General features: G+C 34.6%; 1 protein-coding gene and 2 long non-coding RNA genes across 3 annotated transcripts; 1 reads left to right on the top strand and 2 right to left on the bottom strand.

The window, feature by feature from the left end:
- Positions 1–11,587: 11,587 nt before the first annotated feature.
- LOC111051179 (inorganic pyrophosphatase) lies at positions 11,588–58,202 on the bottom strand (the record flags this gene model as incomplete). Its single annotated transcript, XM_039420103.1, has 10 exons — positions 11,588–11,826; positions 13,682–13,824; positions 15,783–15,990; positions 16,630–16,692; positions 17,406–17,469; positions 19,128–19,205; positions 40,188–40,307; positions 51,475–51,590; positions 52,508–52,588; positions 58,148–58,202. Coding segments are annotated over 10 exons (960 nt in total), but the record flags the coding sequence as incomplete, so codon positions are not given.
- On the top strand, positions 41,380–44,529 carry LOC120349909. Its single transcript, XR_005570503.1, has 3 exons — positions 41,380–41,529; positions 42,866–42,985; positions 44,211–44,529. It is a non-coding gene; the product is annotated as an uncharacterized LOC120349909 (long non-coding RNA).
- LOC120349910 lies at positions 47,250–50,048 on the bottom strand. The gene is made up of 3 exons (XR_005570504.1): positions 49,919–50,048; positions 48,476–48,594; positions 47,250–47,293 (listed from the first exon to the last, which is right to left on the bottom strand). It is a non-coding gene; the product is annotated as an uncharacterized LOC120349910 (long non-coding RNA).
- Positions 58,203–72,067: the final 13,865 nt, after the last annotated feature.

Raw genomic sequence — 72,067 nt, 5'->3', positions numbered from 1 at the left:
ACTTGGTTTCTATTGCAGATTGCAGTCGGCCTATTCATTAACTTCTCGATGAGTGAGTGTATAGCCTACTGAGCTGACAAGTGTCCGGGCTATTATCATAAACAATTGTCTGTGGTGAATCAGTATTAATATATTTTCAGTATTTATATATCAGTCTTATTATTAGTTATTTCATTTTATTTATCAGTTAGTTGGTTTATATAGTTATTCTTATTATGTCAGATTCACGCACATACCCACGCGAATTCATTGAACTCTAAAAGGCACATCCATGTCTTTGGAAAATGAAATCGAAAGAGTGGTAGTGATGGAGATAAAAAGAGAAACGCGTATGACATACTAGTGAATGAATTCAAGGAGCATAGATTGACCCCACTGCTACTGCTACTAGGCACTGCTAGTAGCAACTAAAATAAACTCTATGTGTATAATCTATCGAAAAGAATTGATGAAAATTGTGAAATATCAACGCAGTAGAGGAGCTGCGGTAAATAGGAAAACGGACGACATAAGACGGATGCGTGTGGACGCAATTATTTTTTTTCTTGAACCAAACGATCCGTCTTCTTCTTGGGCAAAAGACTGATGGTAAACTTGAGCGTCTGGACCCGGCTTTACATGCTGTGCAAACAACATGTGAGTTATAAGTAGCATGACCTTGGCATTTGAATCAATATTAAAAAATATAGCTCTCAAATTTTCGATGTTTTTCCGGGTGAGAGGAGTCGAACGGGGGGGTCAACCCCCCCCCCCCCAGGCCAGAGTCTGATAGTCCTGGATCCGCGCCTGTTTCCTGGACATAGAAGATTGCATTTTACATAACAAAATTCTCCCCATGCAAAACACGGATTACCTGCCAGTATGATTGAAATAGAATAATATATACAGAGTGTTTCAGAAGTAGTGTCGAACAGCATGCATGACCATGAACAAACAAGATAATCTGAAAAACATTGTAAAATCAGCTGGATGGCCATATGGAGCCATACCGAGTTTCAAAGCTTCATCTTAGATACAATTGGAATTAAAAATGTAATATTTATGTTTAAATTTTGAAAAGTGGCATAGCCACTTCTAATACAAGGCCCTAACTTACGATATTATGTAACGTTGCAGTGTAGGCCTAGAATCTAATACATGATTGGTGAAAAAGATTTAAAAAAAATACCAGCTGATCTTTTTTACCAATCATATATTAGATTCTAGGCGACGTTGCAATATCATAGGCCAGGGTCTTTTATTGGAGGTGGCTATGAAAGTGGTCAAGCATGCAAAACGAAAATAATTAATTTCTCTGTTATTCTCCTACCAATCTTAATAAATGAAGTATCCTTGAAATCTTTATAAAATTTACTAACTTTTGTCAGTTAACGGTTTTCGTGAAATTTGCAATCAAAAATTTGAAATGGCCGCTATTTTGAAAATTTACATTGCATTTTTTTTTATTTTATTTTTAAAGTTGAGTCTTTATAGCATGAATATTCATGCCAATTATAGATCAATACATCATTTCGTTCTTGAGATAAAAATTCCTAAGTGGAAAAAACAAAATGGCAGCTATAAGGATAACCGCTGAGTTTTGGACACTTCAAATAGGACATTTGTAGTCTCCTATCATCCAGGAACAATACCCTGAAATGTTCGACACTACTTCTGAAACATTCTGTATAGCCTATATAATAGACCTATTATAGCCTAGTGAAATATAGCTTTATAATTTCACTATTATTCTGACTTTATTGTCAGAAATTATTTCATATTTGTTAATTATCAATTATCAGCCTTGAAGCAATAGTTTCACGTTAAGATGAATTGCAAAGTTTTTTGATACTGCTATTCATTCAATATTAATATCGGGGACCGAGCTTCGCTCTGGAGTACAAATGCATAAAACAATTATTACGAAAGAAGAAATTATTATAACATTCATTCATACAGAAATGTTCTATCTAATCACAGTAAATTGGGATTAATTCCCAGAGGAATGCAAAAATTCCCTTCGCAAAGGCCCAGTTGCAAAAAAGCCGGTTAAATTTCAATCCTGATTAACTTCACGTCAATCAAATCAGAGAAGACCATTTCAAAAAGATGCCGGATCTACTGAAATTAATCAGAATTGAAAATAACGACCCGGCTTTTTTTAACCGGCACCTGTAGTCCAGGCAATGAATGTTCAAAAAAGGGTATAGAGGGAAATGTTTGGAAGACAATTTTTGAACCCGCAGTTCTGTTAAGGGTAGCAGGGGTGCCCAGCCCCCCAAGGGCAATGGCGCATGCCCCCCCAATCCAAGTGTTATGCCCCCCCTAAAGTATCCCAATTCCCAACCCTTCAGTTTTTAACATTAAACAGTGTATGACAATAAAATTCACAACTTACATTCTAATCTTCCAAAGGACATTATTTACTTTTGTTCTTGTGAGGAACTCTTTCTGTTCTCATAATATTGTAAAAATATATACCATCGTTTCTTATCTCTTATAAAATAGAAATAAAGTATCTTTCGATATTATTTTTGAGACTAGCAGTGCACCCGTTCTTGTTCGGGAGGACTAAAAAGTACTAATATTACATCAGGAAAAACCACATGACAAATATTTTAATAGGATATTAAAAGATAAGTAAGGAAGGCTTTGCTTTGTAAAGGTTACTTATAAGAAGTTGAATGATAATATCATTGATATTCTTTTATTGCAAAAGAATATTGCATAGCAATTTTGGTGAACATTCATACAAATTTGGAACGATTTTATTCTAAGTAGGTTTATAATATAAAAATTCGATTGCACTGGTTCTCATCCCTGGGGAAACTTGCTGAAGGACATTGGAAGAATTTATTCATCCTTGGAAAAACAGCTGATAATTTCGTCGTCTGTTGATGATGGAAGTGAGTGAGCGAGTGTATGTGTGTAATCACACATAAATTATGACTCAGCTATTGAACTTTTGTACCTAATTCAATCAGGTACTTGGTGGCAGTTGTACAAAAGCCGGTTAAATTTCAATCCTGATTAATTCCAGTAGTACCAATTAGATAAGCTATCTTTTTGAGATGGTCTTCTGTGATTTGGTTCACGTGAAATTAATCAGGATTAAAATTTAACATGCTTTTGTGAGAGAAATTGTTGCATTCCTCTGCGAATTAATCTCAAACCAGTGTGATTAGATAGAACCTTTCTGTATGAACTATGAATATTTATTATAATTTCTTTTTTCGTAATAATTTTTATAATAATGCTTTTGTAGGTACTCCAGAGAGCGGAGCTCGGTGCTTCGATATTTATCATAAATTGGCACAGGTTGTCACTGATGTTGTGTTGTTGGTAGTATTTACTTTTTAACATTAGGTACAGGAGTAAATAACACAAGTCGAACAAAGTGTATCTTGAAATGGTTTGGTTTTTGGAATAAAGATATCATCTGAACAAGAACATTTTGTAAATTCTATCTATTAATACCAAATATCGGGGCACCGAGCTTTGCTCGTTATTTATTCATTGATAAACAGAACTCAATTCTTTGAAATGATTGGGGAAGGACTAACAGGCACAGCCGAAAACTGTTTCTTCCCCAAATTTTGATTTATAAACTATAAAATTTATAGTTGGAATATTTAATATTCCAAAAAGTAGGTTATGTTTCATACTCTTGAATTCAAGTGAAATTTTCAGTCCAAATATTTGAAAACATAAAAGTTCTAATTTAGACTGTTTACATAGGTACCAAATTGAATAACAAAATAACACTCACTAATCACTTAGAACTGTAAAATAATGATCAACTTTGAATATTATGATATATACCATCTCATGTCAACAAATCAGATTACTGTATTTTGATCGAGTCAATTGAAATTTCTAGATTTCTCGCGAGATACGATAAGCTAATTGATTACACAGCTGATCTCCCACACAGGCACACGCATCTTCTGTTATCAACAGACGACGAAATCATCATCTGTTTTTCTAAGGATGAATTATCCTTTTTATGTCCTTCAGGGAGTTTTCTCAGAGATGAGACATAGTGCAATGTAATTTTGATATCATAAACCTACTATATTCCGAATTTCGTGGAATTCGTTAGAGCCGTTTCCGAGATCTATTGAACATGAATAACCATATAACCAGATAGCCAGATAACCTGATATAAAAATAGAAAAATATAAACAGATATACAGAAATTGCTCGCTTGATATAATGGGATAACAGCTTATAGTCCAGTCAAATGGTGGTTTTTCAGGAAACAGCCCCAAAAAATTTTTTCGATGTTTCTATGTGTATTTTGGGGCACTAAATGATAATCTGAAATTCTAATTGCTGACACACCAGAGGGCGACTTCACCCCCAAAATTTTGGACTTTTTCCAAGTTTTTCATTAAATCTCGAGAACCTTGAATTTATCGAGAAAAAGCATTCTCTATATAATATTGAAGATAATAAAATTTCAAATGAATTGACTGGTCGCGCAGGACTACTTTTTGGATTTTTTATCTGAAGTGTTCCACAAGATACACAACTTTGAATGTGCGAGAAATTTGTGATATTTTCCCCATTTTCACAGTCTCGCATATGCAACGTTGCTTATCTTGTGGAACACTTCAGATAAAAAATCCAAAAAATAGTCGAGGTTGTGATGAATTTTCTCCTTTTTTCACTCCCATGAATTATACTTCTGTTTTCAATACCGTTAAAAAGTAACAGCCAATTGAATGATGATCATCATTTTATGATGATACCACTGTTTATATCGAAAAACTGTCGAGACTGTAAAAATGAGAAAAATTTGAAAATTTCTTGATTTTTTGAATCAAACGTATCTTCACGATTATATTTTTACAAAAATCATTCACCTCACATAAAAGAGGAGATTCTTTTCTTCAAATCAAGACCAAGTATCATTTTGAGTTACCGAGACACACAGTTTTGAATATAGAAATCGGTCATTTTTACTTTCCTTGCCCTATTACCATAGGTAAGGAAAGTATTGCTTTCCGAAAAAAATTAAGGTACCCCAATTTCTAAATTTCTATACGTTTCAAGGTCCCCTGAGTCCAAAAAAGTGGTTTTTGGGTATTGGTCTGTATGTGTGTGTGTGTGTGTGTGTGTGTGTGTGTGTGTGTGTGTGTGTGTGTGTGTGTGTGTGTGTGTGTGTGTGTGTGTATGAGTGTATGTGCGTCTGTGTACACGATATCTCATCTCCCAATCAACGGAATTACTTGAAATTTGGAACGTAAGGTCCTTACAATATAAGGATCCGACACGAACAATTTCGATCAAATGCGATTCAAGATGGCGGCTAAAATGGCGAAAATGTTGTCAAAAACAGGGTTTTTCGCGATTTTCTCGAAAACGGCTCCAACGATTTTGATCAAATTCATACCTTAAAAAGTCATTGATAAGCTCTAACAACTGCAACAAGTCCCATATCTGTAAAAATTTCAGGAGCACTGCCCCATCTATGCAAAGTTTGATTTTAGATTCCTAATTATCAGGCTTCAGATACAATTAAAACGAAAAATTTCAAGTGAAAAAGATTGAGCATAAAAATCTATACAATTGATGTTCAGTAACATTTTCACCTAAAATTGAAAATAAGCTCGAAATTCGAGAAAATGTGATTATTTAATTGCAAACTGTTGGCAACTGTTGATTCTATTAAATCATTCACTATGAACAGATAGCAGACTTCGTCTGTCTGCAGCACTATTGTCCTGTCACCAGCTGGCTCAGATCTTAGAATTAGTAGATTTGAGATGCGCATGTATACTAGCGTCAGGTGATTAATTTTCATAACGGCAAGGAAAGTTGTTTGAGTGTGCCACACCAGATTTTTTTTCCATGCATTGAAATATGGGCTAAAATACACTAAAGGAGGAATTTCCTATTTTTTTAACAAATTTCAGTGAGATGATACATGATTTTCAATCGCCTTGACGAGCTGATATGAACGAGCTGTAGTACGAGGAGATGTGATCATTCAGTAAAAGATATAAGTGTTTAAAGTTTTGATCCTGGACGTATCCTTATGTGTGCCCCCCACTACGAAATACTGAAATCTAACGAGTGATTCTCATAGAACATAACCCTCGTAAGGTGATTTCAGCCGAAATATGTTTATTTTTTGTTAGGAAGGCCATGAAAAGGTATTATAATGAAAATTTGAATTTTGGCTGTAGGACATGATTTTCTATTTTTGGGTGTATTCCCCCTCCCACCACTACTAAATTCAAAAATAGGTACCTAAGGAATTCTGTTCAGAATTAATATTGTTAATTCACGTGATGTGTGGCTTTATATCACCACTGGAAAAAGATCGTAGTTGTATAGGGTAGAAGTGGTAGGTTTGCATAATTTTTAAAACCCCTTAAAAAAATACCATTTTTTTAAACTCTTAGCTCCAGAATCAAAAATCGTAGTCTTGCGCGACCACTCAATTTATTGAAAATTTCATTATCTTTAATATTTTAGAGAATGTTTTTCCTCGAAAAGTTAAAGGTTCTCAAGATTAAATGGAAAACTTGAAAAAAGTCCGAAATTTTGGGGTTTTTGGGAGTTTTGGGGGTGAAGTCGCCCTCTGGCGTGTCAGCAAATTTCAGATTAGATTCAACGCCCCAAAATACATATAGAACCGTCGCGAAAAATTCTTTCGGGCTGTTTCCTGAAAAACGACCATTTGACTGGACTATTATACAAAACAGAAAAAAGTAATGAAGCATTGCAATAATTACTTGATTACTGTGTGGTAAATAGGGTGTAAATTAAAAATTGAAATTGGCTTCATTTGATATTTTTCTCAAATTTTTGACAAGAGAAGTTCTTCCTTCTGTCAAATTCACTAGAGTTTGCGATGTTGTTTATGATTCCATTCCCATTACAGAGACATTAATATCATCATGAAACGCCTTCGAAATTAAAATAATTATTAGATTAAAATGTACATTACAATTTAACTTATCATTGTGCTTTTAAGAAAATTAGGTTGCAACAGCAAGGAAACTCAAACACAGGACCATTAAAAATTAATATTAAGCAAAGGAAATCAGAATAATATAGTGGATGATAAAGTTATAATTTATTTTTGTCAAAGATTTACCTTCAAACTCATAGGCTTGAAATTACTAGAATTAAGTACTGCATACAACATATTATCAATTGTATTTTTTATGCTTTATATTGAGTTACACTTTGCAAAATATAACATTGTAAAGGTGGGAAAAAGTATCAAAATTAACTACCTACATTAGGATATCTCTATTTAATACCTTGATTTTTTAGCCATGATTCAAAATGTTGACATAATATATATAAAATATCATGCCCCCCCCAAAAAATGTTGATGGCGCAAATTGCGTCATGCCCCCCCCTTGTGGGCACCCCTGAAGGGTAGTAAGGAGGTAAACATATCAAAAGTCCCCACCCCTACCCCCTGTGCTAAGGGGGTGGGGGTGGTTTAAAGGTACAATTTCTTGGTTTATCGCATAAAACTCAAAAACTATGTATCCTAAGGACTTTACTGTCATATAAGAAATTGAAGCTTACATAATTTTCTACAATGTTCATTTTATAACTTTTTTCATATCTCCTCTGGTTTTCGAGATATCCGCTCTTGAAGGTGTGACATTTTTAAAAAACACGTTTGCCACCAATTTTTTCTATTTTCTCTCTCATAACATTTCAAAAATAGACGGAAAAATCCATGCTGATTATGAACTTATAGAGCATTGAATTTTCTCCAATTTGGTGTATAATTCCACACATTTACGAATATCAATACACCTTTTGCAGCAGCTTTAGTGTTGAGTGTGAAATCTCCATTTTTACAACAATACACAAAGTGACAAAGGAATTTGGAGAGAATGTTTCAAACAAAATTTTTGTCTTTGCAGCTTTGTTGAGACTAGTGAGAGGAGAACATATCAAAAGTCCCCATTCCTAACTCATGTGCTAAGGGGATGAGGGTGGTTTAAAAATTGCATTTTTCAGCGGTTTGCTTCGACGCTCATATCTTGAGAACAATGCGTTCAACCGACATAGCTAACTAGTCAAAAATGAAGCTTGATAAATTCTCTACACTTTTTACTCAGTAGAATTTTGTGATATTCAACAGTTCCCGAGATATTTGCTCTTGAAGGTGTGTAATAAATAAAATAACAGGTTTTTATCCAATGTTTTGCTCTTTCAGGGCTTATAACTCTCCAACAATGCATTATAAAAACTGATGCTCATCGTAGGTTTGTAGAGCATTTGAAACTATGTATTATTCCACTATACCAAGTTTTCCTCTCATTGTTATAGCAGCTTCAATGTAGGGGGTGAAATTTTCATTGCTGCAACAATTGATCGTTTGACAATGACATTTGAAGGAAGTGTCGTTGACACGATTTTTGACTTTGCAGCTTAATTTGGACTAGTTAGTAGGTGAACATTGCAAAAGTGCGCATCTTTATCCCGTCTGTTGAAGATGTGGAACCGCTGAGTTGACACTTGTTGCAGCAATTAAACTGTTGGGAACTGTTGAGAATATCACAAAATTCTACTGAGTAAAAAGTGTAGAGAATTTATCAAGCTTTATTTTTGAATGGTTATTCATGTCGGTTGAACGCATTGTTCTCAAGATATGATCGTCGAAGCAAACCGCTGAAAAATGAAATTTTTAAACCACCCTCATCCCCTTAGCACATGAGTTAGGAATGTGGACTTTTGATATGTTCTCCTCCTAACTAGTCTCAACAAAGCAGCAAAGACAAAAATTTTGTTTAAAACATTCTCTCCAAATTCCTTTGTCACTTTGTCTATTGTTGCAAAAATGGCTGCTGCAAAAGGTGTAGGGAAATTCGTAAAAGTGTGAAATTATACATTGAAATGAAGAGAATTCAATGCTCTATAAGCTCATAATCAGCATAGATTTTTTCCGTCGATATTTTCAAAGTGTTATAAGAGAAAAAATAGAAAAAAATTGGTGGCAAACGTGTGTTTTACAAAAATGTCACACCTTAAAGAGCGGATATCTCAAAAACTAGAGGCGGAGATATGAAAAAAGTTGTATGATGAATATTGTAGGAAATTATGTAAGCTTTAATTCGTTATAAGACAGTAAAGTCCTTAGGATACATAGTGTTTGAGTTTTATGCGATAAACCAAGATGTGGTACCTTTAAACCACCCTCACCCCCTAAGCACAGGGGGTAAGGGTGGGGACTTTTGATATGTTTACCTCCTTACTACCCTTAACAGAGCTGCGGGGTCAAAAATTTTCTTCCAAACTTTTCCCTCTACAACCTTTCCTTGACTAGACTACTGATTGAATGATTACAAAAGTTCAACAGCTGAGTCATAATTTTGACACAGTCCCACACACATGAACTCGCTCACTCACTTCCATCACCAACAGATGACAAAATAATAAAATTATTATCAGTTGTTTTTCCAAGGGTGAATAATAATTATCCTTTTAATGCCCTTCAGCGAGTTTTCCCAGGGATGAGACCTATTGCAATCGAATCTTTATATTATAAACCTACTATGTTCTGAATTTCGTGGGAATTGTTAGAGCGGTTTTCGAGATCCAGTGAAATACAAACATATAAACATAAGTTGCTAGTATAGGATTTTACGTTTAATATATTTTCTTTAGATACAGTTTCTATAAGATTTTTATTATTATGTTTCGGCCTAATATTCTTGCATTAATAAAGTTGTTGACATCCTGCATTTTTGTAAGTGCTAGTTTTGAATTTACGAGGGTCGTTTTTTTCAACCTCTGAACACATTTTATGTCGAATTATAGACGCCGAAACATGGTCGCCTCAATTGAGCCTCCTGCCAAGTGCTAGTTGGCTTTTTGGCTCATTGACTTTTTGCAAGAAAAAGGCAATAAATAGTTCAGCATAAATCCAACGAAGAATAATTATTAAGTTTATGCACGAAACGTCATGAGTGATGAAATTGTGCGAGAATGGTGTCGAAAGTCATCAGATCAAATGACTTCCGGAATCGTGATCCATGACAACTCGGCCTTACAGTGCTGGTGCAACCAAACAGTTTCTCCAGCAACTCAAATAGGATAATTTCGATCACCCACTATACTGGCATGACCAGTATGCCAATCCTGGCATGACCATTAGTAACTTATAAATTTTTCCTCAAACTCGTCAAGACATGACTTTGAGGGCAGAGCTCCCAATAAACTAACTAGAGGAGCTCCAAAACAACGTCATAACCCATAAACAATTGTTCAAGTCGTAACCCACTTTACCCTTGACAACACAAAAGAAGCAACGTTTAAAAACAACATGGGGTTACGCATAACCCCAACTTGAAAATATCTAGAAATTCCTACTATATCCATTTCTACTACTGTTTTTTTATGATCAAACTTTCAAGTATTTATTTGATATCTCTTATGTGATTTTTCAAATTTCATTAACGGGAATATAAATAATAATATCAGAAAAATCTGATGAGCCACCAAATTTGATACTTTTTGTTGCAGCTCAAAAATAGGCTACTCATCCTTTTCTATTGGGTTGTGATGATTTGTCTCCAATTTGTGGAAAAACATGTTTATAACTTACTAATGAACTATAAATATCAGTTTAGAAAGGTCTCAATTTGAAAAAAGTGAATCAACCAGGATAAATAAAGAAGTGTATAATTTGTATTGATAATTTCTGGAGACATAAAGAAACTAATGTGAAATGAGTGGAAAGATGAAAACTTTTCAAGAATATAACTAGATAATATGAAATGAACAATACCGTAATAATGTAAATGAGGATAATGAGGCAAACACATGTAGGTTCACAATCTGTAGAGCTTAGGCTAATGAAGAATCTAATTGTGAATGTTAGTCAATAATTTGCTTTTTTGATATTATTATGAAACACTCTAATAATGTTATCATCTAATATATAATCATAGTAATAATAATTCTAAGTAGAAATCTTTAATTTGGATCGTCTACATCAATCATATTGGAAAATAAGCAAAATTTTCGAGTAAAGCCCTTATAAATCTAAATACACTAAAGACAAGAGGTGTTACGCGTAACCCCAAGTGATTTTTTCCCTCACTTCTAACCGACTTACAACTCCTAAATCATGTGAGTAGGATGTTGAGTCTAGTTGTTAGAGAATACAAAAACCCCAGATCTTTAAATTTACTGCAGCCAAGGTAACAACAGAAAATATAATGGCCTTGGGTTACGCATAAGCCCTGCTGTCTTTCTAGGGTTAAACTCATCTGGCGCCAGCATTTTGTGAAGTGTGTTTTGGTGGGTTGGTCCACTGTATGACAAATGCCTCAACCTCCACAGCTATTATGTTGAAGAATAATCATAAATAAATATGCATTTGTCTTTTATTTATGGCCGATCGGAGGTTGAAAAAAAGACCTCGTATATTTTATTGTTGCACCAAAATAGACTACAGTATCGTTGCATGATAAAGGATCGGACCTGATAACAAGCTTGCACATTAATTACTCGTATAAAACTTTACAGAAAATAGTAACGGAACTCGCTAATATTTATGAGTTTAGATAGGTATCTAGTTTTAGAAAAGTTTCGAATAATTTGAAATAAATACATATTATTTGTATTAAGAGTTAAAATTTATTGAATACATAAAAATGACATGATTGTATTGATACAAATTATATGAGCTCGATCATAGATTGGATTTCAGCAGAATTAAAATATAAATTTGGTTAAAATTTATGATGTAGCCTATTGACCACTGTATAAATGAACAAAATCTTGACAGCTGCATTTTGTAGTAGGCTACGTAGGTGATTCATCTTCATCTTTCCTTCACGTAGAATAAATCATTAACTGAAAAAATATATAAAAATTTAAAGTTTGAATGTCAATAATGTTATTAATGCTTCAGTCTACATTCATTAAAGAATACTTTTCATGTGTTTCCTTTTACTTATAGTATTTTTATATAAAACATTGAAATACACAAAAATACAGTTGGCGCAATTTATGGTTATCAACTTCTATAAACATCACTATAGTGAGAGTGAAGCAATAAATGTCAAATGACAGACAAGGAAACCAATGTTAATGAAGTGCTGACTTTACAACGTGAAATCTCACCATAGAAACACTGTTGTGTTCAAAAAAGCGAATAAATACTAATTAGCAAACAGGAGATCTTGATTATCCTCTATAATTCGTAATGGAAGCTCGGTTCCTTGAAAAACCTCTAGTGAATAAATTAATTTCGTTCCCCTCGATAATTCTTTTCGTAGTAAAATCACGCGCTGGCTTATCTTCGACCTCGAGGTTTCTGTTTTTCTCATACATCATGAAAAATTACAGTGTACAATGCTAACGCTAACTTATTCTCCAGACCTCAGTCATCAACCGGAAATCATATAGATGCCAGACAAAATCATTATATATTGTCAAAATAGTCCGTCCAGTATTATTAAAAATTATTTTAGAAATAAATGAGAAGCTTAAAAATAATTTGATTGAATGCTGAACATATTTCATTTAAATTATGTAAATATTTTTGAAAATTTTATATTTAAAACTTATCTTGTGTTTAATTTTCATCTATACATCCATCTATTTAGAAATAAATTTTATTTCTAATATATCATCCGTTATTGTACTTTGCTCGGTAAATATTAGCATTACATAGTTCATATGTTTTCTTCTTCAACCACCATGATTAGCCTCCCCTTCCTTCTCCTCTCCCTAACATCCTCTTCCTCCATAACCTCTATAATTCGTACCCTCTTTATAATTTGTGGTAAACGCGTGGTCCCGTCAAATACAAATTATAGAGGTTCTACTGCAATATCATCGTTTGATTTGGCTGTTTGACAAAGTTTACAGGTCGCACCTGATCAATTTTAGGGGCTTAGACATGATCTGGACTGTCTTCAGGAAGCCGGGACTGACAGCTCAACGTATCCATCCGAAACACAGGAGAGCAGGAGAGGTCCGAGAAAAATATATTGCCCGGGCCAGGGTCTCTGCTGAATTATAAAGCCAGGGTCTAATCCACTCGACTAAAAGGCCACTCCACACATTTTCATTCTCTAATGATTTTACTTACCAAGCGGTATTTTGCGCTAGGAGCGCAAAAAAATCAATCTAGGAGCTTGAAAATGTTCAAGATTCATATCTGCAAATAATATGGATGAAATCTGGAAAGCCGATTACTGCTAGAAAATTTATGATAGTGGGACTAAAATGGCATCCTCAATTAATATGTTCACCGTGCAACAGATTATTTAAAAATGAAATGTTTCAACTTAAAAAATTTAACGTTTCTTTTTCATAATAAAAACGTTTTCATTATGACATTCTTCTTTGCCTATCTTAGATAGGTGAATAGAGCAGACTTCATGTTTATTGATTCAACTTATAAGAGCCCTGCTTCCTAATAGATTTCTGCTTTGCTGGGCTGAAAGAGAATAGGCCTACCATTGGTTCTTATGGAAGAGTGTTCACACATTTTCATTGTACCAATAATGTGAGTATTTCTTCCCAGCAGAGCAGACACTCATTGAAAAGTAGGGTTTTAGCTGAATAATATTCTATGGATATGGCACTTTAATGAATAATATTCTATGGATATGGCACTTTAATGAATAATATTGTTCTGGTTGAAAGTGAAATGAAAATAGTGTTTGTTAGGCGGAGTCTTTTCTAACACGTGCCTCACCTTCTGAATGTAGGCCTACTGCTTCGTGGTAACCGGTTCTGAGTAGTGGTGACTGCAACTTCTCATTCATAACGATAGTTCTTGCCTCACTGCTACTCATCAAACACGGATTATAAGTTTCTGGCTTTCTGATAGTGTGAAAACTGAAAAGCGGCAGGAATTAAGATTAAGGCAATATGAAATTATTGTTTCTAACAATAGAATTTTTGCGTAACTACGGTAATGAGATATTAGATCAGAACTATAGATGTATATCGTAGAGGAATGGAGGCATAGCGAGCTGAAATAGTGCTACCTATTCTCGACAAGGAATCAGTAGCTTTTTTTCAACATTATTTTCAAGATACTTTGTTCCTATTGAGCTCTCTATCCTCTCTCTCTTATTATTATTTCCTATATCTTATTTTCACTGAATTCTTCCTCTACTCTTATTTTAATTTTTTTTCAATTCTTTAATACTTTGTATTAATACTTTATTTTTATTTAATACTTTAAATTTTTTCGCACACCAGCTTTTCTAAATTATATTCTAATGATAATATTTTGTGTTAGTTGTATTGTTTATCTTACATTCTTACTGATGTAATTTTATTTATGAGTACATTTGGGCTAGGTATATGCATGTAGCACTCATATACAATCATGTATATGTATGTATCAATAAATAAATGATTGTAAAACCGACCAATCGGAGGACAATTCTGAGTGTCGGTTGACAATCGTTGAGTAAGGAAACGGTAAAACCATGAAGTACTCCAAAACATTTATCATAAGAATTACCCATTATAGGACAAGAAATGAATCAATTGATTGAGGAAATGAATCTACAGCAAGGATAAACAGCATATTTAGTTTGAAAAAAGAAGTATTGAGACTCCTTGATTTGAAGCGTTAAATTTCATCTACAAGCAGGGTCTGATAAATTGATACTTCCCAATACAAAACTTGGAGCGCGAAAACGGGCCTAATTTTAGTGACCCTGAAAAGTTTCATTTGATCAAAATTTTGAAAACAAGTTATAACTATATATATTTTAGTTAATAATGGTTGAAACGTAATGTGATATGTGATATAAAAACCTGATGCTACTCTTTTTGCGGATGCTACGCATAGATGGCTTATTATTGAAAGTTATATTTCTAAAAACAAGCATTGATGACCAAGACTCATATCTACGTATTAGAATATGAACTAAACCTTTCCAGCAGAATTATAATAGATAAGTGTTTTGCTGAGAAGAAACATGATTTCAAGTTTCTAAAGTACATAATCTGTAAAATTTCATTTGCAAGCAGACTGGCCTTTACACATTACGCTTTAAATACGTACCAATTTCTATTGTTGATGTCACCCTTCTTGGAGATTAAGCTTTTCCAATGATTGTGAGCTTCATCAATAACTTTCAAAGTTTCAGTCCGATTAAAAAGTTCATTGCTCAGAAAACGATTGATTTTACCATTGTCAGCATATTTGTAGTATTTGAACCACTCGAAATAAGTTGGTATAACGTTCCCTAATTTGGAGAGATCTGCAACATCTTAATAGAGAAAGAAACATGAGATGTTCAGTTTGTTGAGGAATAAAATAATAATTCTCTACATCTATAAATTATGTGAAAACGTAAATGAAATCATATTCTTATCACAATAGCCTCGATAGATAGTGAAATTACTGTATAACTGTATCATGAGTTTCACATTCGGATAAAGAGTCACTTACTTTATTGTAATATTCCACTCTTGAAAAACAATCTTTCACAAAAATCATTTTACTGATTTTAATATGTACTATATTAACTAAGTTGACTGTTAGTTCTCCAACGCAACAACTATGAAAGAAGTAAACCAAATATAAATGCATAGTTATCAATGTTACAATACATCCAATGTGCAGTTGGATGTGCTATCAGGCATGATAATAACAGCTATAAAGCTGAATTCGCACACAACAGTGACTGACAGTGAACATATAAATCCCATGAGTTCTAATGGATAAGTGTTTTGCTGAGAAGAAACATGATTTCAAGTTTCTAAAGTACATAATCTGTAAAATTTCATTTGCAAGCAGACTGGCCTTTACACATTACGCTTTAAATACGTACCAATTTCTATTGTTGATGTCACCCTTCTTGGAGATTAAGCTTTTCCAATGATTGTGAGCTTCATCAATAACTTTCAAAGTTTCAGTCCGATTAAAAAGTTCATTGCTCAGAAAACGATTGATTTTACCATTGTCAGCATATTTGTAGTATTTGAACCACTCGAAATAAGTTGGTATAACGTTCCCTAATTTGGAGAGATCTGCAACATCTTAATAGAGGAAGAAACATGAGATGTTCAGTTTGTTGAGGAATAAAATAATAATTCTCTACATCTATAAATTATGTGAAAACGTAAATGAAATCATATTCTTATCATAATAGCCTCGATAGATAGTGAAATTACTGTATAACTGTATCATGAATTTCACATTCGGATAAAGAGTCACTTACTTTATTGCAATATTTCACTCTTGAAAAACAATCTTTAACAAAAATCAGTTTACTGATTTTAATATGTACTATATTAACTAAGTTGACTGTTAGTTCTCCAACGCAACAACTATGAAAGAAGCAAACCAAATATAAATGCATAGTTATCAATGTTACAATGCATCCAATGTGCAGTTGGATGTGCTATCAGGCATGATAATAACAGCTATAAAGCTGGATTTGCACACAACAGTGACTGACAGTGAACATATAAATCCCATGAGTTCTAATGGTATTATTCATACTCGTCACTCGGCCGGGCTGAGTAGCAAAGGTCCAATTAGAATTCGTGCTAATTATATTTTTACTTTTCACTGTCACTGTGTGCGAATCCAGCTTTTAGAATGCCTTTCGGTATTCTAAAGTAATTACTTTTGAAATATTGATACTAATAATTATTATGAAACAAAAAGCTCACCTCCAAGTTCATTTGCAAGAGGATCTGTGATGTCGATTGCAATCACTTTCCAATCCATTTCACCTGGAATAGTATTCATGTTTAGAAATTAAATACCGTATTTCTGTGTAGGCCTATAAGTACCGTAGCTCTTCCCATAAAAATTTTCACCAATCCTGTATGCTCAGATGTTTGAAAGTTTATACAGTATAATCTCAAAACTAGACTTGTGCCGAATTAGTTATGATTCATGACAGAATAAAAAAGTTGACAAAATGAGATCAAAATTTAACGAATTTATTTATTTGTAGTTACAATTACAGATTATATGAATATTATTGAGTTTATAATACAGATTAACGATTCTCTATAAGAATATAGTCTTCAAGTAAATCGAAAACGAGAATTGATATTGCACAAAGAAAACTGCTTCCCTAGAGATAATTCGAGCATGGAGAATTGTTGCAATTTGATAAATGCTAAGATGCACCTCCATGGAACGGGTGTACAGGTAGCAGTATTCATGTAGATCTAAAACTTGGAAATTGATGAATTTACAGGCAGTTAAATGCCATCCACAAGGGTTTTTAATCAATTATTGATTGGACCACCAAAAATAAGTTCCAATGGTGAGCTTCCAATTGAAAGTTTCAAAAGTAACATAATTTTTCAATCAAATTAAATAAATATGATTACTACTGATTCAAATATTTTAATATTGTTGAATTGAGAGCGGTTATTCTATAAAGCTATACAACTGAAATTATTCCTAAAAATAAGACTGTTTTGAGCCTCACCTTCATCTACTAGGCCCAGAGCACCCAAAACTTTTACTTGTATGATATCTCCCACTTTATGTTTCTGAAACATCAATAGCCTACTATTATTGGACTTATCGGGTTTGTTGTTTGTTCATTGTTTTAGTTAAGTCGCACAAGTTATCATTTAACATTATAATTTGTAATGTGCAAACATTAGGCAATACTGTCATAACGTAAAGCATTCATATCAACACTTGAAATCTTTGTATTTCCATTAAAATGTAACACATATAAGTTAAATTTTGATTAAGAACTACTTTATATTGTCAAAACAAGTAAATTATCAAAACAATTTGAGATACAAGTTTCGGTTGTTACACCGTACAAAGGTCGGTAGTTTCGGTGTTGACGAAAGGTTGATAATGGTGTGTAACACAAAAAAAAAATGAAACTAGTTTCATAAATTGTTTTCATACTCGTTTTGACAATATCAAGTCATGAAACACCATTTTCAAACTCTATTAAATACCAAAAATACCAAACGGTGTACAGTGTAACTCCTGAATGAAATCTCAAATTGTTTATATAAATTAGTGGTTTTGAAAATATCCAGTCGTTCTCATTCAATACGTATATTATATATTACAACAAAACATAAATGTTTAATATAATACTATTGATATATTCAGTTGCGTCTGAGATACCGAGCCGGAAAGTCGAAAATTTAGTTGCTGTGTTATCGCTGCATATGACAGACGCTGCAAATTACCGCATGAGAATCGGCTATTCCATACTAAAACCTTTTTCAGATTGTAAATTCACTAGTCCCAATATATTCTGTGGACATTTTTCGTCTTAGTTATTAGTGGCGTTGAGTCGAACACGGGGCCAGAAAATGAAATGTTACTTTAAATTACGTGTGGTTGAAAGTACAATGTTCACTCTGTGAAAGTGGATATAGGAGTGATCAGAGATTCAGTGGCCCAAATATCAAACGTCATAATATTTGCGATGCCAAAGAGGAAATTGAAAGGAAGAATATCGTCGTTGATATGATGATAATCGACCGAGCGAAGTGAGGTCTAAGATTCAAGTCGACGGTTTGGCATTTCTCTTAATGTTTAAATGTTTGAATGTTTAAATGTTTCATTGTTTAAATATTTATATGTTTATATGCTGCGCATTTACGGCGAAACGCGGTAATAGATTTTCATGAAATTTGACAGGTATGTTCCTTTTTTAATTGCGCGTCGACGTATATACTAGTTTTTTTTGGAAATTTTGCATTTCAAGGAGAATATAAAAGTAAAAAGGAGCCTCCTTCATACGCCAATATTAGAGTAAAAATCAGACTATAGAATTATTCATCATAAATAAGCTGACAAGTGATTACACAGATGGGTGGAGAAGCCAGTCTATTGCTGTATTTCCATAAGGTCTATAGTTTCAATCAGGTACTTGTGGATGAGAATACTGCGTGAGGTCTACTGTTCACAGAATTACTAGTACTTTCTTGCGCTGTAAGATTTGTCAGTAATCAGTACAGAAATATTTTTTATTATTATGCTATATTATTTTTGCATGCTTGTTGAAATAGTGCAACTCTGGTTGTATAGGGCACGACCTTTATAAAAAATCAAACTTTTTGAATTAGAATTATTGTTATATTATTGAATGGGAAATGGAATATCACATTTAATGAATAATAATTTTTATAAAATCAATAATTGAAAAATAAAATGAGTAAAATTTAGTTACCTTGCGACCTATTTCTATGACATCAATAGGATCATTATCCCCCTTCAATGAATTATCACCTAAAGGATTTTCCCATGTCTGAAAATTGATCAAGAGAAATTGAGTATCTTTCCATAAGTTGAAGTTCAACAATGTATTTATAAACAATGTATAATATAAAAAATTACCAGTAAAAGAGACAAAATACTGTGTTTATTATTTTCCAAAATGATGAAGAGTGTGCTTTTTAGGAGTTTACACCGGAGTTAATAACACAAGTTTTTAACATTTTTGTTATCAACTGATGTTAATTACAAAAGTCAATAACATCATGTTAAGTTGCGTTTACACCGCAGTTGATAACATGAGTTATTAATAAAAAATTGTCAACTTGACTGAATCGACAAAAAATTCTCTTGAAAAAGTTTATAACTCGTGTTTTTAACAGAAAATTCCTTGTTATTAACAAGATTTATATTATCCATCGCGAGTCGGTAAAGGTCAAAGGAAATGTGTTATGTTGATAACAAAAGCCTCTTTTATCGCATTAACTTTTGTTAATAACAGGTTACTCTTCTCTGCAACCCCCTCGCCCAGCATCCCTACCCTACAACTACAGCTGTTCCCTAATAACTATAGCTGCAGACAAAACACGTGACAAAGTTATTAACTTTTGTTGATAACAAAACTAGCAGCCAAAAGAAAATGTTATTAACTTATGTTGAAAACTTTTGTTTTAAACTCTGGTGTAAACGCACTATAATTTATTTACATTAGATCAGATGAAGATCATTATGTTAATGATCACACACATGTTTCAATTCAAAGTATTTTGAAGAATTTTTTTTGCTTTTTATTCCGGCTGGTATATCTTATGAATACCGTACTCTCGTTAAATGAAATGATATGGAAGTCAATTATTGACCGAGCGAAGTGACGAGCTTTAAGATTCAAGTCGATGGTTTGGCATTTCTCTTAATTAACCGAGCGAAGTGAGGTCTAAGATTCAAGTCGACGGTTTGGCATTTCTCTTAATGTTTAAATGTTTGTATGTTTATATGTTGCGCATTCACGGCAAAACGCGGTAATAGATTTTCATGAAATTTGACAGGTATGTTCCTTTTTTAATTGCGCGTCGACGTATATACAAGGTTTTTTGGAAATTTTGCATTTCAAGGATAATATAAAAGGAAAAAGAAGCCTCCTTCATACGCCAATATTAGAGTAAAAATCAGACTATAGAATTATTCATCATAAATCAGCTGACAAGTGATTACACAGATGTGTGGAGAAGCCAGTCTATATGAGAATACTGCGTGAGGTCTAGTATTCACAGAACTACTAGTATTGATAACAAGATTTTGTTAATAACAAGGAATTTTCTGTTAGAAACATGAGTTATTAACTTTTGTCAAGAGAAATTTTTGACGATTTACTCAAGTTAATAACTTTTTGTTAATAACTCGTGTTATCAACTCAGGTGTAAACGCAGTTAAACTGCGTGTTAAACAAACTTTGTTTTTTTCGGTTCCTGTTCAAATGTTTCTCTAATGAGTGATTTTTTCTTGACATATCCCTATTTAAGATGTTTTATGTTATCTTAATTTGGGAGAGAAATACAAGGTATTCTTAGTTTTTCTCACCCGATTTATAGTCCAGTCAAATGGTCATTTTTCAGGAAACAGCCCCGAAAGAATTTTTCTCGGCGGTTCTTTATGTATTTTGAGGCGCTGAATTCGAATCTGAAATTTTCTGACATGCCAAAGGGCGGCTTCACCCCCAAAACCCTCAAAAACCCCTAAAATGTTATACTTTTTTTAATTTTTCCATTTAATCTCGAAACTTCGAGTTTTTGGAGAAAAATATTTTTTTTACAAAATAAAAGGTAATGAAATTTCCAATAAATTGAAAGGTCACGCAGGATTCTACCATTTTCGGTTTCGGAGCTACGAATTTTCAAAAAAGGGGTATTTTTTAAGGGGGTTTCAAAATGATGCAAACCTACCACTCCTACCCTATACAACGGCGATATTTTTCTAGTATAGATAAAAAACCACACATCACGTGAAAGAACAATTATTAATTATTCTGAACAGCATACCTCAGGAATTTTCGAATTTAGTAGTGTGGGGAGGGGGAATACACCCAAAAATAGAAAATCATGTCCTACAGCCAAAATACACATTTTTCATTATAATACGTCATAAGGATATGTCGAGGATCAAAACTTTAAACACTTATAAGTTTTGACAGAATGATCAGATCTTCTCGTACTATATTCATTCTTCTCAGCTCCTCAAGGCGGTTCAAAATCAGCATCATTACTGAAATTTGATGAAAAAATTAAAATTCCTCCTTTAGTGTATTTTAGCCCATATTTAAATACACATAAAAATGACCAATTTCTATATTCAAAACTGTGTATCTTGGTAACCCGAAATGATGAAAAATGGTACTTGGTCTTGATTTGAAGAACAGAATCCCCTCTTTCATGTGAGGTAAATTAATTTTGTAAATTTTGTAAATTAATTTTGTGAAAATATAATTGTGAAGTAAGATACGTTTGTTTCAAAAAAATCAAGAAATTTGCGATTTTTCATAGTCTCGACAGTTTTTCGATAATAAACAATCATGCAAGATGGATTTAAGGCAACGTAGGTTATAGATCATGTCATTCTCTTTCATTTGAGACCAATCGCAAGTTTCTCAAGGTATCGCAAGGTATCTTACTCGTTTAAAAGACTCTTGAATAACAGTAAAATCACAGAAAAAATTAGAAAAAATAATCATTTTTCAATTGGCTGTAACTTTTGAACGGTATTGAAATCAGAAAATCTGGTGTGGCGCACTCACACAACTTTCCTTGCCGTTATGAAAATTGATCACCTGACGCTAGTGTTCCCGCGCATCTCAAGTCTACTATTCAAAGATTTGAGCCAGCTGGTGACAGGGCAAAAACGCTGGAGACACACGAGGTCTGCTATCTCTTCATGATGAATCATTTAATAGAATCAACAGTTGCCAACAGTTTGCAATTGGAAAATTACATTTTCTCGAATTTCGAGCTTATTTTTAATTTCAGGTGAAAATATTACTGAACATTAATTGTATAGATTATCATGCTCGATCTTTTCCACTCGGAATGTTAGGATTAAATTGTATCTGAAGCCTGATAATTGAGAATCTAAAATCAAACGTTTCAGTGATGGGGCGGAGCTCCTGGAATTTTTACAGATATGGGACTCATGGCAGTTGATAGAGCTTATCAATGACTATTTCAGGTAGGCTATAAATTTGATCAAAATCGTTGGAGCCGTTTTCGAGAAAATCGCGAAAAACCCTGTTTTTGATAACATTTTTGCCATTTTAGCCGCCATCTTGAATTGCATTTCATCGAAATTGTTCGTGTCGGATCCTTATAGTGAAAGGACCTTAAGTTCCAAATTTCAAGTCATTCCGTTAATTGGGAGATGGGATATCATGTACACAGTCGCACATACATACATACACATACATACATACACACACATACCACACACACACACACACACACACACACACACACACACTCACACACATACAGACCAATACCCAAAAACCACTTTTTTGGACTCAGGGGACCTTGAAACGTATAGAAATTTAGAAATTGGGGTACCTTAATTTTTTTCGGAAAGCAATACTTTCCTTATCTATGGTAATAGGGCAAGGAAAGTAAAAAAACGATTTATGCGAGCGAAAAGAGGAGAAAATTCTCTACAACCTTGACTACTTTTTGGATTCTTTATCCGAAGTGTTTCACAAGATACGCAACTTTGAATATGCGAGACTGTGAAAATTATTAACATTTCACAAATTTCTCGCATATTCAAAGTTTTGTTTTCAGAAAATGACACTGTATCAATTTAATGATACTGTATCATTCTGATAATACAGAAGAGACCTTGTGCTTCTCCATAGAGAAATTTGAAAATTCTATGTTTGCATAACTAACACTGTATAGTAGCTGGGGGTGCCAAATTTGGCTTTGACATTTCTCAGGTAGAGCTTCCACCTGACAATCCAAGCTTCTGTCATATCATTGAAACTTAGTGGATGCAAAGTGTCGATAGCAGCAATATCAATTTGCCCTCCAAGACATCTTCTAAAACATCAAGACTACATATAATTCTTTGAACATCTTGGTAGGAGGTTTATCATAGGAGGAGACTTCAATGCTAAAAATAATCACTGGGGCTCCTGATCAACCACTACTAAAGGTCGAGAACTGTTTAGTGCAATCAAGAAATTCAAATGTGAAGCAATATCAAGTGGAAAACAACATACTGGCCAACTGACATAGGAAAAATTCCAGATCTGATAGACTTTTTCTTTTTCAAGGTGTTGGATTTTGATGGGTTACTCGATACGGAGGACTGCAATTTACAATATGAGTTCCAGACAATACAAAAAGTTAAGACTGGCAGGCGGCCAATCATCACCTTGCGTTTCAGACGGCGTTGCGACACGTTTCTCATGGAAGTTGTAGGCAGACTGGCTGAGGTGATGACTGCTGACTTGCTAAGGGGGAAGGGTGAGGGGTTGCACTATTTAAATATTATCTGTGTTGAGTCCTTCATCACAGAGTCAGTTCGATTCTCAACAAAGGATTTCTCCACAAACTACATCAAAATTGAGGACAGCTGTGACTTGACATCGGATCACTCACCAATTATACTCACATTAAGCGAGAGGGCAATAGAACGAGAAGCAACTCCATATTTTTGCAATAGATACACAAACTGGAAACAATTCAGACTCTTACTGGAGGAAAGCTCTCAATGTACAACTTGAAAGTAGAGATCAGCTTGAAGCGGAAATTGGAAGATTGGTCACCTCTATTCTGCAAGCAGCCTGGGCATGTACACCTTAAATAAAAAGAAGGATACAAAGAAACAACTATCCTACTGAAATAAAAAATCTTCTATCACAGAAAAGAAAAGCAGGAAGGAAATTGCAAAACACTAGGAATCCAAGAGAGAAGACTGTGCTGAACAACTTATCTCAGCAGCTCAGCAGAGAAATAAAAAATCTAAAAAATGAAACATTCTCCAAGTATCTCACTGAGCTGACTAATGGAAATTGTTCGTGTCGGATCCTTATAGTGAAAGGACCTTAAGTTCCAAATTTCAAGTCATTCCGTTAATTGGGAGATGGATATCATGTACACAGTCGCACATACATACGTACACACACATACACACACACACACACACACACACACACACACACACACACACACACACACTCACACACATACAGACCAATACCCAAAAACCACTTTTTTGGACTCAGGGGACCTTGAAACGTATAGAAATTTAGAAATTGGGGTACCTTAATTTTTTTCGGAAAGCAATACTTTCCTTATCTATGGTAATAGGGCAAGGAAAGTAAAAAAACGATTTATGCGAGCGAAAAGAGGAGAAAATTCTCTACAACCTTGACTACTTTTTGGATTCTTTATCCGAAGTGTTTCACAAGATACGCAACTTTGAATATGCGAGACTGTGAAAATTATTAACATTTCACAAATTTCTCGCATATTCAAAGTTTTGTTTTCAGAAAATGACACTGTATCAATTTAATGATACTGTATCATTCTGATAATACAGAAGAGACCTTGTGCTTCTCCATAGAGAAATTTGAAAATTCTATGTTTGCATAACTAACACTGTATAGTAGCTGGGGGTGCCAAATTTGGCTTTGACATTTCTCAGGTAGAGCTTCCACCTGACAATCCAAGCTTCTGTCATATCATTGAAACTTAGTGGATGCAAAGTGTCGATAGCAGCAATATCAATTTGCCCTCCAAGACATCTTCTAAAACATCAAGACTACATATAATTCTTTGAACATCTTGGTAGGAGGTTTATCATAGGAGGAGACTTCAATGCTAAAAATAATCACTGGGGCTCCTGATCAACCACTACTAAAGGTCGAGAACTGTTTAGTGCAATCAAGAAATTCAAATGTGAAGCAATATCAAGTGGAAAACAACATACTGGCCAACTGACATGGGAAAAATTCCAGATCTGATAGACTTTTTCTTTTTCAAGGTGTTGGATTTTGATGGGTTACTCGATACGGAGGACTGCAATTTACAATATGAGTTCCAGACAATACAAAAAGTTAAGACTGGCAGGCGGCCAATCATCACCTTGCGTTTCAGACGGCGTTGCGACACGTTTCTCATGCAAGTTGTAGGCAGACTGGCTGAGGTGATGACTGCTGACTTGCTAAGGGGGAAGGGTGAGGGGTTGCACTATTTAAATATTATCTGTGTTGAGTCCTTCATCACAGAATCAGTTCGATTCTCAACAAAGGATTTCTCCACAAACTACATCAAAGTTGAGGACAGCTGTGACTTGACATCGGATCACTCACCAATTATACTCACATTAAGCGAGAGGGCAATAGAACGAGAAGCAACTCCATATTTTTGCAATAGATACACAAACTGGAAACAATTCAGACTCTTACTGGAGGAAAGCTCTCAATGTACAACTTGAAAGTAGAGATCAGCTTGAAGCGGAAATTGGAAGATTGGTCACCTCTATTCTGCAAGCAGCCTGGGCATGTACACCTTAAATAAAAAGAAGGATACAAAGAAACAACTATCCTACTGAAATAAAAAATCTTCTATCACAGAAAAGAAAAGCAGGAAGGAAATTGCAAAACACTAGGAATCCAAGAGAGAAGACTGTGCTGAACAACTTATCTCAGCAGCTCAGCAGAGAAATAAAAAATCTAAAAAATGAAACATTCTCCAAGTATCTCACTGAGCTGACTAATGGAAAAAGTACTGACTACTCCCTATGGAAAGCTACCAAGTGCATTGAAAGGACTTCAAGCCAAAATGCTCCCATTAAAAATGTCGATGGTACGTGGGCTAGAGACAGCAAACAAAAATCAGCTAGGTTTGCCAATCATCTTAAGAACATCTTTAAAACTGATGACAGCTATGATGAAGATGAACATCTCCTACATAGGCCTACTATTCAGAAATCAGCAAGAATCACACCAGTTACAGTAGAAAAAGTGGAAAATATAATTAAGAGTCGCATAAAAACCAGGAAGGCACCAGGGTTTGATCTCATAACTTGGGATGTATTGAAACAGCTTCCTAGGAAGGCTCTTTTGGACCTTACATTCCTCATAAATATCCTCATCTTTCAGACTGAGATATATCACAGACTACTGGAAAGTTGCAGAAGTCATAATGGTTTTAAAGCATGAAAAAACATCACAAGTTACATCGTACAGGCCAATCTTTCTCTTACCTGTGAAAGCTGTGATATCAAAACTTTTTGAAAAACTGTTCTTGAAAAGATTAAAGCCAATCACAGAGATGAAGAAGTTGATTCCAAAACATCAATTCGGATTCAGAGAGAAACACAATACCATAGAGCAAGTCCACAGAAACACCAATATAATGAATGGCTCTTGAAGAGAAGAAAATTTGTAGTGCAGTATTCCTGGATGTTGCCCAATATTTGATAAGGTGGGACATAGAGGTCTATTAGCAAAATTGAGAACTATGCTCCCAATTGAAAATTAAACGGAGTATGCTGTTTTCTTCTCTTCCTTTAAATATACTATTGACGAATTTCTTTCAACGACAATAACTTCAGTCAGTCTTTTAAAATCTCATTATTTTCAGAACCGTGCTAATGCAATTGATTTTCTAAATTCGGCTGATAAATTCGCACCAATAATTCGGGATAAATTTTCTTCAATTTCTATGCAATTTTGTCATTGATAACAAAATTTTAAATTTCCTAATTTTAAATGGGATAATATATCAATCAGAAATAGCTCTACAGCTGTGATATGATTGAACTTCTATGTTATTCACCCCTTCTCGCCTCTTACCTCCTTATTGGTGGCACGTGACACCTCTCTGGTGTCCCATCCTCCGGATAGGCAGCGACCCTTTATAGACGCGCTCGGCCTCCTGGTGTCCATCCGCTCGAATTCCGTCCACCTTTTCCGCAACTTCTTCATCTCTATCTTCGGGCAGGTGTGGCTGGAGCTTGATGCCTTTCTCGTGCACAGTAAACCTCTTACCGGCACTCAACATTTCCTCGACCTCAATGGGCCAGAAAATTCCGGCGCTAACTTCGCGGCAAGCTGATTAGCACCCGAGAACAGGTGACACTCCTTCCTGTAGACTAGCTGTCTAGAGTTTATTTTCATCGTCCTCTTTTTCCAATTATAATACCGGTTGTAATTATGATTCTCGTTTGCAATATCTTAAACGAATTTCTGTGTGGTTTCCAGCACCTGCAGTCTTCTGGACTGCACTGCTCGACGATTATCTCCAGCTCCTTGCTGTAAATTATCCTCCTTCTTCTGCCTCCGGTACAGCTTTTCCGGAGAGTTGAACCTCCAGTGCCCAGGCAGTTTACAGTGCCAGCAAATGAATTTTCCACGGGCTAGAGAAATTTTCTGAGAGATGAATTCCTCTTTTCCAGTTTTCCACACACCTCCTAGGTGTTTCTGGACTTGAAATAATTTCTTCTCCTTCTTCTTCCCAGGAATAATTTCAGGTGGCTCCCTCGACCTCCACATGTCAGGCTGGGTTTTAACAGTAGCCAGCTTCGGGTTGACGGCTCCCTTCCCCACTTTTGGAGTAGAAATATCGTCTCCAATGTGCTCTTTGACGAGATGAGGATCCCATTCCACTGACCGGGAATAGGGGTCTATTTTCACCCGGTGCTCACGAAGAAACTCCATACCAAGCAGAATATCTGGAGAAAGCCCTTCCATTATTGTGAGTGTTGTTGATAGGGATATTCTGCCGATTTTCAGGTGTGTTATAACACCACCTCGTAGACGCGCAGCCACTCCGTTAGCCATAGCAGCGCCGTGCTGCAGAGGCTCTCGTTTCACTGCTTCCAAACTATTAAAAGCTTTAGAGCTAATATAGTTGGATTCTGATCCGGTGTCGAGAAGAGCATGATACTGTCTGTCCCCTATTTCCACTGTAGTGAAGAGACGGTTGTCATCCTGGATCTCCGGCTCCAGCTGGATATGTAGCCTCGTTTTAACTACTGCTGTTTTATCAGAAGTCTTTTTCTGTTCTCTCTCACAAGAACAATTTGGTCGTGGCTTCCCGCACTTTGGGCAGCGTGAAACCTCCGGACACTCTGATCTCCAGTGTCCCACCTTCTTGCACTGCCAACACAAGGGGCCTTCCATAGGTTGTTCACTCCGGCGCTGTGTAGTAGTTGTCTCCTGTCGATGCTTGGTCTGCTTCCTCACCTCCTCCTGTTTCACAGCTCGTTGTCTCTGTTGAGCACTCTTCTCCTCGAACTTAATTCGTTCATATTACCTCGATAAGAGTAGCAAGTCGTCGATGGTGTACACTTCAGCCTCCCTGATGTAGAGCTTGTAGCGTGGTAAAAGATTATACAATCTCTGTACCTGGCTCCTATCGGAAAAGCCACCTCTTCTTCTCATCAACGTTAGCAGCTCCTCGTCATAGTCGTCTATCAGCTCGCCTTCTCTCTGCCGCCTGTCGAGAATTTCATTCTCAAGATCCTCCTCATAAGTAGGTGGATAGTAACGAGACCGAAAGTCTCTCAGGAAGTCGTCCCAGTGTCCCCATTGTTCTCTCCTATTCCTGATCCATAAGGAACATTTCCCCGCTAATATTTCGAGTAACGCTGGAAATAACTGTCTGCCAGACAAACCATATGCTTCTTTCAGCTCCTTGAAAATTGGAGCATCTCCACTCCCATCATAAGATAGCCGCCACCCTCGAACCTTGTCACACACGGCACCCGGGTCCATACAAGATGCAGCAGGCACCGCTGGTCTGGTCTGGTAGGTGACTTCAATACATGCCTGGGCATGTTATTATGCCTTTCCTGCATCTCCGCCTCACCAGCACAGGCTCCGAGTGGTATAGCGTCTCCGCAGTTGCCTCCTTCCTAACTGGTGCTGGCCTCCACGCTCCTCGACTTAGCACCTCCCCCCCCCCTATTATCCAAAACGGGGAGCATCGCAACAATCCGCTGTTGTTGCTCCAGCAGAGCCCTCCTCAGGCTCGTACTTGCACCGTCTGTCAGCACTGAGTCGAGAAGTAGATTCAAGCCCTGATCGTGCACTCTGTACACCCAGGAGTTGCTGGAGTCGCCATCAAACTCTGGAGACGTCTCCTAGGGTATTTCTTCCAGTCTGGATGATGCAGTGGCCTCCACGACAGGTGGCCACAATGTTGCAGCTCCTTGCTCTTCCTGACCTGTGCCAGCTCCACCACCGATCCTGTTTAGACCGGCGGCCTCCACCATTGTCCTCAGGTGGTTTTCGATCAGAGCTCTCCTGAACTCTGACATGGTTCCAGTTGTCGGTAGCCCAGCCGCGGCCGAGAATCTCACTGCTTCATCTCTGTGAAGCCTGTAGATCCAGGCCACTCTTGGATCAGTGCTGTCATCTCATGTATCCTCCTTGACACCTTCCTCACCTTTGCAATAATTATTCTCCTCTTCAGCACTCATTACTGTTCTTCGCCTCCTACTTTTAGCCCCACGTTCGTGTGCCAATCTTCTGAGTAGATTTTTGCCCACACCTTCTTCTACCAGAATTCCCAGTGTCGATCTTGGTCGGCTAGACTCAGTCGGCGTCTGGGGTGGGCCGCAGCAGGGGACGGGACGCTTGGTGTGGTGTCCGTCAACCACCCTCGTTCGAGTCGGGGGTTGGAACAGGGCCTTGAGTGCCTTATTGAAATGATTCTCTTTTTTAGGAAAGAGGGGCTGTGCTTTCGCACTGCCTAATAGGGTTGGGCGTGGAAAGACGGGAGTAGGAACAGTCTGGTATTCTTGGAGAATACAGTCTCTGGGACAGGAAAAATGTTCCCTATCTTTGCTGTAGGTCCTCTTGATATTCTGCCTGGGGCCAGCAGGCTGGAGGGGCCCTAGAACCGGGCATCACTGGAAGTCACCGAGTCCAACACCTCGGTCACCGGCTGTCTCCAGCTGTCAGGTTCGAGATCTCTGGGTCGGGAAAGGCGTTTCCAAGCCTTGCTCGAGGTCCTCTTGCTGTTCCACTTGGAATCAGCAAGATAGAAGAGCCCTGGAACCGGGCGTTGCTGGCCGTCACCGAGTCCAACACCTCGGTCACCGGCTGTTTCCAGCAGTCAGGATCGAGATCTCCGGGTCGGAAAGGCGTTCCCAATCCTTACTCGAGGTCCTCTTGCGATTCTGATCCTCTTCGGAATCCTCCTGGGTCCTCCTCGACAGGTCGAAACAGGCTGTCTGACTGCCACGAGCCGCGGAAGTCGTCGTACGGAAGTCGCCTTCTCGCCAGTGCCGTATCTCGATGCCTCACATGTCTTCCTTTAACTCCAGTTGAGGGAAGGCGCAACTTCTTCGAAGTTGTTGAAGAAATGTAGAGAATGATCGTGTCACGAGTTGCACCCGCTCTGGCCGCATCTTGCTCCCTTCAACAGCTCTAGACCAACTGACCAAAATGGCTCTCTCTTCTGCTCGGCGAGCCTCCCTTGGCAGCCGAGTCAGATAAGATAGAAGGATGCGCGGCGTAGCTGAGCAGTAGCCCAGTGCCTGAGCCGCTTGTTGTACAACGAGATCTTATAAAAAGATTACCGAGTGTCGACAAAACTAACTCTGAAATCAATTTCCCTCATTAGTCACGAAATACATCGTGGCACTATCAATGGGAGACTTGTACCAGTTGCTAACGAGGTCAAATATATAGGCATGACTCTGGATGCAAGGCTGTGTTGGAAAGCACACGTTAAGAAAAAGAGAGAAGAACTAGAAATAAGGTATAAAAAATCGACTGGTAAATAAACCGAAATTCTGTTTTTTAAACCTACAACAAGATCCTCATCTACAAGCAAATCCCATATGGATGTATGGAATCCAAGTCTGGAGCTGTGCCAGCAATAGCAATGTTGATTTAATCCAACGATTTCAGAAAAAAGTTTTGAGGAACATCGTCGGTGCACCATGATTCAGCCGGAATGCCGACATCTACAGAGATCTGCAGGTGGAGTTTGTTGGGCGCTTCGCACGCAAGCATGCAGACAGGATCCAACTGCATGAAAATGAAGAAGTTATTCAGCTTCAGCTACATGACAACTCACATTATGCTGCGCAGATTGAAGCGGACCAAACCCTTCGAATTGTGTAATGTTGTGGAGTGAAAGTATCAAAAGCAGAGCAGTGTTAATAGTGTGAATGTGTATCCGAAATACATGTTATTTTTTTATTTATAGATTATATTTTAATATTTGTTGTTAATTTCATGTTAGTTGCTAGGAGTAGTCCTTGTGAGATTAACTTATCTTAATAATTTAACCCGTTATTATTTATCAGGAAAAAATTGCTCATTAGAACTTTTAGACTAGATTGCAATGTAATTTAAACAAATATACAAATATATGATTCTTAATTATGGTAAAATAATTTGATACGTGATAGTAGAGGAAAAATAAGAATAAAAGTTCTTATAAACATATATCCATAAACGCTTCATTAGCGAGCTATACAGAGTGAAAGATTTCGCCCGGAATTCAGTTCCTCTGGTGAAATACACCGATGCTGAATTGTTTGGGGACTAGTTTTTGAGAAACTTATGCTGGATTCATATGAAAGAATATATGAAAAATTGAATAAAACTAGTCTGGAAGCTGTGGTGTGAGTAGTTTTTGAGAAAAAAGTTGAAATATGCAAAAAATTTAAGTAGAAAAACACAGACTTCTACGTTTGATGCCCAATAACTTTCTTTAATGGCCAGTAAAAAAATAATTTTTCGCAATAAAAATTGTAGAGAATTTAATTCTGAAAAGAATTATGTGAGCTGTGTAAACTAAATTTAAATAAAAGTTGAATAAAATGTATTCTTATGTAGTACATTACACCGCAAAAATTTGCTGTTTTATGAGGAGATAACTCATAGGTTGCAGCTGATTGCAAATAAAACATGAATTTAAATAGCAGCTGTTCTAAAACAGCTGATTTTTTTGTTTTAAATAAGAAAATATTTGAAAGTAATTATCAGCTGAAAATTATTTTCAGGAATATTCTAGCTCATTGTTGAACAAAACAACAAACTGTGAGTCAGGCCTACTGTAACCGCGCTGTGTTTTTTTGTTTAATCTATTAACCAGTTATTTTTAACCATTTCACTTTGCTTTTGTGTTAAGTGTTAACTTTTTAAAAAAATGGCAGGTAAATTTTAGACATTATTCATACTCCGAATTAGCTGACATGCATTTAATGTATGGGATGGGACACTGTAATAGTACTGAAGCATGAAGTTTGTATCAAGATAACTTTCCTAACCGAGTATGTCCAAGTTCAAGGCTTTTTGCGACTATTCACCAACGTCTGTCTGAAACAGGTTCTTTGATATCCAAAGAGCATATTTATGCAGGCAGACCCCGATCTACTATGACTGTTGAGTTAGAAGAACAAGTTCTTAATGAAATTTATGAACATCCAGAGAAGAGCACGAGAGAATTGTCAGTGCAGTTTAATGTCAATCAGTCTATTATCTTCTTCTTCTTCTTCTTTCAAGGATTAGGCGTACACACCTGTTCCGGTTTCAAAGGATATAACTATTTACTCTACCATCTTTTCAGAGGTCTGCCAATATCCCTTCTACCGTAGGGTCTATATTTCGTGACAGCCTTTGGTATCCTAGTATCTGGCATTCGTTCCACATGGTTTTTCCAGTTCAATCTGTTTATTTCAAGTTGTGCAGCTAATGATGATATTCCTAACTCATTTCTAATGTCATCATTGCGGAATCTGTCTAACTTTGTACAACCTTTCACACTTCGAAGAAAACGCATCTCTGCAGCTTGAACTCTCCTTAATGTTTTCTTCTTGTTAACCCAAGTTTCTGCTCCATACAATAATGTTGGTACCGCCATCACTTTATAAAATTTTAAATTTTTATCAGTCTATTATTTGGAGGATAATAAAAGAGCAACAATTACATCCACTCCACCTCCAGAAAGTTCATACTCTATTGCCACGAGACTGTATTCCCCGTGCTGATATTTGCCGATGGTTTTTAGAAAAACTTGTTAATCCAAACTTTTATCAACCGTTTTATTTACCGACGAGGCACACTTTACAAGAACAGCAATCGTTAACGTCCACAACCAACATATTTGGGCAGATGAGAATCCTCATGCCATCAATCCTAATCATTCAAAACATCAGTTTTCAGTAAACATTTGGGCAGGAATCATAGGAGATCATCTACTTCTGTTCGAGCTTCCTCCCAAGTTTAATGGCATAATCTACTTAAACTTTTTGAGAGAGGAGCTATTTATCTTACTTGAAGATGTACCTGTTCAGTAGCGCCAAAACATTTGGTTCATGCATGATGGAGCTCCAGCACACTTCAGTGTTGCTGTTCGTGAACACCTGAATCACAGCTTTCCAAATCAATGGAAAGGCCGAGGTGGGCCAATAGCATGGCCAGCTAGGTCACCAGACTTAAAACCTTTGGATTTTTATATTAGGGGACACTTGAAAACCTTAGTATACAATACTCCGATTGATACCATTGAAGAACTCCGATTAAGGATTTTGAACGGAATAGAAATGATAAAGCAGACTCCTGGAATATTTGAACGGGTTCAACAATCGATGAGAAGACGTCTGAACATATGCATTCAGAACAACGGAGGGCACTTTGAACATCATCTTTAGTCTTTTGGTATGAGTTTAATGTCATTTAGATATGTTACTTCCATGTAAAAAACCGAATATTTTATTTGCAATCAGCTACAACCTATGAGTTATTAGTTCTCTCCTCATAAAACAGCAAATTTTTGTGATGTAATTTACTAAATAAGAATACATTTTATTCAACTTTTATTTAAATTTAGTTTACACAGCTTACATAATTCTTCTCAGAATTGAATTCTCTACAATTTATATTGCGAAAAATTATTTGTTTACTGGTCATTAAAGAAAGTTATTGGGCATCAAACGTAGAAGTCTGTGTTTTTCTACTTAGATTTTTTTGCATATTTCAACTTTTTTCTCAAAAACTACTCACACTACAGCCTCCAGACTAGTTTTATTCAATTTTTCAGATATTTTTCCATATAAATCCAGTATGCCAAGGCATTCGATGCTGTGTACCGACCAAAACTATTGCAGAAATTGGAATGCTGTGGGATCAGAGGTGTGACACTGCAATGGTTTCAAAGCTATCTACATGAACGGAAACAGACCACCTGTATTAAAAATATTTCCAGTGATATGTATAATGTAGATTACGGTGTGATTCAGGGAAGCACACTGGGCCCTTTGCTTTTTCTGGTCTACATCAATAACCTCAGTAAAGTTCTTCTAGATAGCAAGATATTTCTCTTTGCAGACGACACTGCAGTTGTATCATATTTGGGACTACCTGGGAGGATGCTTTCAGTAAGGCTACCAAGGATCTCTTTGGTGTCAGGAAGTGGCTCGATCAGAACAAACTTACTCTGAATGTTGATAAAACTAAGTATTTGCCTATTTATTTCAAATCAAACAGTAGCCCAGTTCAGGAGATCCTCAGGCTCCACTCATGTAATGACTATCAGTCCACTACGTGTGACTGTGGGGTATTGCAGCGAGTGGAGCAGTACAGGTACCTTGGCATTCTGATTGACCACAAATTAAGCTGGGCTCCACAAGCTATTTCACTGAAGCAGCGAGTGCGCAAAATGATATATGCCTTCAGACAGCTAAGAGAGGTCCTCCCTTTACATCAACTGCGGGTGGCATACTACGCATATATCCAGTCAGTTCTTATGTATGGTGTCATAGCTTGGGGTGGAGCCTCCTCGTTTGCCTTGGAGCCGGTGGCACAGCGAGCAGTCATCAAGACATGTCTCAGGCGAGACAATCGCTACCCATCTTATCTTGTTTACCAAGAGTTTCAAGTTTTTAATATTAGACAGCTTTACATACGTGTTTTAATGAATTACATATACTACAACAAACACTTCATTTTCAATAATTTAGCTCATACTCATAATACAAGAAATCTAATTAACTTTGGTATTGCTCATCCCCGACTCCTACATAACTGCTTTAAAAATAATAGTAAATACATATGTCATATATTATATAGAAACGTTCCCAATCATTTAAAACAGTCTGAAAATTACAGTATTAACACCTACAAGCAACATTTGAGTAGATGGTTATTAGAAATTGGCAGGGATGCTGCAGAGCAACTGATTCAATCCGCCTTCTTATTCAGAACTTAGTGAATTTGCCATTTATATAAGTATAGCCTTTAAGCTACTATTTATATATTTGTCTATATATACTTATTACCAGTATGGAATTTCATTGTGTGCAATTCATATTCTCGATTTGCTGATGAATGTTAGTTGATTCAATTGAAATAGTTTTAATTATAATTATGTACAAAACATGAGAACATATTGTCAATCAACTTGAAAGAACTCACTCTCCACTCACAGACTCAAGTCTTTGTGGAGAGTATTCACTGTTAAATGTGTTAATGAATTTCATGAATTTGTATTATGTTTTGTGAATAAAAAGTTATTTGATTTGATTTCGTACAATGATATGAGTTTATTAAATGAACTTAGTTCACTATGACAATCACCCGTTAGATACACTCAATTTAGTAGAGATGCGAGCATAAGGATACCTCAAGGATCAAAATTTCAAACACTCATAACTTTTGATACAATCATCGGATATCAACTTACTACAGCTCATTCTCCTCGGCTCGTTTTAAGGTGGTTCAAAATCATGTATAATAATCCTTAAGGTGTCCTTATGCGGGCCTCTCCACTAACTTTACTTTACTTTTCTTGTTCGTCACAATTATTTAACTGCATTAAGCATTAGCTTATTGCATACTGCATTAGCAACGATCCCGCAGTATAAGACACGATAAAGTTTAATCAAACATCTATCATCCTTCATATTTCAAAACAACAGATTTCACATAACACACATTAATCAAACATTAACCAACAAGGAAGTCTGCTAACCTGTAAGTTTAACTCCTTCAAGCCCTAAATTTCTCTTATGTGAAAAGGAATTGAATATTTTCATTCCCATATAAAACGGGCCACTCTCCAGCAGGCTAAGTCTATGATGTGGGTAAAAAACCTCTAAGTCTTGTATTATGGGGATGACTCGCCTGGTTCTCCTCATACATTCCTCTATTTTTGAAAACGAAGATTTCTAAATCTAATATATAAATAGCAGGAGCCGTCAGCAATCTCTTTTCTTTAAAATAAGGTCTGCAAGAACACCTTGTATCTTGAACACCTGCATGAACATCTTATAAATTATCCTAATAGCTTTCTTCTGGAGTAAGAATATTCCATTTTTCTCTATACTTTTTCCCCAAAAATTACTTAATTGATTAATGCACTAAATTAAGTACATTTAACGGTTGATTCTTATGGATGAACTTATATCATTGTGCGAAATATCAATATGATGACAATGGATGTTGGTTATTATTGGTTGGTTGAAGCTGAAACTTGGGTTTTTCAAAATACAAGGAGCATTGTTGTCAGGAGTAGGCCTACCTGGAAATCTATATGAGATAGAGTGCTCTACCTGGTCTCAGATTGTAGAACACAAAATTATGCCCAGAGAGATTTCGAATTATACATTTAAATGACAAAAATCGGAAGATATTGTTGATCAAAAACTAAAATTCATCAAAATAGATTTTTTATTGAAATTTCACCCATATTTGAAAAATAATTGTAACTCAGTGCTCATTTAAGATTGAGAGTTTTGATGAATGAGTGCTCATCTCATAATCTAAAAAATGGCGAAAGCGAATTTATTTGATTACAGGATTTGGCAGAAATAGTTGAAAACTGGAAAATGAACAAAAAATACGAGGTTTTTGGGCTATTCTGTATCAGCACAAGGAAATTTAGCATGACAAAATTGGTTCAGGACTTCTCTTGTATCCAAACAATTTATTTAAATTAAGAGCTACAATATTATCTATGTGGATGGGGGAAGCTGAGTCGACCATCTGACTCAGAAAACTTCAAGACCAGAATACACCCACAGTATCCTGCTTGTCGTAGGAGGCGACTAAAAGGAACCCCCGTCCCGAAAGGGACTCGGTGTCGCTCGGCCAATCACCCGCACACTCAAATCAGGGATTCAGAGAAATTACACCAGCCTCGAAACAGGACTGGATTACGGAAAAATAAAAGGCCACGCAATATCACTAAGTTTGGAACTTGGAACGTTGTTAGTTTGAATGGAAAGGAGGTGGAATTGGTGGAGGAAATGAGGAAATACAAGGTGCAATGGGGCTGAGCGAGACGAAAAGGAAGGGCTAAGGGGAGGTGCAATTGGAGGGCGGCTACGGTTTGAGTTTATCAGAAGTGGATAAGACAAGAAAAGCGGTGGAGGGGGTTGGAGTGGTGGTGTCGGAGAAGCTGGATGGGAAAGTTACAGAATGCAGAGCAGTGAGCTCAAGGATTATGTCAAGGACTTGGCAATGGAGGAGACTGTAACGGTAATCCAAGTCTATGCCCAAACAGAAGATTATGGCATCGTAGATGAAGAAGCAATCTATGAGGAATTACAGAGAGAAATGGATATGGCACGAGACAGAAGTAGGCATGTTATCATAATGAAAGACTGGAACGGAAGAATAGAAAGTGACGGGAATAGAGGACAGGGCTGTATGGGGAGGTTTGCCAGAGATAGAATCTTCAACGATAATGGAGAAAAGATTATAGACTTTTGCCTGGAAAACAACCTCATGATAGGAAACTCATTCTACAACCATAAAAGGATACACCAAATTACATATTCAGCTTTGGGGAGACAGGCAGAGAGTGTGATTGACTATATGGTTTACACAAGAAACACAAATGATGCTGTCTGGGATGTCAAGGTCATAAGGGGGGCAGAGCTGGCAACAGACCATGAATTGCTCGTGTTGGACACAAACTTTTCAGTATACCTAAGACAAGGAAAACCAAGGAATATGTGAAGGTTAGAGTGAAGGAACTAAGAGAGTCGGAAGTTAGGGATGTGTTTTCCAGAAAAATGAAAGAGGAATTGATATGGCAAGATGAGGAATTGGAAGGTAAAGGAATTGAAGATATATGGAATGTACTCTAAACTACGATAAAAATAATTGCAGAGCAGACATGTGGAAGCAGACGGATTGAAGGACAAGGAGAGAAACATACAAAATGATGGTAAGAAACAAAGAGGAAGCATGGAAAAGTTATCTCAGAACAAGAACGTATGAAGACAGAAGATCATGTGTGCAAAAACGAAACCAAGTGAAAGAGGCAATGAGACGGACTAAAGCTGAACCTGGGAGGAATTTGATAAGGAATTGGAGGAAAATTTTCGTTTCAATAATAGGATTTTCTGGAACACAATCAGAGGGTTGAGACGAAAATGGGCAAAAAGATAAGGAATTTTGCCAATGAAGAAGGGAAAGTGATATCAGAGCCTAAGGAATATATCAAATATGGAGGATCCGGAGTTAAGCGGTATTTGTGGCAACTGTTCAGGAGAGTTTGGAACTACAGAGAAGTCCCCAAAGATTGGGAGAAGAACATTATAATTCCAATACACGAAAAAGGAAGAACTGTAGAATGTAAAAACTCCCGTGCAATCTGTCTGTCTTTGGTGGCACAAAAGATGTACTCCAGGATAATTGAAAAAAGACTAATAAGGGAAGTGGAGGAAAAACTGGAAGAGGAGCAGAGTGCCTTCAATACCACATGTACAATTAGAAGGGTAATGGAAAATATATATGGAAGGAGGAGAAGACCTATTTATAGCATTCATCGACCTGAAAGCCGTTTTCGATTCTGTCCCAGGAAAATAAATAAGGAGTGCCATGAGAGAGTTTGAAGTCAGTGACAGGATGATAAGAGCAGTAAAGTTTTTGTTTAGGAAAACGATTGGAATGGTAAGGATAGATGGGGATGTGTCCCAAAAATTTGAGATGAAAAACGGCATGAAACAAGAAGACAGCCTCAGTCCGCTGCTTTTCATAATCTTTATGAACAGTATATTCAAGTACTGCAAAAGGAACACCGCGAAAATGAAAGTGAGTTATGAAAATCTTAGACCAGTATATGTGCAGGCCTTGGTATTTGCCGAAGATATTTTTCTGATGGAGGACGGTGCAAGGAAACTCCAGAAGGCAGTTGATGTTTGGGAAGAGGTTCTGTCAAGAAGATCGATGGAGGTGAATACCAGCAAAAGTAAGATTATGAGGGTAGCAGTCGGGGAGAGAGATAGCTGTGTGATAACATGCAAAGGAGGGGCACTGGATGAGGTAGAGCAGTATGAATATCTGGGTACAATCATCTATACAGACGGAAAGCTGGATAGAGAAATTGTAAACCGAGAGAAAAAAACAATGAATGTATATTTTCAGCTGAACAACACTGTGGTTGGCAAAAGAGAGCTTTCTATGACAAAAAAAATATTTGATTGTGTGTTTTCTCCAAATCTTATATATGGGACTGAAAGCTGGGTAACCCTTGAAAAACACTGGAGTAAGGTTACTGCAGCAGAAATGAGGTTCCATAGGAGAGCAATAGGGAAGACAAGACGTGACAGATGGCGAAATGAGAGTGAGAGGAGAAGTGGGAAGAAGAGCTCTGAAGAAGAGGACATTAGAGGAAGGCAACTCAAGTGATTTAGGCACCTCACCAGAATGCAAGAATGGCGCCCTGTGAAGGAAGTGGTGGAGGCTAGAAGGGAGGGAAAGAGACGGAGGGGTGGACCTAGGATGAACTTGGAGGGTTATCTGGAGGGAAATCCTTAGGACGATGCGAGAAATGAGAAGAATGGCAGAGGATAGGACAATGTGGAGGAGATATGCTATAGCGGCAGAAGGGGGAAGATAAAGAAGAAGAACTACAATATAAATTGCAAGCACCAATGTATATAGTGACTGGACGAAAAAAGTGAAGCTGGAATTACATTAAAAATGTCAGTTACAGTTCAGAATTAATGCATTGATTGAATGTATTATTTTTGAAGCCCTCTTTAAAATATTCACCTGTGGTAACGCTCCATAGTTCCAAGGATAACCATGATATGGATATAAATTATGAACAAACCTGAGGTCATTGTTCTTCACATCTTGCTTTATTGGATTCAATGGTTCAACCATGTTCATCTGGAATGCAAATAGCATAACATTTACAAATTATAGAATTCACAAGATTTCAACAATAAAATATAATCTATAATATTGTACAAAAAGTCAGCTTATACATGTACAGGATATGAAATACACGAAAGGCGCATCATCATGTCTGAACTGATTAACTTGAAATTTTTCATAAGGATTTCAAATTTACGGAGGATGTCGAGTTTCCATACTTTGTTATACTTTGCTTTAAAGTGGTCATAGATAAAATAGTATATTCAACGGTTTCATCTTATATTCTATTATTCTTCTTCTGTCTATATACTCTTCTACGATATATAAAGGAAGGAATTCGCTTATACATGTACGGGATACGAAAGACATGTTTGACGCATCATTTTGTCCAAACTAATGAACTGATTCACTAGAAATTTTGCATGAAAATTATCAATTTAACAAGGATAGGTTTATGCCTATTCAATTTTTGTTTATCAATTAATTATAATATTCTAATAATCAAAACAAATTTTTTATACAAAATTTACGTAAGATAAAATCCTAATCAAGTAGTTTTTCTATTGTAAATTGACTAAAATATAGGCCATAAAAATTACTTTCGACTTGGATGAATATGCGGAGCATAGAAGTGGAAGGAGATCAGTCAATTACAATGATGAATAGAGTCATAGGTAGAAGCGCAGTTGCCAATTTGTCGATTAGACACAGTGCTTTCAGAGAGAAAAGTTCGTATGTGTATCATACAGTGTGTGAAGTTGCTTGGATATATGCCACTACTGTGCTATTATCCCTAGCTTGCAAATAAATTTGCAAAAAGTTAAGGCCGTCCGGCTCACAAATATACTGGGGTTCTGACCAGAGCTTTAGCTCAGTGATAGATGCATGAATATTTTCACCATAATGAACCACCATGGGTTTAAGTGACTGATAATTAACAATTCTTACCGCTGCTCTCTTGAAGATATTGAAGAATACCAGTAAGGAAATTGAAAAGATAGTCAGTGACTGATTATCAGTAACCATGTACTCAATCAAGAATGATGAAAATCAACTATTATTCTTCTAATTTTTACAAGAGAAATTGAAAATGGATTTACAACAGAAAGGCGTAAAATTCATTATAAATTTGATGCGACAGTTCAAAGTTTTGTACTTTCCAGACCTGCACAACGAATTACCTATTTGAAAAATAGAATATGGTTAAAAATTGCTGATATGATAGAGGATTCAAGTAAGTAGACTTAAAATTCTCATAATAAAGTAGGCTAGATCTACCGTACACAATTTAATATAATTTTTATAAGTAGACTACCAGCATGTTTACAATTTTTATTCAGGTAGCCTACTGTAGTAGGCCTTTAATAACCTAGTCTCTAGGTCTAAATTGCTATCTTTTTCATTTTTCAAGAAGTTAGAAGTTGACGAAAGTTTATTTATTTATTTAAAGTATAATTTCTAGTATTTAATAATAATGTAATTGTAAAGCCTAGACTAGGCTGTTTGTTTATGGTAGAGAATTATCACAAGAAAGAGATAAATCTAATCAATTATTTAAACTCATTCAAGCTTGATTGATTAGATTAACATTAAATGATCAGATTCAAAACATTATTCAACCAAGATAACATTTTGCATTTCATTATAAGATAAGATAGCATTTCATGCTAACAATCTTTTAAACTTTCATTGAGTTGGCCTAATCACAAAATACATTTTTTATAATGCAGCTAGTAGTTTACACAAACCGATTTATTGAAAATAACATCATTATTTGACTTTGAAGTATTTCATTACATTCTTAGTCCTAAACTTCCATTATCCTTGTTGTACCTCAAAATATTGTAAACCCATAGTTTATCAATACGATAACAAAACTAACCTGACTATTAGAACATTTACTTTGTCTTTGGTACCTATCTATAAATTAATCTTCTTTTAATTAATTTAAATTCACTTGGAAACAAAATTACATAGATTGTTAACCTATAGAAATAACTTGATCAGAGTCAGTGTAATTGAATATTGAAAGAAGATAAAATAGGTACTATTTTTCTGGTTGACCATTGCTACCAAACTCATTTAAAACTAAAATAGTAATGTATTTGAAACACTTATTCATGCTCTATTGATCGATATATTGCGTGAGGCCAGGTAAATCAATGTAAATAGTATAAATTAAAACACGAGACACACAACATAGATGGATTAAAGACACTGAAAAACTTACATTATAATCGGAAATATTCAAGGAACTGTGTCCCTTTTCTCGACCGAACAGAGAGTGTAATGTAAGTTTTTTAGTGTTTTTAATCTAAGCTATCCATGTCGTGTGTCTCTTGTTTTAATTTATATTATAAAACTTTAAAGTGTTTTCTGTTATGTGCTACGAATGTAAGTAGGCTATATACTTATAGTATGTATAGTTTATCTAATGTAAATAGTTTTTCGAGGCCCAGTTCACTTCTAATTTATTCAAAGTCCAAACTATGTATTATCATTGATGATTAACTTCACTTTATCTCCAAAATGGATATATGTTGAAAGATTAAATATGTTTCTTTTTTCAGGTACTATTTACAAACAAAATATTGAAGAGAATGTGCTCAAAAGGAAATGCATATGAATTCTTTTTTGTTGACCAGGATGGAAAAATTCTTTGGAACCCATGGTTAGAATAAGTTAGTTAGGTAAGATAAAATTACACCCATTTTTCAAACTTATATAGGCGATGTCATTTTATACAGTTTCCCATTTTTTTCAAAAAGTTTATCCACTTCGATGTTTTATTATCGATTTGATGTTAGATATTCAAATAGTAAGACATAACTATGGTATGTGACTAAAATAATTGAAATACTGACTGAATTTTGAAATCATTAATAGCTTACAGTATACAATATTTCGAAACAACGTGAAACCACATGAGATGAAGATGGACAGTTGAGAAGAATGTTTAAAAAATAATGTATTCACTGTTTCAGGGAATAGAGCTGTTCATAAAATTTGGGATTCCTTCCATAAAGAAATAATTTATGTAACAGAATCTAATAATGTGATAACATTAAATCAATAATTTGATGTTAAAATGTTATCACATTATTAGATTTTGTTTCATAAATTTCTTTATGGAAGGAATCCCAAAAACAATCTTCTCAAATGTCCATCTTGATCTTGAGTGAATGTTGAACTTTATGAATGACCATACATTAGAACTATGAATAGATGACTTCAAAAATTCACTCAGCAAGTGCTGGTAGAAAACACTGAATAATAGCTTTAATGACAGTGATTCCACCTTTTAAAATTTATGATTGAATTTATTAAATGCCTGCATTATTTTGAGAGATTCATGTATTTACAGTTTGGTATTTATTTTCAAATCACTTAGTTCTACTTTTAATGTTGTAGATAATCATCATTTCAGATTAAGCAATTAATTTATTGATTATTCCCATTTGTTTCATTAAACTTGTTTCTCTGAATGTAGAACTAATAATTACTTTATGCAGTACATCTTGGAAGAGTTTAGTAAACCAAACGGTCGAAAAGTAGGCCACTGACCACAGAAATAAATGAATTGTTCATGGTATCCAAAAATATGTTGTTCACCAACAAGTTCTTTTGATCTTGGGGCACACTGATTAATCCCAATTCCTGCATGGAGATTTATTTATTTATTCAATCAATCATTCAGAATTACACAACTTACAGATTGATGCTAATAATAATTTAACTGATTGTTGGTTTATTGGAATTTCTCATATAATATTACTTTGTCATTATTGGGGGGTTCCTTCCCAAGAAATATAATTAAAAACTTATACAGATTACAAACAATCAATTCCAGAATTCACTTTGCAAAGTTTTTTTATAATGAATAATAAATAATTATCAATAACTTTTTGATTTCAGGCCTAGAGGTGTATTAGCCAGAAGTAGAGGATGACAAAGAAAATCAACTATGAATAATATTCCATGGATATGATTCATGTATGATGTAGTAGCCTACAGAAGAAAGAGATGGACTAATCTAAGAAATATATTCATTTTTTCAGTACATCTTGATGTGTTTATTTCATCTTATTCATAATAATATATTCTTTTTCTGATCGCTCCTGCTAACTGCTTCAATTCAGGTAGTTTTGAAGAAAACAGCAAGTGACATGAAGCTAATAAAATGAGTTTTGATGGTTTATACTTGAGGATTTTTAAAATTATATTCAACCCTACAGCATCGAACTCTTATTAACATGACTTTATTGGTTCTGTATGGCTTCTACTTTTTTGGAAATAATAACATTATTTAACATTGTTGACTAGCAAATGCTAGAGGTAACGTGTAGTTAAATAATAGACTTTAATTGGATATAAAATAGGGTATCACAATTATGTATTGCATTAAGAATTAAGTAATAGCACTTATGTACTGCATTGAAGGGGTAATAATTCTTTGAATATGAAAAATAACTCAAGCAAAAGTTGAAAATATTATGTTCCAAGCCACATAATATAAGCCAATATAATCACTTTCAATTCTACCTTCTAGGCTATATTTCCAAAGTTTTGATTAAAATTAATAAGCTTTTAGAACATTATAGTAAATAAGGAGTTTGAATGGCTACTCTAGTTCTAATTAATACCCTAATAAAGTATTAATTTTAATAGGGCAACTTGAATGTTTAATTATAGAAAATAACTAGTAGGCCTACCCTAAAATATTCAAAATAAGCATGAGCATGCAGTTTCTAATTATGTCATTGTCAAGAGAGTCCTTATTGAACAAGTCGAAACTAATCATGTTTCATTTTGGAATATCACAAGGTACTAGTTACCTTCTATAATTAATAGATATTTATCCATTTTAAAATAGGCTATGTGTTTTTTAAAGTACCATAACAGACCTGTTTATTCTAGCAAGATATAGTTATCTCAACAATAATAATTAGAATTAGTTCGCCTGTTTGAATACACTTTTTACATGTCATATGTGTTACAGTAATCTATAATAATAATAATTTTTAATATTCATATAGCTTTTACTGGTGAGGAGTCCCTAATTGAACCTTGCCTGAAAAGGCATATTGATTTAGGCAGGCAATGGGCCTCACGATTCTTATTTGAGTATATCAGCCGGGACCGTAACTATCCAATGATCAAAAAGGGGACTGCTAAAATAAAATTGCCTAAAAAACGTTAACAATATTTATTTCTCTTGGTGTAATATAACCCGTAGATTCCAAAAATGCCAAAAGTAAAGCACTCATTTATTAATTTGAATTTTTTTCGATAGAGCTTCAATAGGCCTTTGAAGTTGAATACGGTACTCATAGTAGGTAGGCCTACCTATACACGATGTGATTCAAAGAACATGCATTGACTCTGAAGGCAATTGATTCTAGTTAATAAAATAATTATAATAATATATTATTAATAATGGAATGCTTCTAGTTAATAAAATAATATCTTATTAATAATGAAATACAATCAGTTACTTCAAATAATTCACCCTTACAAATTTCAAGCATAGGAAATGAAAAATTAACTCTTTGATTGACATGCCTATAAAGCATAAAATTTAGCATAATTGAAGTAACTAATAGTTATTGTGGAAAAGTTATCTGAGTTATAAAAAGCAATTTATTCACTCTATCAAATTAAATATCCAATAATCATTTTAGAATTACTTTTTGGACAACCCAAAAAGTTCATTACGGTACCCATAACACATAAAGCAAAATTCATGTCAAAGAACTAGTTCTTTGAATGTTACTGTTTCTGCCCGCTTGGGTGCGCTGCAATCGATTCTGCTTCTGCCCGTTACGAAAACACAGCTTAAGTGAAGTTGGAGCGTTTTACAATATTATTGTTTATATTTTCCATTAGAGAAACGGAGATGGAGGAGACAGAGGAGACTGGAGGAGACGGAGAAGGTGGAGAAGAAGAGAAGAAGAAAGGAAGAAGAAGAAGAAGAAGAAGAAGAAGAAGAAGAAGAAGAAGAAGAAGAAGAAGAAGAAGAAGAAGAAGAAGAAGAAGAAGAAGAAGAAGAAGAAGAAGAAGAAGAAGAAGAAGAAGAAGAAGAAGAAGAAGAAGAAGAAGAAGAAGAAGAACTTAAATGAAACATGATTAGTTTCGACATTTTCAATAAGGACTCTCTTGACAATGACATAATTAGAAACTGGTCATGCTTATTTTGAATATTTTAGGGTAGGCCTACTTGTTATTTTCTACAATTAACCATTAAAGTTGCCCTATTAAAATTAATACTTTACTAGGGTATTAATTAGAATTAGAGTAGCCTTTCAAACTCCTTATTCACTATAATGTTCTAAAAGCTTATCAATTTTAATCAAAACCTTGGAAATATAGCCTAGAAGGTAGAATTGAAAGTGATTATATTTGATGTGGCTTGGAACATCATATTTTCAACTTTTGCTTAAGTTATTTTTCATATTCAAAGAATTATTACCCCTTCAATGCAGTAAATAAGTACTATTACTTAATTCTTTATACAATACATAATAATTGTGATACCCTATTTTATATCCAATTCAAGTCTATTATTTAACTACTTGTTACCTATAGCATTTGCCAGTCAGCAATGTTAAATAATTTTATTAGTTCCAAAAAAGCAGAAGACATACAGAACCAATAAAGTTGTTAATAAGAGTTCGATGCTTTTGGGTTAAATATAGTTTTAAAAATCCCTCAAGTATAAACAATTAAAACATATTTTATTAATTTTATGTCACTTGCTGTTTTCTTCAAAACTACCTGAATTGAAGCAGTTAGCAGGAGCGATCAGAAAAAGAAGATATTATTATGAATAAGATGAAATAAACACATCAAGATGTACTGAAAAAATGAATATATTTCTTAGATTAGTCCATCTCTTTCTTCTGTAGGCTACTACATCATACATGAATCATATCCATGGAATATTATTCATAGTTGATTTTCTTTGTCATCCTCTACTTCTGGCTGGTACATCACTAGGCCTGAAATCAAAAAGTTATAGATAAATTATTATTCATTATAAAAAAAAACTTTGCAAAGTGAATTCTGAAATTGATTGTAATCTGTATAAGTTTTTAATTATATTTCTTGGGAAGGAACAAATAATGACAAAGTAATATTATATGAGAAATTCCAATAAACCAACATTCAGTTGAATTATTATTAGCATTAATCTGTTAGTTGTGTAATTCTGAATGATTGAATAAATAAATCTCCATGCAGGAATTGGGATTAATCAGTGTGCCCCTAGGTCAAAAGAACTTGTTGGTGAACAATATATTTTTGGATACCATGAACAATTATTTATTTATTTCTGTGGTCAGTAGGCCTACTTCTCGAACGTTTGGTTTACTTAACTCTTCCAAAATGTACTGCATAAAGTAATTTTTAGTTCTACATTTAGAGAAACAAGTTTAATGAAACAAATGTAAATAATCAATAAATTAATTGCTTAATCTGAAATGATGATTATCTACAACATTATAAGTAGAACTAAGTGATTTGAAAATGAATAACCAAACTGCAAATACATAAATCTCTCTCAGAACAATGTGGGTATTTCATCCATGAATTTAATCATAAATTTTAAAAGGTGGAATGACTGTCATTAAAAGCTATTATTCAGTGTTTTCTACCAGCACTTGCTGGGTGAATTTTTGAAGTCATCTATTCATAGTTCTAATGTATGGTCATTTATAAAGTCATCATCCACTCAAGATCAAGATGGACAGTTGAGAAGAGTGTTTTAAAAACAATTTTAACATCAAATTATTAATGTGATGTTATCACATTATTAGATAATGTTACATAAATTATTTCTTTATGGAAGGAATCCCAAATATTATGAATAACTCTATTCCCTGTAAAATGATAAGTGAATACATTGTTTTTTAAGCACTCTTCTCAACTGTCCATCTTGATCTCATGTGGTTTCACGTAGTTTCGAAATATTAAGATTTCCTGTAAGCTATTAATGATTTCAAAATTCAGTCAGTTTTTCTATTATTTTAGTCACATACCATAGTTAAATCTTACTATTTGAATATCTACCATCAAATCGATAATAAAAAATTGAAGTGGATAAACCTTTTTAAAAAATGGGAAACTGTATAAAATGACATCGCCTATATAAAGTTTAAAAAATGAGTGGAATTTTATCTTACCTAACTAACTTATTCTAACTATAGGTTTCAAAGAATTGTTCCATCCTGGTCAACAAAAAAGAATTCATATGCATTTCCTTTGAGCACATTCTCTTCAATATTTTGTTTGTAAATGGTACCTGAAAAAAGAAACATAATCTTTCAGCATATTCATTTTGGAGATAATGTGAAGTTAATCATCAATGATAAGACATAGTTTGGACTTTGAATAAATTAGAAGTGAACTGGGCCTCAATAAACTATTTACATTAGCTATAAATACTATAAGTATATACTTACATTCATAGCACATAACAGAAAACACTTTAAAGTTTTATAATATAAATTAAAACAGGTGACACACGACATAGATAGATTAAAAACACTGAAAAACTTACATTACACTCTCTGCTCGGTTGAGAAAGGGGACACAGTTCCTTAAAAATTTCCGATTATAATGTAAGTTTTTCAGTGTTTTTAATCTATCTAGGTTGTGTGTCTCCTTTTTTAATTTATACTATTCACATTGATATACCTGGCATCACGCAATATATCGATCAATAGAGCATGAATAAGTTTTTCAAATACATTACTATTGTAGTTTTAAATGAGTTTGGTAGCAATGGTCAACCAGAAAAATAGTACCTATTTTATATTTTTCCAATGGCAGTCTTTCAATATTCAATTACACTGACTCTGATCAAGTTATTACTATAACAATCTATTTAATATTGTTTCCAAGTGATTTTAAATTATAAATTAAGAGAAGATTAATTCATAGATAGGTACCAAAGACAAAGTAAATGTTCTAATAGTCAGGTTAGTTTTGTTATTATATTGATAAACTATGGGTTTACAATATTTTGAGGTGCAACAAGGATAATGGAAGTTTAGGACTTAGAATGTAATGAAATACTTCTAAGTCAAATTATAATGTTATTTTTAATAATTAATCTGTTTGTGAAAACTACTAGCTGCATTATAAAAAATGTATTTTGTGATTAGGCCAACTTACTGAAAGTGTAAAAGATTGTTAGCATGGAATGCTGAATGTTATCTTGGTTTAATAATGTTTTGAATCTGATTATTTAATGTTAATCTAATCAATCAATCTTTGAGTTTAAATCTAATCAGTTGATTAGATTTCTCTCTTTCTTGTGATAATTCTCTACCATACACAAACTAGCTAGTCTAGGATTTACATTATTATTAAATAATACAAATTAAACATTAAAAAAAGAAATAAATAAACTTTTGTCAACTTCTAACCTCTTGAAAAATGAAAAAGATAGCAATTTAGACCTAGAGACTAGGTTATTAAAGGCCTACTACAGTGGGCTACCTGAATAAAAATTACTAGTATTATGAATAAACATGCTAGTAGGCTACTCATAAAATTTATATCAAATAATTGTGTACGGTAGATCTAGCCTACTTTATTATGAGAAATTTAAGTGTACTTACTTGAATCCTCTATTACATCAGCAATTTCTAACCATATTCTATTTTTCAAATAGGTAATTCGTTGTGCAGGTCTGGAAAGTACAAAACTTTGAACTTCAAAAATTTCACGCCTTTCTGTTGTAAATCCATTTTTAATTTCTCTTTTAAAAATTATAAGAATAAAGAAACCAATAGAAATATTTTATACCTCAATTTTCCACTGCAAATTAATTTCACAGTATAATAGTAGCAATCCGAAATCTGACAACCAATATCAAAACAAACCATCCAACAATTGAAGATTGAGGTTAAAAAGAACATGGCGTCTGATCCACAGAAAGATTATTCTGCCAGTGTCACGTGATCAGAGCAGAAAAGTGATTCGAAGCTGTCTGTTCTCATCGACAGAATCCCGAAATTAGTTCTTTTTCGACAAAACGGTTCACGAGCAGTGATCGGTCGAAGCAAAATAGCATTGTGTTGATAGGCCTTATAAAGAACGGCAAGATGAACATCGTCTGTTCGTCTCTGACTTGAACAGTTCTTTTTTTCTGCTCAACTTTCTGCCGATGGGTGAATACTCCCATAAGAACCAATGTTAATTTAAAGTGAATTCTGTCGTCTGCCCGTTACGAAAACACACCTTAAGTCGCTTTATTATTTCATTTCTGCCAAAGAATTCAAGCTAGTGCATAGGCTAATTATATTTTCCATGGTTCTCTTATTGCTTTATTGATAGTATGACTACTTCTTATCAAAAAGAAGATTTGATTTTATTGGAGTGTTACCTTGACTAGGCTAACTGTTCTTTCAGTTTCATAATTCTATTAAAGATAGTTTGCTTTTTTCTGAATTATTTTATTGTGTCAAACGGATTGTCACAAGTGCTAATTTCTAGCACTCACTAGAAATTAGAGAGCGCTGACCGGTTTAGATCGGTAATTCTGATTACCCTAGATTATCTATTATCTAGATATTCTATTATTTGCTGCTGTATCCCTACCTTTCTCTATAATATGGATTATAAAAAACTAAATTCAATCTATTTGTGCTCTAAACAGACACTTGAGGAACACATTCACCTGTCAGTAAAATATAAAATTTTACAAGCTATGAAAATAATAAATCGATAACTAACAATTTAGCAAAATTTCTCATTGAAGGCTACTGCTCCTAACCATCATAATGTGTACTCCTCTCAGGCTTTAATAATTTAGGTGACTACTGGGATACAATAGCCCTCAGACAACTTATGAATTCAACTTTTAGAGTCATGATATTATAGAAGATTGTGAAATTACAATAAATTACGAGATGATAAAATGATATTTAACATTATGTGAAAGAAATTTATGAGAACAATTACAAGACTATAATAGCTAATAGTCTGTTCAAAAAGTATGTCTTAAATTAACAACAGTGATGAAGAAATGGACAAAAAAAAGTAGAACTTTCAGAAGTTATAATTATTATGTAAGTATAAAACTTTCATACTTCTAAATTGTAGAGAAAGGAAACTGAAAAATATGAACTTTGGAAACCGTAAATGACACTTAGGTATAAGTAAATCTACTGACCTCCATTTTGGCATTGCTCCAACGAGGTATTTCCACGACCATATTGTATATGCTCCTGCTCTCATTGTGGTATATAGGAATGTCATGTACAGGAGATATGAACTCATTATCATATGCTGAAAAAAACAACCACAATTTGTTGAACATTGTAGATAAATAATTTCATAAGTCATAAGAAATACTCATTTGATTAGAAGAGTTACTGCAATAATTTTTAAAAATGAAAAAACTATTCGGAAATTTGGTATGAAAAATCTTGGTATTTCAAGAAAATAATTGAAAAAAAGATTCAAAAATCAAACTATGGGAATGTAGAATGGATTTTGGAAGAACAAGTTACAAAGGGATGTGGGAGAATTGGGCAATAATGATATAATGGAAGAGAATGATGATTGAATTCCATCATGATTGATCAAGGAATATCATAACTTTTTAACTTTATTCATACCGGTCCCAGGTTATTTCAAATGCACTGTTTTATTTTCATAGTGGAGAAAGCTCGTTTGTAGGCCTAATGAGATTGTGTAACGAGACTAATAGTAGATAGACAATTGCCTTCATTTTTCATACTTTTTAAGTGTAAGTTCAATCTCAATTTCTTTCTAAAGTAAAAGTTCTTCATAACCTACAAACGAATCAGCAAAGATGCGGAGTTGAAAAAGGATATCTGTTTTCTGCAGATATCTGCTTTCTCTAAGCAATATGAATCAAGTGCTGACTTCTATGTTCAGTAAATTTGAAGCATGAAACAGTTCTCATGCATATTCAGATCATAAGCTATGGATTCAAATGTGGATAAATATTCACAAATCCACATGATTATCAGCACTGCAACATATAAAGCTTAAAATAAGATTCTTCATCAATCCTGTCTATAAAACATGGCAGTAGAATACAAATATTATACTGTGGTACATGGATTCAGTTTTAGAGAACAGAGGATGAGAAAATATATTATCATATTCATCATCTCAATACAGCCTACATTATTTTTTTTAGGTAGGATACTTTCCTATACTTTGACAATACTTACCAAAGTAGAGTCTGAATTCCAGAGAATTTCTGGTACCGGACTCTTCAAGTGTATAACCAGAAGATAATAAAGTGCAATAACCTGGTAGGAATCCACAAAATAAACTTGATAAGACAAATAAAATGTTCTCATAGAATGTGAACGACTTATCAATCTGAAAATGAAGAGAAAAGTCGCTCAAGAACTGGACTAAGTTGGTACAATAAACTCAATCAACTGCTATCTCATATTATCTAAAACCATTTTCAATAATGTAAAAGTATGATTTTCTATTTTAGTAGTCAGACCACACATAATAGAAAAACATAGTTCTACTAGCCGTCAGGCTCGCTTCGCTCGCCATATCCGTCTAGCCAGGGGGCTCCTACCCCCAACTGGATCGTCCAAAAATGAGATCAGCGGGCTCGCTTCGCTCGCCTGCATGTATACCTCAGCGGAACCTCTGTACCGAATTTGAACGTTTTATGTCAATTTGATCTCGAAAATTTGAGAAAAAGGCTAGTAAAAACACCTGTTACTATATCGGCGTATCTTTGGCGAACAAAATTCTTCTACCTCAGCTAAACCTGTGTACTGAATATTTTTTAATATATTTCCATCAATTATTGAAAAAGGTGAGAAAACGCAGAAAAGCTGAGAAAAACGTTGGAAGAACGGTAATTTGGGGCGTATCTTTGGCGTTATTTCAAATTCCTTCAAACACAACATTATTACATCCCAGCTGAGCTTCTGTAGAAAATTTGAACATTTTCTGTTCATTTGTTCTTGATAAAGCTGAGAAAGCGCAAAAAAAACGCTAATCTAAACTCAACTGATTAAATACTGTTGAATTTGTAATTGGAAAAAGGTAAGATGAACGAGATACAACAACCAAGCTTTTTCTATGAGATTAAATTGTCCAAGTTTTAAACTCAAAGACATCTTTTTATCTTGTATCAATCTTTATTCAGAGGTTGTTGATTGTGTTAAATTATTATGAAAAAATGGATGTTTCAATTGGTTAAAACTTTATCTTACCAAAAAAATAAGAATGATTTGAATGCATTTTTGAGAATAATATCAAATTTTTAAAATACAATTGTAATTGTTGCTTTATTATTGGAAATGATTGAGTTTATGATAGGAAATTTTTAATTAGTGGGTAGAGAACTCTCTTCTTTGATCAGCAACAATAAACGTCTCCATGAATGACCTTGGCATTCAGAGTCACACCCAATGAGAAAGAAACTGAGATGATCCTTTTTTATGATTTTACTGTTTATCAAAAGCATCTTTAGGCCTATACTACTTGATACATTGGATTTGTATTGGATTGCATACTAATCAATCTTCTACAAGCTTAGTTGTCACAAGTTCGTTTTTTCTCAAATTCATAATTCATTTGCTTCAATCGTGAAAAGGTGGAGAATTCCGTTGATTTTGTAGTCAAGTGGAAGAGTAGACATTACTTTCCACTCTTCGCCAATCAGATAAAATAGCTAGATTTACTTTTTGAAAAAAAAACGTATAAACGTTTTGAATGCACACAAATACTTCAACAGGAGAGAGAAACCCAACAAAATAAGAACATTCAACACAAAAGAGCTACAAAATTCTAGACAAATTATAATTTCTTTTCATCGAGAGATTCCGAGAAAGAAAATACAGTGTACAGTATATTAAAGACAGAAATAGACCATCTTATTGGCTGAGAGAAAAAGAGGTTGAACAACTCAAAAATGTCACCTATAGTGAGATTCTGAGATCTAAAAATAGGTAAGTAGGCCTACAGGAAATTGGAGGTAGTGGTGAATGGTAGAAATATGTTGTTCTATTTTCAATGTAAATTGAGAAGGCTCTCTACATACAAGTAGACCAAGTTGCAAGACGGTCTATAGTCTAGAGAACACAGTCTATAAGCCGTCTAGAAGCAAAGATACCATTTTTAAAATTTCTAGCGTCCACACAGATTTGGAGAAAACATAATTTTTTCACAGAAATTTCTTAGAGTACAACCACACTGAAAGCGGAGCGGAGCATGGCGTGGCGTTGAGGAGCGTCGTGAACAATATCATGTTAAGTAATGAGCTAAAACACACTGGAAGCGTCTACTTGCAGAGCGGAGCGTGGCGTCAAACTTTGGAACAAGCTGGTTTGTTTTTGGAGCGTCAAAGTGCGAGTGTCCTACTAATGTACATACTAGTGGTCTACTCTTGTACATAATAATGCACTTGTTCTACTACATTTTCCCACCATCTAGTACACTAGTATATTAATTTAATGTTTGCCCAAATTCCTCTGTAATGTGTATTATTTGATTATTCAAAAGAGAACATTCATCTATTGCACTTTGAAATCAAAAGTAAGGCTATTGTAATCCATTTAATTTATATTTCTATGAAATATGGTGACCTTATTTATTTACAATGTAAATTACACTTATGTAATAACATTGGTAGATGAAATAATAAGGTAGTCCTTGTGTTATTTTTCTTCAAAATTTATAGGTGACTAAGTCCAAGATAAGGTTAGAATTGCACGTGTACAATTTTTATAAAACTTGAGTCTAAAATAAACATGAAAACTGGAAAATTATGAATTTAGATGGCTTGAATTGATACATTATTTAAAAATAATCCACTCACCATTTGTAACGAATAATATTGAGTTATTTTAAAAAAATGGAACCATTGAAGAAACAAACTTTCAAGCTTTGTAATTAATTACTAATTACAGGTCTTTCTTCAGCAGATATAGGATTCCTCCATTCAGTAACCTATTTTTGTAAATCAGGCTAAAATATTTTATATGAAAATATAATCAAAGGATGACATTCGCATGTACTCAAAAACTCGGGACTCATGCTTTCTCAACACATTAAACAGATGGTGATATTCAACAAATAGTCGACGATTCAAGTTAATTTAATTAACACACTCTGTCCTAGCAGGCTTAGCTAATATCCAATACTTCAAGTAATAATATTCTCACTATGTAATGTCCGTGCAAACTTGACATCGCCATTTTCTAGGCCCTTGACGCATGACGCTCAGACGCTTCCTGTGTGTATCAAACTTCAATCTTCATTTGTAGGACCATTAACCAGCCAGATGAGCTGGGTAGGATATCAGGTCAATATACAATTTTACACAAAAGTTTTTGACTAAACTGTCACGTCAAAAAATAAAACATAATGGCATAGATGGCTAAACACGGTGATGGCCGCTAAATGTCAACTATAGACTCCTGAAAAAATTCACTCAAGGAGTAGTATGGTCTGGCTTTGGTTATAACACAGCCAGGACTTGAGTCTCCTCTTAAACTCACTGTCACTCAAATGACGCACAGATGGAGGTAGCATATTAAACATTTTAATAGCGATATTCGGATAACAGTTTTGAGCCTTACTTAGCCTACATCGAGGAACATTGACGTCGAGAGCATTTCGAAGTGAGTAGGCACTCTGTAACCCCCTCAAATTCACTGTCAGATTGGTATTCCTAATACCAACCAGGGAAGCAAAGATAAACTGGCTAAAAACTGTGAAATGTGAACTGTATCATGAACGCTCTGGCCATGCCACGCTGCGCTCTAGAACGTCACGCCACGCTCCGCTTTCAGTGTGTTTTTACCCTAACATTGCATGAATTCTCCCATTTCTTCTAGGGAACCATAGACCTGGAATGTTTGTGTAAGAATAAGAATACTTTTATCCCATTAAGGCTATATACAATGCAATAGGAAAAGTTAATAAATATAACAAGAAGTCAATAAACATCAATAAAACTATTACAAGAAAAAAACAACAAACATAAAAATATGAATTTGGGGATATAAAGCACTATGGGAATTAATAAAAGCAGACCTAATACAAGAGAAATTACATAACAATTCTTAAGTCTAAAAATAATCTAGCACGGGCAGATAAATGAACTCAAAAGGAATAAATGGGATTCTTTAAAAGGAGATTCTCCAATCTTCTCTTGAATGAAGCAAGTGGTAGTTCCCTAACAGTGATAGGGAGCATATTGAAAAGTTTCAGCGATAAGTGTCCAAGACTTGTCAATATTTTACCTAATCTTGTAGGGGATCCTATTCTGATCCTATTTTTTGTATTGTAGCTGTGAATGTCCTCTCTACAATGATGGTTGTCAAAATTCTTCCTTACATTCATTAAGAGTTTGAAAGCCACCATCCCATAAATAGTCATAATATTTTCACTTATAGTGGCTTACAGTGCTCTAGATAAGCTGCACCAGAAATAATACGCAATGCCTTCTTTTGCAAAAGTAGCACCCTTTGAACTTCTGGAGCATAACCCCACAAGACCAATCCATAAAACTATAGACACTCTGAAAGAATGCAAAGTAACACATTCTCAAGTAGTGCTTAGGTACACAATCTTCCAAGTTTGTGAGACCTCCTACTGAGGTGTCTACTTAAATGTCTCCTACTGAGTACTGGGCTTGAGGAAAGTCTTTCACAAGAAAGGCAAACACTTTTTAGAGAAAGTGAAATAAAGCTAAACTTTTAGACCTCAAAAGAAACGCCTGAAACTTGAAGACGAAATTGCCTAAAGGAGAATGCAAAAACTGCTTTATATTGGAGGGGAATTGCAGTAAACTGAAAAATTAGGCGAGCCAAAAACTTATGATTTCTTGATCATCCTAATTGAATAACAAGGTGAAACACTACACAAATGAATGTATCCAATAATTGGTATAGAAAAACAAATTTTAGAATATCTGGAAATATTTCTCAAATTGTATATTCTGTTATTTCATCATTGATTAAATTGCTTCAAACAGTTGAGGCAATGAAGGATAGAATCCGGTATTGGAATTGAAAAAATAAATCTGTGAGGGGGGAATGAATGACCCTCATGTTTAAAAAAAAATTCGTTTGTTACTCATTAACATAAGGAGAAAAATTAATGTTCTTGCAACTTACTGAAAAATGGAAGGATTCATTTTCTTCAGCTTACGCATAGATTTCCAGAATTGACTAAAAACTCAGTAATCACATTTTCATAAATTTAATAGATTCACAAATATAATTTAATGGAATTTTATACTATTCAAATGATGAATCTTCTTTTTAAAACATTCAATTACATTGTTTGTGGGTTGCAGCTAATAGAAACGTCAGCCCGTCCTTTCTAGGGTTTAAAACTAGATGTGAATGTGAAAGAGTTCCATTCCATTGACGTAAATGCTGATAAGGAAAGGGATTAAGCTATCTGGTTTATTATAAATATTCATAAGTTAGTCTAGAAATACAAAGTTTCAGGATTCTATTACATTTGGCTGTCACAATCCCGCATTCTTGGAGCCCAGAGTGTCAAGGGTTTTTTGCGTTTATTACTCTAGGAACAACGTATTTTGGTAACCGGCTTTTGTGTCTCACTCGGGGATTCGGGTCACCAGCCTGGCCACATATATGTGACTCCAACATTGGTGTTACAGCTTCCTTTACCCACAGACTGGTACGGGTTTAAACCCTGATATTTGCTCTGACTAAAGTCCAACTCTAGTCTTATCAACAACAAAAAATACCGGTACATGTGTCAAAAAACGTTTTAAATATAGGCCTAATTCCATCATTTAGTAACAGAGGAGTTGAAATCATAGTGTAACTTCAAAATATGCAATTATGCTTTACCTGATTTCTCATTGTATGATAGATTTCCAACAAGATAAAGAGTAGTAAAAGCAATTGAAAGTTATTCATTAAATATACGGTAGGCCTATCAGTATTTAAACTCTCTACAATATCAAATCAATTATCATTTTTGGACAACAATATTCTTGAACAGATATCATTTTCATCTTTTCTCAAATTATATTTACAGCATAATAATTAGTCTCAATATGTATCAAAATTACACCAGAACAAAACAAAGTCACAAATATCAAAATATTCATAAAATTTAAGGTTAGGCCACAGTATTCAACTATTCATACAGTATGGAACCTCGGCTAGTACCCTGGCGCAAAAATCCGCCATCCTGTTAGGAAGTTCCGCATTGTAATATATAGTGAGGTCCACGTTATAATGGCAGTGTACGATTGACAATACTGATGCTGTCCTTTTCTATCACACAAAAACAGATAGCACTATATCTCTCTCTAGCTTTGCAATGTTGCCAGTTTGCCAGAATATTTTATTTTTACTTTCGACAGCAAACACCTTAAGGAGATATGCATCTTTAAGGTCTTTGTTTGACAGTGACTCCACAAAAGTAACTCAGCCGCCATTTTTTTTTCGTTATTCTATCAAAAGGGGCCGCGGAATTGGAAATATCTGGAACTCAAAATATCAATGTTAAATGTCCTATGCTTGAAAACTGTTGCTGGGTGGAACTCCGAATATTTGTCAGACAGCGGAATTGGAAATATCTGGAACTCAAAATATCAAAAATGCTATTGAAACACGTTGTTCACACTGAACGCAACCAAGTGCACGCTTACAGTGTGAGTGTTCCTCTTGCTCTTTTCAGATATTGTACGTATCTCGTCTGCAAGCTTGGTTATGCATAATTAAGCGCGCTCTTGCACAAATTATATTAATATTTATGATGGTCTCTTCTAACATGCAAAGGCTAGAGTCCCCCAGCTGAGTTAAGATTATCTGCTAAATGGCAGGGGTATCATTATAGCGCAATTAATAATCTAATTCAGTGTTGCTATGAATTTGTCATTTCATTCCTTGAACTGTTATTCATATTATACTGAAAAATGTACAAAATTTGAACATTTTCTGCTCATTAGGTTTTGAAAATGCTGATAAAACACAGATAAACACTGGAAACGCCAATATCTAGCACACCTTCTAGGCCCTGCAATAGCCTACATAACTAATACACCTCAAGTTACCTGAAATTTTGTACCAAACGTAAGAATTCTCTCTTGAATTTTTAAAAAGCTAAGAAAACGCTGGTAAGAGCAAAAAAAAATCGCCTATTCTGGGCGATATAGAAGTCAATAAGGTTTAGCTATATTGAATTTCTAGACCCTATAACTGAACTTGTATTCAACATTTTTCTGTCAATTCTTGAAAAAGCACATATACCATATTGGCCTTCTTTGAATTTTTTTTTCAATTACGGTCTCAGTCACTACACCTCCGTGTTTATGGAGGTAGTGTCTTAGTGCGCCTTTAGAAGGTTGAACATTAACTATATTTCATTTTGATAACTTTAAAATGAAAAAACACTCATATTATTTTGGTATGGTGACTACCGTTTCGAGTTTCTGTTCGGCTTGAGAATGTACAACACACCAGCACTAAACGGTCGTCGTTACACCAAAAGAATGTGTTTTTTCAGTTTAAAGTTATCAAAATACAATACTATACTTTGTTATAATATTGGTAAAAAATATGGATAATCAACAACGAATCAACTGAAACACGACTTTCTTACTTATCTGGGTGAGTAAATAGATTAATGGGTAAAAGAATGAGTGTAATTTACTTCTACCTAATATATATTAATATAAAATATAATGTCAAAAAACTGATATGTTTATACTTCATTCAGTTTTGAAGCTCTGCTATTCGAATTACAGCATGATCTTTAATAACTTCTGCTTTATTAATAATTAGCCATGGTTGTGGGATCAGAGGAAACACATACCGTAATTCAAAACACTACTAGCAGTTTTAATGATTCTAAACTTTGAAGAAAGTATAGGTAGGTATATACAGTAGTTCAATTGAAATATTATTCATGATTGTAAATGTCATAATGTCAATAAAAAAATTACGGTGTTAAACTATACAGTTAATTTTGTAGACCTACCAGGGTAAGCTATTTTATAAATTGTAACTCATTCTCTATTAAATGTATGCCAGCTATGAATCATATTAAGTCTAAAAAAGCTTTGATAATATATATATGTAATATTTATCCTACACAATTCAAAATCAACACTTTTTTACTTGAAAGTTTTGAAAAAATAATGAATTTAGTCTTAAACTCCAGAATAGAGTTGAGCACACCCGTAAATACATCGTACTTAATTCGTTTAAAAAGAAACTAATTTAGATTATCAACAATGTTTTTATAATTTATTGTTGATCAATAACATGATAATTCTTATTTATAAACCATGACTCGGCTAAACTTAATACTTTTGTAAAAGAAGTAAGTTTGAATTTGAATAAGCTATCTTGAAACATGTAACCTACAAATTGGTTAACCAATAACTAAAATATTAATATAATTCAATGATTACTACCCTTGAAATTATGATGTAGGTTAAAATTTAAATTGGAAAAATAAAATAACAAGTCATTATTTCAAAAAAGTGATTATCAGTTGAATTATTAACGTTTATTCACGAAAAATTCCATTCAACATAGGGTTTTCAATGTAAACACGGGTTGAAATGTACGCTTTTGAACAGCTGATCACCTGATGGTTCTAGCCTTGTAGTTTCGTAAGCAACGTATTCAACTATTCATACAGTATTACAGTATGGAACCTTGGCTAGTACCCTGGCGCAAAAATCCGCCATCCTGTTAGGAAGTTCCGCATTGTAATATATAGTGAGGTCCACGTTATAATGTCAGTGTACGATTGACAATACTGATGCTGTCCTTTTCTATCACACAACAAAACAGATAGCACTATATCTCTCTCTAGCTTTGCAATGTTGCCAGTTTGCCAGAATATTTTATTTTTACTTTCGACAGCAAACACCTTAAGGAGATATGCATCTTTAAACCTAGCTCCGCAGTGCAGGCTGGTTGCTTGGCTGAATCGGACTAGGCGCTGAGACAGCAAATAATAGCAGCGTTGGTGGGAATGCGAGCGGCCGCAGTAACACCTCCCACCCAGCAATGGTCGGCGTAGTTACGCCTAGCGGACAGACGAAAGAACAAACCAGTCGGTTATTGATCCCTCCAGCCAGGCTCAGCCAAGCAGCCGAGACAATAGAACAATGGAGTGACGGTCTTATTCGCGTTCATCAGCAGTTTCTTTCTCACGACTATTTTTATTTTTGTGTGTCAATAATAACTCCAGTCACCAGTAAAAAGTTTCCAGAAACGTGGTGTACTACCATATTAATGACTTTTCATGATGATTTTAATTATTTAAAAACATTGTTGACATTCTGAGCCTTTAGGCTAAACTTGGGGTCGCTGAGAACGAATCTGCAATCAGAATTTCTCTATCACCAAAAATAACAAAAAAAATCCAGCTGTTGATCTTCCGGCAACCGTTAACAGTCATCCTGCAATGCGGCCGAAACACTTCCAAGCCAGACACCATCTCGAATGACAACAACGCCAAGCTGTAAGAAACCATCCTGCACTGCGGCGCTAGGTTAAGGTCTTTGTTTGACAGTGACTCCACAAAAGTAACACAGCCCCCATTTTTTTTCGTTATTCTATCAAAATACTTTAGTACACAAGTCGTATAATTGATTTAAAATGTATTTTTGAAACAATGAAATAATTTTTAGACATTACCGTATGAGAAACACAAATTAAAATACCTGTGACATTTGAAAATGACATTTTAAAAGTTGATAACTAACCATCCATGCTTCAGTTAGTCTACACGTTTAGGTTAGACCTACTCCTACCGGTATAAATAATATTGAAATGATATTTCAGAATTATTTCTATTAAAATTACTTATTTTAAAAAGGATTTCTATTTTTCTATAATTTTCAAAAGAAATTGGAATAGAATACCTACCAAATAACTTAACCTAACTTAACCAAATAACTCTGTTGTTTTGAAATTAACACTCTAACCAAAACATGGTCGAAATGACCTAAACCAAAACATCCGGTCTCACAGACTGGGTCTTGCTTAAAGTGTTAAGATTGGTGTATCACAGCTTTTTAAATTAGCTGCCATTTTCAGGTTTCTATAAAAATAAAAATCTAATCTTAGTTATGTACTTATGGAAGAAAATTTTAAATCAAATCATGAAAAAATATATTTTCTTTATTAATTTGACATTAAATTGATTATTTTATCAAGGAAATGATAGTTATTATTAGATCAAATCTAATGGGATGAATAGAGTAGCTGTGTACAATCAATGGCAAAATGGAGAGACTTGGCAACGTTTTTCTCCTATCTTTCTCCACTGCCATTATAACGTGGACCGCACTGTAGTATTGATGGGAGGTTCGGATCACTTTACTGATCCAGATCAATTGATCTTGTTCACTGCTGCAAGCCAATCAGAAGTCCAGGATTGGAACTTCCTATAATGAGGTCCACTTTATAATGGCAGTGTAGGATTGACAATACTGTTGCTGTCCTTTTCTATCAAACAGATAGCGCTACCTCTCTCTAACGTTGCAATGTTGTCTGTTTTCCAGAATATTTTACTTTCACTTTTGACAGAGACTGTACAAAAGAAGACAAACAATTCTCAGCCGCCATTTCTTCATTCTATCAAAAAACTTTAGTACACACAAAGACCTTTTAAAGAGATGCATCTTTAAGGACTTTGAGTACACAAGTCATATAATTGATTCAAAATGTATTTCTTGGAACAATTGAATAATTTTTAGACCGTGTCACGTTATTTCTTTCAATAATGGGTTGCCCTGCTTGGCTGCAGTCGATAGAGCATGAGTAATAAATTATATAACCCTGGTTGTGGTTCTTAGAATATATATTATACCAATTTCTTACTGGCTCACCCAGGAGCTCCCGCAATTCTCTGCTCTTGCCAGTTACCGTACTGACGTCGGCTGTTCCAATAGTTCACAATTTCTGTGACTGACTTGTAGAAGTTCGCAAGTCTAGATGCCAGAATTTGTGCTGCTACAACTTAAAGCTATGAATTTGAGACTCTTCTGGTCATATATAATGATACTAGATAATTTATATAGACCTCTGGAACGTACTATTTTCAAAGATTTAGCTATCAATGCTGTATATAGCCATCTTAACCAACTTATTCGGTGAAGAATAAAGTCGGATGGTAAACTTATCAATATTTCAATACTGGTAACTAGATAAATAAAAATGAGATTGGTCATGCATGGAAGTAGGGGAACAAATGAAGGATACACCATAAAAATTGTAAATACTTATATTACACAAAAAAATCAACAAATAAATAAATATAGACATATATAGAGCAACAAGCAAAAATAGTAAAAATAAGAACAAAATATATCAAAAAGAAAGTATCACAGATTAGCTCACTGGTTTTTTAGCATGAAACGTTACCATGTGCTTTTTAAATCATTAATCATATGCATTTATTTTACGCAGCTCAGATGTCGACTTGCTGCTGTTTGTTGACAAAAATCTCAAATATATCTTCTTTCCAAAATAATAAAAATAATCAATTGATAAATAATAAATCTCAAATATAATAATCTGTATATATCTCAGTATATTTCTCAGGGCTTAAGGTTCGGCCTCTGGTGGAATTAGATAAATCAATTTATCCGATGAACATAAGCTACATTTATATGTTTATAATGTGTTAATAAAATTAATGATTGAGTGAGCATATATATATATATATATATATATATATATATAATATATATATATATAATATATATATATATATATATATCTATATATATATATATAATATATATATATATAATATATATAGCTGGGGAGCTATATGAAATTTGAGCTAATTATAGCTCTGCTATAAGGAGATCTATGCAAATTTCATGTAGCAGAGCTACATATAGTTTGGAATAAACCACTGTTCACTGCTCAGTTATCCCAACCAGATTCCAAAGAAGAATGTAGTTCTTGCAGCAGCCGCTGCTTTCGGCGAAGCTACTGTGATGCTTCCAGCACAGAGAAGAGAGAGAAGATATTGGATAATTTTGTAAATTTTGGATAGCTCATTTTCTGCTATATAGCTGAGAAAATAGGCTCAACTGCTATATAGCATATCTCCAAAGTCACTTTTTGAACTTGTAGCAGAGCTTTATAGCTGAGCTACATGTAGCTCTGCTACATAGTGTAACCTAGCTTCATAATTCCCTTTTTCTCCAGACACTGGAAGAAATATTGGGCATGAACATGGGTATTTTGCAAAACAAGGACGTTGCAAGCTGTGTAAGACTGGGTACACCAAGGTGTATTGCACAAAATGTGGAGTACGTCTTTGCTCAGTCCCAAACAGAATGTGCTTCAATGATTACCATAGATAAAATGAAAAAATCCAATAGGCTACAAGGAACAACTTGTTCTACAAAAATAGTAAATATGATAAAGTAGTGGATATTAAAATTTACTTAATACAATAAAAATCATCATGATAACTCTATACCCTTAAATCTATAGTCATGACTTTTCCCAAATTGACAAATTAATACATTGTATGATTTTCGTAGATTAACAGGGAACCCCTTTTATATATTCAAATAACTTACATGGACTTTTGTTTCCATTTTTTGTTTTCGAAGTATATTCAGCCATAGAATATATTGTTCCGGCTGGATCCTTCTGCGTGGCAAAAGACGTCGAACAGACCTCACTATTATAGTTTCAGGGTTTATTTGAATGAAATTGCAAAAATTAGTATCACAGATTATTATAGGAACTTTAGAACAACTTTTTAAAACAGAAAGACAAAGATTGAATTACATTAAAACAGGAATTAAAGCTTTTAAACAATTAAGTATGTGGACTAGGTCTGTATCCCACTGGTGATTTCTGCAAAATGGCCTCAAGTCTCTTTCTTCTAATTTCCACTTGAGTTTCTTCTTAGAAAATTATCTCGCCAAATTTACATACTAATTCAGGATTGGTCAGATTCTGTGACATAACCAATACACTGAATGGGTGGTGTAAATGTGTCCAACTTTAAAGCTTTTAAATGGGGCAAAAATTCCTGATTGTAGGTTGTTCTAAATTATCATTTAGTTCCATATAATTATAAAAATATACAAATAAATAATAAAAATTCATCTATGGTGATATGCATTTGTTAAATAACTTCAAGAGTAGCTAATGATTTTGTAGAACCTAGACATGCTTTAATAACATGAAGTAGAAGTATAAGACATATAAGAATACACATGCTTGTAATAAAAATGGACATAATAATTAATATATCTTTTTTGTTTATATGGTTTTTTAAATGTTAGAATATCGACCCTCAATCATCATATATTGGCTAAGCTAATTTGTCTTCATATTTCTAACAAATATATCTCCATGACAGTTCATTAAATAAATATTTAGGCCCATTTGGCATAGAAATTGTAATATAAAAAATGAAAAAATTGATATTATATAACTATTACGATCGATCGTTAATCAAACTGCCTTCTCAATTGGCTACTTGTTGACAAGTTAGCTTTGGTCTGTTTGGGATTATGTTTTGGTTCAATTCTAACCTTCAAATATTGCATTACTGATCAAAATAATAAACATTACAAACACTTTTTTTTGCGTTGATAAATTTCTGAAAAGGTATATAATCACTGGTTTATTAGTTTCATCCTTTGTAGGTCAGATAACCATCATTTATCTGCCTTAGATAAGATTGTGGTGTTTTCCCAGTGATGGAATTTATTTTGCTCGTATAATGGCCTATGAATAAATTGATTTATAATTTGAGGGCTATACAATCCTTTGGTACATCACACTATGGTTAAATTTGAATCAGCTCATCATTGCTGCCCATCAACTACTGTGATTTGATTAGCTCATCCAAAATTCAGAAATGTATACATGCGCCTACTGAATATACATACTTCCTCAATATTTTTATCTATTTTATGTGTTTTGTACATGCTCATTACAAATAATAAATTTTTTTAAACTTTTTAAGTTGTTTTTCCACTTACAACAAGTTGCCAAGTGGTTACCAAATCCTCTAGTTGAATGCTATTTATTTACAACAAAGTTTTGCCAAAGGTGTCTGGCTAGATTTCAAATTACACAGCTTGATCAATTATTAGGTTGCCGACCAGTAAGTATTATAGCCTAACCTCAAATTCCAATATTTAATATAATATAATAAATAGCTAATAAAAATTCTTTTCTATTTGGCTGTTCTAAAAGTAGTCATGATACCCGTTATTATCTAATCTTTCACTTGTTGCTATTGCACCCAGCAATAATAGAGCAGCTGTTTGCTCCAGACCTATAAAATCCTTCCATTAGCGATTTTGCTTGCTTATCAAAATTTAATCTATCACATAGCGCCCCTGAATTTGTATTCAACATATTTTGAGAATCAACAATGTTTTTAATACAAATTCTTTCTTTAACACATCAACCTAACCTAAAAATATCTGTCAAAAACAATTTCAAAACTCCATAACAATTCACAGACCTTTTCTGCAAATCTCCATCAAGTCTCCCTAAATCTCCATCAAGACAATAACAAATTCCTCCTCATCAACATAAAAATATCATAAATATAACATCTTAAATCCATTTCTCTCTTTTCTGACCATAATGTAACATTTTCAAATCTGCTGCTCGGCAGTGATACCAACTTACTTTCCATACAACAAACATTTTGATTATTATACAATAAATCTCTTCTAAAAATACTTTTGAGTAACAATTTTGGGCTCATACTCCATTTACAATTTATAGGTCTCTTATTTTAATAATATTCTCTAGATACAGGTACAATTCTTCTTTTGCTATCCTTGGTTTTGAGCTTCATATGGTAACTAGTTTCATTTGAGGTTTTTTGGTAACAACGTGTTAATAACAATTATAATAATATAAAACATCTAAATAAATATATATAACATTAACTGATACATTAAATAACATAAAAGATTTTGGGAACAATTTCTTTTTACAAACATATGTTTAAAGGGCTATATGCTTTTGATTTAGTTGGCATTGGCTAGTCTACACTTCCTTCATAGGGCACAATTTCTCAATTCTCATTTCTCATAGTTCCAGTTAACCCTAACTTCTACAATTTCCACATTTAAGGTAATTAACTTATTTTATTCTAAATATCCCATCTTGTGGCCTTTTTTAAATGATGCTTAGAGAAAAAACACATAATTAAAAATTGTTCTTTGGTTTGTTACAGGCCTCTATCAGTTGAAGTGAATTAAAAATCGAATTTGGTGACATGAGGTGATACTTCAATGTTGAGTTTATTAAGACAGGTCAGTATTTGGTTGATAATATTGTTTTTATTTGTCTTCTTATCAAATTTGCTTCAAATTCTGTGATATGGTTTTACATTGGCTATGTTTTCCCACCAGACAGTGCTCATATCTTCTTTCTCCTGCAATAAAACTGTGTTGTGTTGAGATATGGCTACACCGGTGAATGGCCCTGAATAAATTGAAATGAATTGACGTGTTACTTTTTCCAATGCATTTGATAATCAGTGGCTTTTTACTAAAACTCCATCTCCAATTTTATACGAAAATATTTTGTGAGCTTGGACTTTCTTTCTGTTATTGGCCGCTTGTTCTAGTTTTAATCTAACTAGATGATGGATATTAGAATTTCTTGGCTTGTCTAATTCTGAGTTTGGAGAATCAATTAATTTTTCGATAAATGTATCATTCCTTTTACCAAAAATGATTTCATATGGAGTATGACCAGTGCTTTCATTTAGGCTATTATTGTAACATTCTTCTAGAAATGATAAATATTTAACCCACTGTTGATGCTTTATATTAAAGTATGTCTGCACAAAACGAGAGATCTCCACCATACGTCGCTCTACAGGATTAGTGCTGGGGTTATAAAGAGAAGTTCCCGACCACTTGATATTAGCCAGGTGAAATATTTCTTTCCACTGCTTGCTACAGAAATAGGTTGCATTATCAGATAGGATACGTTTAGGCTTTCCCACTTCATTAGTCCATCTTCCTGTCACACATCGGGCCAAGGCTTCTCCTGTTAATTTACCAATGGGAAATAACATTGTATATTTTGAGAAAATACATGTAAGAATGAATATGTATTTCTCTTCATATTGGGCTATAGGTAATGGACCGTATATATCTGCTGATATTAATTCCAATGGTGCACTAGGTAGAATAGGATTCATTTCGCCTCTGATGTGGTATCGTGTATATTTAGCTTTCTGGCATATATTGCAAGCTTTTATTATTTTGGCCACCTTTTTATGCATGCTCTTAAAATAACAACTTTCTTTTAGCATGTGGAGGGTCTTCATCGTTCCAAAGTGTCCGATACGTTCATGTGCTTCTTTTATCAGGTCTATTAGGGGAATCATTATATGCCAGTCATAATTATTCTTAGCCGGTCGGTGGAACATAAATCCTTTGTAGCGGGTGTACTGTCACAGGTAGTTGGGCGGTTCAGTAGCTCCTTCTTCCATCAGTTCACAGATCTGGGACAGTTTTGGGTCTTCATACTGGGCGATGTGGATTTTCACAGGGGTCAGTACGGTAGTGTGATTATGTGGTTGGATATTCAGGGGGTATGGTATGCTTTCTTTATCCTTTATGGCGAATCACTTTAGGTTGATATCTTGACAATAAGTGGCGTCTATTCCTCTAGATAGCAAGTCAGCAGTCTGGTTTTTCAATCCCGGTAAATGGGTCAATTCGATATCATACTCTTGAAGTGCAAGAAACCATCTAGACAAGCGGTTATGATTTAATTTGGCAGTTTTAAAGGAGGTTAAAGCTTTGTGGTCTGTGTTAATAAATATCTTATTGCAGAGTAACAATGTTCAGTATTTAGTACATACTTCAACAATACTTAACAATTCTTTCTCAGTTACGGAATATCGACACTGTGCTGAATTGAGTGTTTTACTGAAAAATGCCAACACTCCTTTCTCTCCTTGATCATCTTCTTGGGAAATCTCTGCACCTATCGCATAATCCGAGGCATCAACATTCAAGGAAAAAGGTTTCTTCAAATTAGGGTGTCTCAGTACAACAGAGTTTGAGAATGCTTCTTTTAGTTGTTGAAATACAACTTCTTCATTTTCGGTCCATCTCCAAGGTTTGGTGCTGGATAATTCGTGACTGAGCTGGGCGGTGTAGTGTGAAATTTGTTTGTTAAAGCGGCTTTAGAACTGTAGAAATCCAATAAATTTTTGTAGTTGTTTGCGGTTGATAAGTGATGGAAAATGTTGGATAGCTTCTTATTTATCTGGGTCCTGTGATATGCCAGTGGGTGTAATTATATGTCCTAGGTAATTCACTTTGTTTGCAAAAAATTTGCACTTTGATAGCTTCAATTTCAGTCTGCAATTGATCAATCTACCAAATACTGCATCCAGATGCTGGCAATGCTCGCGTATATTTTGTGAGGCTATCAATCCATCGTCCATGTATAGCGTGCAATAGCCTCTGATATCGTCTCCTAGCGCCTGTCTTAGACATCATATAAATATAGCCATATCATTTTGCAATCCAAATGCTAAACGAGTGAACCTGTAGTTATGTCCGTTGAACAAAAATGATAGATAATCACGAGACTCCGGTGCTACCTGGACTTGCCAGTATCCTGCACTCAAATCTACCATTGAATATACTGTTTTGCCATGAAATGTTTGCATGACTTGTTCAATCTGGTCGGGTCCTTCTCGATCATCATCCAGTATGCGGTTCAAAGCACGGGCATCTAGACATAGTCTTACTGTTCCATCTTTCTTTGCCACAAACACAATCAGTAGGCTATAGGGTGCTGTTGATTCTTCGATGATTCCCAGTTGTTCCATGCAGGTGATTTCTGCTATTGCGGCCAGTTGATAGGTGAATGGTATGGGGTATGATTTGCGGTAGTAAGTATTGTGTGGCTTAACCTTGAGTGTGCATTCGAAGTGAGTAGCTAGTCCGGGTTGTTCAGAAAGAACGTCTGCATTTCTACAGAAAACTTGAATTATTTCATTTCTAATGTCAGGGTGCCAATCTGTATGCTGATGGATCTTATTTATCAAAATCTCTAATAATGCTTCAGTATTAGAGTCTGCTCCTGGCTGTACCTGGTTCTCAGTTGTTAGACTTAATACTTCTATATGCTCCATAGCATTCTCGATCTCGTGGATACCCCACATCCTCAGCGCACCTTCCATGTAATGAGCAAAGTGTATCTCCATGACTTCTTCAGTGCATTTTTTCAAATCCAGTGGTACTATAACTTCATGTGATTCAGGTTTGGTAAAAGCATGAAATTTTAATGTTTGGAAATTTAAGCAGGCTTGGAAATGTTGGAGAAAATCTGTGCCTATTATTAAGTGTGGACCAGATACAGGTAATACAAGAAATGTATAAGCGAATCATTGTTGTTGAAGGTCTATTTCCAGTAAACATTGGGTAGTCATATGTATTCGCCATCCTGGACTGATGCCTGATACATATACATTTGTTAGCAGTAGAGAAGCTAATTTTGTTTTCTCTTTTACACACTGAAAAACATCCGCTTGTATAAGACTACACTGTGAACCACTATCTACTAATGCTTGAACCTTCAATCCATATAATTTGATATCTATATATATGCTTGCATCTGTGTGTTGGGCATCCTGCATTCTTTTTCTGGTTCTTCTAATAATATTTCCAGTAAATCGTTCACAAAGGTGGTATATGAGGCTGAAGTATCTTTATTTTCTTTATCTATTTTTTCTGAACTTATGTTGGTGGTATGGGGGATATCATATAGTCATAATTGTTTAGATGTAGTCTCCTCTGTGTTTGGTGGTGAGTTATCTGGTGTTGGGTTCTGTGTTCTTTGTTGGTTTAATCTGGAAGCATGCGCTAATGTATAGTTTGTACTTATTTGTTGTGGTGGTGGTTTATAATTTCTGTTGTAATTATTATGAGTATGTCCAGTATTAGTGTTCAATCGATCACGGCCATCATAATAATTTCTTCAGTTTGCTTGTTGTGAATAATGGTGTGTTGGACTATTCTGAAAACTTCCATTATTCCAGTTGTTACTTTGTTTCTGATTGCTGCAACGCTCAAAATAAGGGGTCGTTTGGGGGCGATCATATGGTACTGATTCATAAACTTGGCTGGTGTACCGATTAACATTTGAATTATATTGATTTTGGGTATACGATTGATCCGACCAGTGATTTGGTATTGCCATCACAGATTGTATACCATGTAAATGGTTTATCATGTGTTTACAACCAGTTATTGGTTGGGTGGCGAGTGCCATTCTGACTCGGGAAGGTAGCTTTTTCAAGATTATATTTGCTAAAGCAGAATCGTTTATCGGCTCATCTTGCTGAGAATTCTTGAACTGTAGGGCAGTGATGAAGGTAGTATATGCACCATCTAAATTGGGATTGAAATCGCATGATATAATGTCTGCTAGTGCGTCCATATGTTTACTTCTGCTCCAATACTGTTCTAGGAAGACAGCGATAAACTCCTCCAACGATGCAAATTTATGGGCTCTACTCTGAAAAAACAACAGGGGTTCACCACTCAGTAAGCTGGTTCAGCAGAGCTGCCACATATTCCAAGAGATGGGTGCAAGAGTTTGAACCAGTTTTATTTGGTCAATAAACAGTTGAGGTTGCAAATGGCAATCGGTATTATCAAATCTACCTAGTCCATTCAGTATACCATTTGAATTGATACTATCTGTTTGAATTCTATAGGGTTGGTGCTGGATCTGATTTTCTAATTCTGTTAT

This window comes from Nilaparvata lugens, chromosome 2, assembly GCF_014356525.2.
Source record: "Nilaparvata lugens isolate BPH chromosome 2, ASM1435652v1, whole genome shotgun sequence".
Classification (NCBI taxonomy): Eukaryota; Metazoa; Arthropoda; class Insecta; order Hemiptera; family Delphacidae; genus Nilaparvata; species Nilaparvata lugens.
This window is presented reverse-complemented; position numbering and strand designations above follow the sequence as displayed.